Source organism: Trichosurus vulpecula, chromosome 9 (assembly GCF_011100635.1).
Source record: "Trichosurus vulpecula isolate mTriVul1 chromosome 9, mTriVul1.pri, whole genome shotgun sequence".
Taxonomy (NCBI): Eukaryota; Metazoa; Chordata; class Mammalia; order Diprotodontia; family Phalangeridae; genus Trichosurus; species Trichosurus vulpecula.
In genome coordinates this window covers 1,122,757-1,190,626 of record NC_050581.1, presented here as the reverse complement: position 1 = coordinate 1,190,626, position 67,870 = coordinate 1,122,757, and the positions used below count along the sequence as shown (strand labels likewise).

The following is a 67,870-nucleotide window of genomic DNA, read 5'->3' as shown; positions in this document are numbered from 1 at the left end:
CTAGTCATGTCCAGCCAGGCTGGGCTTTGTCCATTCAGGGCCTCCTGTATACTCCCAGTCCAGTATGTCTAGAAAACACAGCAACTCTACAAGACAAGTTCAGGGGCCCCTCGACAGTGTGAATCTTTGCATATGACTCAGGTTTTTTTTCCAGGCATAGATTGATTTTGCTGATTTTTTTTGGTTTTCATCTTCTTTTTAAAGTTTTTGATTATAAGAGATTGCTCTCTGGAAGAAGGAAGGGGAAGGATACAGAAAGAAATTTAGGTAATGTTAAAACAGAAGATAATGCTAAAAATCAATTAAAAAAAAGTCAATACACTGGGTCCAGGAGACAGACTCAGAGGGGGAACCCAGCTCTTGACCTGACAAGTAAAACGTAAATGGATCTGGAGGAAGGGAAACTGTAACTGGCCCTGTAGAATGGGTTGAATAGAAGTGCAGACCCAGACAGAACTCTGGGAGGAAGGTTGCACGAAGTGTATCTGAACAGGAGCTATGAGGCTTAAACTCCCATCTCTGCCACAATGAACTAACTTCTGAAAGATTGATTGCCCCTGGGCTAAAACTGACGGGGCTACCTTCCTTTGCCTTTTCCCCCTAATCTAGCAGTGGGGCAATCTGGACAACTTTATTAAAATCCATCAGTAGGGGACTGGAACAAAAAGGATTTGGGGTTTAGCCAGCCCATGAGCTATCCAGCGGAGTCCACCCACAGTGGGGTTTGGGGTGGAATTTTTTCCTGCAGGAACGAAATAGCTATGCCCTGACCCCAATTAGCCTCTCCCTTGTGGCTTTGCTGAGGCCTGAACCTCTGCTCTTGTCTAAAGCTCTCCATATAACCCAAGTGTCCACCACTAACCTGTATAATTTTGGTTATATCATTCCCTTCCTCAAGAACTGGCAATGGCTCCCTTGTATCTACTGGATTAAGGTCCAAAAGTTCTTGAGTGTGACATTCCTCCACTAAATAGCCTCTCCTTACCTACCCTTCTTAATGACCCACTCCTTCAACATCCACCAGGTGAATTTTCCCTCTGTCCCATCCATCTGCCTCTAGTACTCATTCCCACTTCTACATCCTCTGCTTAGTTTGCCTTTCCCCAGACTCACTCAACCTCCACCTCTCCAAATCTTATCTGTCTTTTGACTAGTTCCTTCCGTTCCTTCAGAAAACCTTCTCTGACTGATCCAGCTCCCAATAATCACTCTTTTCTTTTACTTTCGAGGGCAGTTCTGCCAGAACCAAGGAGTTGTTGCTTGAATGGAGTCTTGTTTCCCACTTCACTAAAACTTAGAGCTCTCTGATGGCTACGGTATCACCTGGAGTACCCTTCTGCACCAGGCTGGATTTATAGGAGGATCTTCATTAAAAACTTGAAGACTGAATGACTGTATAGACAGTTTTCATTTGCTTTTTGCATTATGCAAATTCAACTTTATGTAAAGAATTCTGAAATAAATCTGCATTCCAAAAAAATTATGAAAATTCCTTGCAAAACAGACGTTATACGATTAGATGCTGTACAACCTGGGCAGCATAAACGGTGGTAGGAATCTGAGAAGCATCTCTAAGTCAGTTCCCACATGTCTGCAGACAATGAGTGACACTGTGCCTCCCTCTCTGTTCAGTAGTGACCCTTATGGTCTCACCATGATTGGCAGCAAACATGCTCTTGCGGGGAAAAGTAAACCATCTCATAAGCAAAGCTAATAGACTTAGAAATGAAAATGAAAATGATTAGAAAATATTAAGGAAGACAAAGGTTGTCATCAGTAGTACATGAACTTAGTCTTGTGGTGTGGACTGTGAACAACAGAGTAAAAGATGCTGCCCAGGTAAAGGAGCACACAAGGCAGTGCTTACATGAAGTTGCCTATCTATCAAAACAAAGAAAAGATGCTGTTCTAGAGAGAGAGAAACTATTAACTACATGGATAGAAGACCAGACTCAGAAGAATATTTCTTTAAGCTTGATGACAATTCAAGCCAAGGCTTGAAGCCTCTTTGAAGATTTAAAGGTAAAGTACTCTGAAGAAACACAGGTATTTACAGCAAGCAGTGGGTGGTTTGCAGGATTTAAAAAGTATGAAGAATTTCATAATGTACAAGTGTCAGGAGAGTTTGCTGGTGCAGATATTGAAGCAGCAAAAAAGTTTCCAAGTTCCTGCAAAAAGGAATAGATGACAGTCTGTACTCACCAGAATAAATCTTTAATGTAGATGAAACTGATGAGGGCACAGTCTCTGGGAACCCCCTTGAATCTGGAATACAGTCTCTGGGAGGCTGCTTGAACTCTCCTTGAATCTTCCAACTAGATCTGGCCTTCCCCTAAGGCCATAAGCTTTACATTATCATTAGGCCCAAATTTCTACCTAGCCTTGCCCTTTATTGTCCAGTTACTTCCCACACTTGAATCTGACCTCATCTGGATCCCATCAAGCCCCTCCTTAGACTCCTCCTCAAGGCCCTCCCTAAACCCCTCCTCTAGTCACCCCAGACCACCCCCTCAATCCCTCCCACAATCTTTGTGTATATAATCTCCATCTTGCCTCCATGAAGGTGCTCAGATTCAATCTAGCTCAATAGATTAAATCTGGCTTGCTTGTGAAAACAGGCATCACAAAGGGTGGGATTTCTTAAGACAACCCATTATGGTGAATCCTTAATAAGCTTTGTCTTTTCCCTCAGCTGAGAAGGCTTGAGTCGAATTCTTTCTGCAGGACCTGGCATGTTGGTATTTTGGGGTCACGAGCACCCCTAGAAATGTATGGTTCCCTACGATCATCATTTTGCTTAGACCTCTTCAAAACCAGCCTATTGTATCAAAGAATGCCATCTCAAACCTGCATCTCCACATGGAGGGAAAAAAAAAACAAAACTATGCCTGGGCTTAAAGCTTCAAAAAATGAGTTTCTTGTGAAAATGTTTAATTTGATGTTCCTGTTAAGCCTATATCATTGCACGCTGTCTTGGGGAGGGGGAAGGGAAGGAATGGGGAGAAAATTTAGAACTCAAAATTTCATGGAAGTGAATGTTGAAAACTTAAAATTAATCAATTGATTTTTAAAAAATAGAGGGAATGCATCTCCGGGACTTGCAAATTAAAACCCGTTCTTGTGCACCACTCAGAAAATCCCAGAGCATTGAAAGGAATCAGCAAGACATTATTTCTGCTAACCTTAAGGCATGGATAACCCTTATCATTCTTGTGAGAAACATGGTTTTGGTGATCACTGGACTTCCTAGGCAGGGCCAAAGTCCTGAGGAAGAACCCTGTGATAATCCCTAGGGAAGGCTGTACAGACCACAGGACTCCCAGAGGAAGACCAAGTGGTAGCCATCCCTTAATCCGTGGGGATCACAGGGCCTCCTAGGGGTCAGACCCTAAGGAAGACCCAAGCGATGGCCCCTTAGGATGGCGGTAAGATCACAAGGCTCCCGAGACAGGGCCCGAAGTCCTAAGTGATGTCCCCTTAAGAATGCCATGCAGACCACAGGGTTCCCCAAGGGAATCCAGAGTGGTAGCCCTCTTAACACCGCAGTGGGGATCACAGGACACCCCAAGACAAGATCCAGGAGTAAGCCTGGCAAGCTTCCTCTGCCTGTTGCTCCCCTTCACTTGACCTTAGGAAAATCCATGTGATTTACCCATTCATACCCAAAGAACTCAGAACCAGAGTGGTCAGAGAAAGGCATTTTATTACACTCCCTGAGAGAGTGTGTGTAGTGCTCATGGGAACACTCACACTGATACTGCTGCAGGAGCAGGGGTAACCATTCCCTCCACTCCTGCTAGAGTCATGGTTAGTTTACAATCTTTGTTTTTTTTTACATAGTTTTCCTAGGTTATACAGTTTATATAAATAGGATAATAAGGATACAGAAGCAAAAGTGAAGTTAATTAGATTTTCCTTGTCTTAGTTTAGGATTAAACTACACTCTTTTACTTCCCCTACTTTCCCTTTTTAACATATGCAAATTATACAAGTTGGTAGGCCTGGATTCTTGGCAAAGACCAGACCCTAGATAAGCTTGAACTGGTTCAAGTGGGTTTGACCTCTCTAATTCCCTAGACTGCCTTCTCAAAAAGCATGCGCATGCTTACAAGCCTCTGACCTCTCACCTGACCCCTTGAGGCCTGGTCTCTGCTAAAGCTGGGGTGGGGGAGGGCGGGGAAGCACACCTTTAGTTCTGTGGAAACAAAACTCCTCCTCCCATTTCTTACATTCTTGAACTATGGTTTGTGCACTGTTTTGTTTCTGAAGTCCAGAAGTTTTGTAATGATAATGGCATTCCATTCAAGATTCTACTTATTTGGGGTTATGCCCCAGGTCACCCACCCAATCTGGATGATTTTAATGAAAATGGAAAAGTGGTCTACCTTCCCCTTACACTACTTCATTATTACAACCGATGAGTCAGGGAGTGATTGCGAATTTTATTATGTACTGCATTTCATTTACCAAGGCAATAGTAGCTTTGGACGCACATAAGGACTTAACATTGAAAGATCTCTGGAAGTCCTATAATGTTTACCATGCAATCCAAATATTGCTAAGGATGGGAAGGTGTAACAGAAATGTGCATGAATAAAGTTTGGGAAAAAAGCATGCCCTCAGTTCATTCTGATTTTTGTAGACTTGACAAAGATGAAACATTTGAAGAAGTAAGTAACAAGACTATAAAATTAGTGCAAGAATTAGAGCTAGAAGTGAATGAGTACGAGGTGGAAGAGTTGATTGAGTCCCGTGGAGAAGAATTGTAAAAGGAGGATCTGATTTGAGTTCCTGGCTGCAAGGACTGCAAAAGAAAGGGAACCTTCAGAATCCGAGGTCAAACTAAATAGGTTCGCAACAAAAGAATTGGCAGAAACATCATTTGAGTGAATTCTTTTCTTGTATTGAAAAAAATGGATCCAAACACTTCAAGATTTTTAAGAGTTCAAAGACTAGTTGTGGATAATATTGCTTGCTGTCGTCAGACATATGAAGGAAAAAAAGAACCACTGTCCAAACATTTCTCGATAGCTTCATTTAAAAAAAAGTTGTGTGGCCAACCACCTGTGATAAAGGCTAGGTACAGAGAGTGGGGAAGGGGCAGCATACTGCACACCTCTATTAATTTTATTGTACAGCACTGTGCATACTTCACCACTAACTTTACCTTTCATTTCATAATTCTATTCATTATCATGGTACAGTATGTAGTATGTCTGCATTTTAGTACATTTTATGACTTGCAGAAGGTATGATTTTGTGTATGCCTTTTTTATATAGGTTAAGTGAAGTGGGTGGGTAAGGGCAAATTCAAATTATGTAAAAATTGCTTCGCAGAAGGGTTCACTTTGATAAGGCAAGAACTGTGAGTAGGTAACTAAGGTCAAGGGAGGTAATTGTATCACTGGACTCCCACTTGAACCAGGAGCTCTAACCAATTGAAACTTTTATGAAATACCTACTCTGTATAAGATTAAAATGATAGTCCCTGCCCTCAAGGAGCTTACAGTCTAATAGTAGGGATGGAATATATATATATATATATACACACACAAGGTAAAACCTGACAATACTACAGGAGGGAGCCATACAACATACTATAAGAAATTTAAAGGAGGGATTATTTTTACCCAGATAGGGGTGGGGATTAGGAAATTTTTAAATCATTATTTATTTATTTAATATTTTAGTTTTCAGCATTAATTTTCACAAGAGTTTGAATTACAAATTTTCTCCCCATTTTTACCCTCCACCCCACTCCAATATGGTATATATTCTGACTGCCCTGTTCCCCAGTCAACCCTCCCTTCTGTCACCCCACTCCCCCCCATCCCCTTTTCCCTTACTTTCTTGTAGGGCAAGATAGATTTCTATGCCCCATTGCCTGTGTATCTTATTTTTTAGTTGCATGCAAAAACTTTTTTTTTTGAACATCTGCTTTTAAAACTTGGAGTTCCAAATTGTCTCCCCTCTTCCCTCCCCACCCACCCTCCCTAAGAAGGCAAGCAATTCAACATAGGCCACATGTGTATCATTGTGCAAAACCCTTCCACAATACTCATGTTGTGAAAGACTAACTATATTTTGCTCCTTCCTATCCTATTCCCCTTTATCCAGTTTTCTCCCTTGACCCTGTCCCTTTTCAAAAGTGTTTGTTTTTGATTACCTCCTCCCCCTATCTGCCCTCCCTTCTATCATCCCCCCTTATTTATCTCCTTCTTCCTTCTTTCCTGTGGGGTAAGATACCCAATTGAGTGTGTATGTTATTCTCTTCTCAGGTCAAATCCGATGAGAGCAAGATTCACTCATTCCCCCTCACCTGCCTCCTCTTCTGTCCCAACAGAACTGCTTTTTCTTGCCACTTTTATGTGAGATAATTTACCCCATTCTATCTCTCCCTTTCTCCCTATCTCAATATATTCCTCTGTCATCCCTTAATTTGATTTTTTTTTTAGATATCATCCCTTCATATTCAACTCACTCTGTGCCCTCTGTCTATATATAATATGTATATTCCCTTCAGCTACCCTAATACTGAGGTCTCATGAATTATACACATCATCTGTCCATGTAGGAATGTAAACAAAACAGTTCAACTTTAGTAAGTCCCTTTTGATTTCTCTTTCTTGTTTACCTTTTCATGCTTCTCTTGATTCTTGTGTTTGAAAGTCAGATTTTCTATTCAGCTCTGGTCTTTTCACTGAGAAAGCTTGAAAGTCCTTTATTTTATTGAAAGTCCATATTTTGCCTTGGAGCATGATACTCAGTTTTGCTGGGTAGGTGATTCTTGGTTTTAATCCTAGCTCCATTGACCTCTGGAATACCATATTCCAAGCCTTTGGATCCCTTAATGTAGAAGCTGCTAGATCTTGAGTTATTCTGATTGTGTTTCCACAATACTTAAATTGTTTCTTTCTGGTTGCTTGCAGTATTTTCTCCTTGATCTGGGAGCTCTGGAATTTGGTGACAATATTCCTAGGAGTTTTCTTTTTGGGATCTTTTTGAGGACACGATTGATGGATTCTTTCAATTTCTATTTTACCCTCTGGCTCTAGAATATCAGGGCAGTTCTTCTTGATAATTTCTTGAGAGATGATGTCTAGGCTCTTTTTTTGATCATGGTTTTCAGGTAGTCCAATAATTTTTAAATGATCTCTCCTGGATCTATTTTCCAGGTCAGTGGTTTTTCCAATGAGATAGTTCACATTGTCTTCCATTTTTTCATTCCTTTGGTTCTGTTTTATGCTATCTTTATTTCTCATAAAGTCACTAGCTTGCACTTGCTCCAATCTAATTTTTAAGGTAGTATTTTCTTCAGTGGTCTTTTGGACCTCCTTTTCCATTTGGCTAATTCTGCCTTTCAAGGCATTCTTCTCCTCATTGGCTTTTTGGAGCTCCTTTGCCATTTGAGTTAGTCTATTTTTTAAGGTGTTATTTTCTTCAGTATTTTTTGGCGTTTCCTTTAGCAAGTCATTGACTTGTTTTTCATGGTTTTCTCACACCACTCTCATTTCTCTTCCCAATTTTTCCTCTACTTCTCTAACTTGCTTTTGCAAATCCTTTTTGAGCTCTTCCATGGCCTGAGACCAGTTCATGTTTTTCTTAGAGGCTTTTGGTGTAGGCTCTTTGACTTTGTTGACTTCTTCTGGCTGTATGTTTTGGTCTTCTCTGTCACCAAAGAAAGATTCCAAAGTCTGAGTCTGAATCTGAGTCTGTTTTCGCTGCCTGGCCATGTTCCCAGCCAACTACTTGACCCTTGAGTTTTTCATCAGGGTATGACTGCTTGTAGAGTAGAGAGTACTTTGTCCCAAGCTTGAGGGGTTGCACTATTGTTTTCAGAGCTATTTCTACACAGCAAGCTCTGCCACACCAGCTACTCCTCCCCCAAGAACCGCCAACCCAGACGGTGACTCAGATCTTAAGCAGGCTCTGCACTCCTGCTCTGATACACCACTTAATTCCTCCCACCAGGTGGGCCTGGGGCTGGAAGCAACTGCAGCTGTAGTTCTGTCCTCAGAGCTGCACCACCTCTGCTGCCCCCTGGGCAATGGCCAAACTAGGAACTCCTTTCACTCTGTCCGGGCAGCTCTTCCCACTAACCTTCTCTGTTGTCTTTGGTGTTTGTGGGTTAAGAAGTCTGGTAACTGCCACAGCTCACTGATTCAGCAAGCTAGGGCCTGTTCCACCTGGCTCCCAGTCTGTTTGGTCTGGGCGCATTCCATGCTGGGCTCTGCTCCACCCCACTCCCAGCACAGTACAATAGACCTTACCCAGTGACCATCCAGGCTGTCCTGGGCTAGAGCTCTGCTTCCCTCTGCTATGCCATGGGTTCTGCAGCTCTAGAATTTGTTCAGAGCCATTTTTATAGGTTTTTGAAGGGACCTGGGGGAGAGCTCACGCAAGTCCCTGCTTTCCAGCTGCCATCTTGGCTCTGCCCCCCAGATTAGGAAAATTTTAAAGAGGAGGTGGTATCTGAGTTGGGCCTTAAAGAAAGGAAAAAACTTTTGAAAGAAGTATGAAGGCAATCTGACATAGTAGAAAGAAGGCTTGATTGGTAGTCAAAGGTCTTGGCCTTCCTACTTGCTAACTGTGTGACCTTGGGCAAGGCACCTTAAAAATCAGGACCTCCAAGACCCCTTTCAGTTCCAAACCAAGGAGTCCATGAATAACCTTAGATGGGCAGGAGTGGTGTAGGAGGAGAGAGTTAATTCTATGTCTGGGAAAAGACGTGCAAAAGCATGGAAACAGGAGAAGGATTGGAAAGCAATTAGTAAACCAATTTGCCTGAAACACAGTGAGAAGTAAAGTGAATCAAAGCTAGAAAAGTAAATTAGAAAAAGAGTACAAAAGAAACCTTTTTGAAAAAACAAAAGAAGCATAAAATGTACACAAATAGAGCAATTTTGTTACTACTCTGCTAAACTTAATATTTATGTTTCTTTTTCAACTGTTTTTTTAAAAAAGATAAATTAGAAAATTGGAGGGAGATTATGGAGACCTTTGAATGACAAGACAAATTATCTTTATCTTTATCTTGCAAGCAATGAGCAGCTAGCCAGGGAAGGTGATGTCTTTAAATCCACCAGTCACCTCCTTAAAGAAACCCCCAAATGAAAATGCCCAGGAATGTCATAGCCAAAATCCAGAGCTTACACATCAAAGGAAAAAAAATAGTGCAAACAGCCCAAAAGAAACAATTCAACAAGTACTAAGAAGCCACAGGAAAGATCACACAAGACTTGACAGCTGCCAATGTAAAGAAGAGGATAGCTTGGAGTGGGGCCTTTCAAAAGGCGTACAACCATGAATAATTTATCCAGTAAAATGGAATATAATCCTACAGAGGAGAAAATGGATCATTACTAAAATAGAGGATCTCCAAGCATTCCTGATGAAAAGACCAGACACTTTGAAATGGAAATACAGGAGTCAAAAGAAAAATAGAAAGGCTGATCAATTGGAAGGGACTATAGAACTGTTTACATGCTACTAAGGGAGAAAGAAGCAAATGTCATCTCAGAACCTTAGTGTCTTCAATGATCACTGAGAAAGAACAATTAGACCTCCAAAGGACCTGGGAATGATTTTATTCTGTTTTGATAGTCTTAGGAGAAGATAGAAATGAGAAGATTAGGGGACTATAGTAGAAGAGAAAAAGAGGGAGGAAGGAGAGAAAAATCACTATCTCACATAATAGTGGTTTGTGAGATGAAAGAATTTAACATTGAGAGAAAGAAGTGAGAGTAACAAGAATCTCATGAAACTCACTCTCATCTGAACTAGAAAAGAAAGTTGAACACACACACATCGTGATATAAAAATGTATAAAACTCAACAGGGTGACACGAAGAGAAGAAGAGGATTTAAAAACAGAAGGCAGGATAGGTAAAAGAATAGTCATAAGCAAAACAAATTCCAAAGTCAGAGGAGGAATGTGAAGGGAGGATTAAACGGAAAGAAAGAAAGAATTAAAACCTGTGATTAAGGGAAAGAAGAGGGAAAAGGTGGCAGTGGAGAAAACAGACTACTTCATTTATGGATAACAAGTATTAGGCAAGCTCCTCTTCTACTACCTTCTTATTTGTAAAGAGGAAGATGGGGGCAAAGAGAGGAAAAAGAAAAAAAGAAAAAAGAGGACAGGAAGGAGGGAACACACAATTAACCATCATAACAGTAAATATGAAAATGATGAATTCACCTATAAAACATAATAGGGTAGCAGAATGAATTAGAAAGCAGAATCCAATGAAATGCTGTTTATAAGAAACAGGCTTGAATATGAAGATTCACAGGATTAAAATGAGTGATTGGAGCAGAATGTACTGTGTTAGGTGAACTCAAAAAAGCAAGGGTAGCAATCATAAATTCAGACAAGTAAATATAACCATGAAAAAAGAGACAAGCAGGAAAGCTATATTGTAGTTAAGGGAATTATAGTTAATGAAGCAACATCCCTGTGCATTGAATGGCATAAAAGATCATCTAACTGTAGGGAGAAATTGACAGTAAAATTATAGTAGTGAGGGATTTTAATGTATCTCTTTTCAACCTTGACAAGTTTAACTAAAAGATAAACAAGAAAGAAGTTAAGAACCTAAACAGAATTTTATAAAAGTTAGAGATGATAGGTCTCTGGCCATTACTTAATAGGAATAGAAAGGAGTTTACATACTTTACAGCCCTGCATAACATCTTTACAACAATTGGCAAGGTATTGAGACATAAAATCCTCAATAAAAACTGAAAAAAAATTATCAATTGTAAATGACTTAGGTATTCTCAGCAATACAAAGATCCAAGACAATTCTGAAGGACCTATGATGAAAAATGCTATCCACTGCCAGAAAAAGAACTGGTGGAATCTGCATGCAGACCAAACCATACTGGGTTGTTTTTGTTGTTTTTTTTTTTTTTACTTTTTTTCTTTTTTTTTTCTTTTTGGTTTGTGCTTTCTTTAACAACATGGCTAATCTGAAAATATGTTTTGCATGACTGTACATGTGTAAACTTTATCAAATTGCTTGCCTTATCAATGAGGGGGGAAGTGAGGGAGAGTGGAACAGAATTTGAAACTCAAAATTGCAAAAAAATGAAGGTTAAAATTGGTTTCACATGTAACTGGAAAAAATAATTTTTTTTAATTTTAATTAAAAAAAACAGAAATAGCAAACACATCATTGACCAATCACAATGCAACAAACATCATATTCAATAAAGGACCTTTGAAGAAGAGATTTAAAAATGAACTAGAGACTAAATTACAATCCCAAAGAATCCATAGATCACCAAACACATCATAAAAGCAATAGAAAATTTCATTAAGAAATTAAATGGTGCTGAGTGTGTTGTTTCATTATTGAGACAGCAAATCAAAACAAATGCAATCTAGTTAAAGTAGTCCGTAGAGAAAAAGGTCTATCTCTAATCATGTTCATTAACAAAAGAAGAAAAAAATCAATGAACACACTACTAAAAAACAAAACTAGAACAATAAATAAAAACTCTGAAACAAAATAGAAATTCTGAAAAGCAAAGATTAACAAAGTTGAAAAAAATTTGAATTGATAAAGTACAACTATTTTTAAACTAAGAAAACAAAGTCACCTAATTGGATTTGTTAAAAACAGAGGAAAACCAAATTGTTCATATAAAAATTTTTAAAAAAGAAAAGTTCACAGTAAATGAGGAGTAAATAAAGAAAATCATCAGAAACTGTTTTGTCCAATTGTGTGCCAACAAAATGGATAATTTAGAAGAAAATAGACATTTAAAAAATTTTAAATACCTAGGTTAACAGAAGAAATAGATTATTTTAAAATTTTAATATTTTTTTAAAAGAAATTGAATAAGCCATAAATGGACTCTTAAGAAGATACTCTAGCACTAGATAGACTCAGAAGTGAATTCTGTGAGATATTCAGAGAACAATTAATTCCAAAATTAAATAAATTATTTGGAAAAAAAGAAAAAGAATAGACTTTCCAATCTCTTTTTTATGATGTAAATGTAATTTTGATACTTAAGCTAGGGAGAGACAAAGAGGAGAAAGAAAACTACAGACCATATTCCTAATGAACAATAATACAAAAATATAGGCTACACCTACATATTAAAAAAATATTATGTACTATGACCAGATTGGATTTATACCAAGAATGCATTGTTGATTCAATACAAGGAAGACTGAACATAATAACCCATTAAGTAATAAAAAAAATTATTATACCACTACATGCGCAAAAGCTTTTGACAAAATCTAATATTTGTTTCTTTAAAAAAAAAAAAAGTAGGAAAAACAGGAATAAATGATTCTATCTTTAATATACTAAATAGTATCTATCTAAAACCAAGAGCAAATTTATATAATGGAGCGAAGTTAGAGGTTTTTTCCAACAAAATCAGGGGTAAAACAAGGAAGCCCATTATCACCATGTAAGTCAAGAAAAATAAATCAAGGGAATGAACACAAGCAAAGAGAAAACAAAACTATCATTTTCAGAAGATCATACGGTGGTCTATTTAGATAACTTTAAAGAAGCAATTAAAAATTAATTGAAACAATAAAGTCATCAAGTTACAGGATTTAAATCAATCCACACAAATCATTAGTATATTACCAACCAACTACAGCAGGATGAGATAGAAAAATGACATAGAAAATAACTATAAAATGTATAAACAGCTTAGGAGTCTATCTATCAAGATACACACAAGAACTAGATGGATGAAACTACAAAGCATTTAAAGAAATAAAGACACACCTAACAATTGGAGAACTATTAATTACTCATGGGCAGGTCATAACAATATAATAAAAGGCAACATTACCTAAGTTAATTTACTTTTTTTGGTCAAACCAGTAAAACTACCAAAAGATTATTTTATAGAGTTAGAAAAAAATTCTAAAGAAAATTCATTGAGAAAGAAAAGATCAAGAATCCCAAGGGAAATAACCAAAAAAATGGGGAAAGAAGGGAGCTTCACCGTGGGAAACTACACATCTCAAATCATATTACAATTCAACAATCAACGAAACCATTTGGTACTAGCTAAGAAATAGGTCGATCAATGGAACAAATTATGTACAGAAGCAGATGAGCTCAACAGCTGAGTTTTTGATGAACCCAAAGTCCCCAGTTATTGGGGTAAAGATTCACTATTTGACAAAAATATTTGGGAAAACTGGAAAGCAGTCTGACAGAGACTACGTATAGATCAACATCTCATATCTTATACCAAGATAAACTCCAAATGGATATGTGACAGGTTTTTTTTAAATGACATCATAATTGGAGAAGTGAGGAAGAAATTATCTTTTGGATCCATGGATAGGCTCATGACCAAACAAGGAAATTGAGATGATAACAGAAGATAAAATGGACAATTCTGATTACATAAACTTTTTTAAATTTTTGCATAAACAAAACCAATGTAGTTAAAATGAGAAGGCAAATGTATAACTGAGGGGAAAAATCTTTGCAGCAAGTGTTAAATTTTCACATTGTTTGTGTAAAGAAACTGATGAAAATTTATAAAAACAGGAGCCATTCCCCAACAGACAAATGGTCAAAGGATATAAACAGATAGTTTTCAAAGGAAGAAATATATAAGATATTAACAAATTTATGAAAAATGCTCCAAATCACTAATAGTTAGATAAATGCAAATTAAAGCAACTCTGAGGTTCCACTTCCCACCCATCAGATTGGCAAAGATGTCAAAAACGGAGAATGACAAAAGTTGGAAGAGCTGTGGGGAAAATAAACGGAATAATGCACTCTTGGTAGAGGTGCAAATTGGTCTAACCATCGTGGGAAGCATTTTGGAACTACAGAACTATACACAAAAAGAACTCATTTAGCTGGACATACCGTTTTACTCAGTGATATCACTACTAGACTAGACCACAAAGAGATCAAAGAAAGAGGGGAAAGGACCCATATGTACAAAAATATGTAGAGCAGCTCTTTTGTTACCGGAGGAAACAACTGAAAACTAACAGGGTGCGAATCTACTGTGGAACAGTTAAGCAAATTATGGCATATGAATGCAATGGAATATTATTGCACCATAAGAAATGATGAAATGGATAATTTTAGAGAAGATCTGTATGAACCAGTGTGCAGTGACATAAACAGAACTAGGAGAACAATTTCTGTAATAACAACATTATAAAGAAAAACAAAGATTGGAGAATTCTCATCAGTGCAAACTACATTTCCAGAAGATCAAAGATGAAGCTTACTGTATATCCCTGATAGAGAGATAATGGGCTCAAAATTCAGAATGAAACATATATTTTCAGACATGGACAGCAAGAGAATGTGCTTTGCTTAACTATGCTCATTTGTTAGGAAGGTTTCTTTTTCTTTCATACATGCAGACTGAGTAGCAAGTGGAAGGAAAGGAAAATTGTTAATTGAAAACATTTTTAAAAATAAAAATTCACAGAAGAAAACAAGAAGTGTAGAAGTAACCAATAGAACAATTTTGTTACTACCTTCTTACACTATTTATGCATAAAATTTATATGTGTATAATTCAATTCATATAAATTTTATATACGTATGTTTCTTTTTTAAACTTTTTTTTTGGAGGGAGGAAGGCAGGGCAATTGGGGTTAAGTGACTTGCCCAAGGTCACACAGCTAGTACATGTGTCAAGTGTCTGAGGCCGGATTGAACTCAGGTCCTCCTCACTCCTGGGCTTTTTAAACTATTTTTAAAAAGGTAAATGGGAGCATTTTTTTCTTTTTCTTCCTTGTTTTCAGAACAGGACTCATGTAGGAATTTGTTTTGCATGACTTCAGGTTTGTAATGAGTTTTGCATTTCTTGCCTTCTCAATAGATGGGAGAAAGGGTCAAGAAGGGAGAGAATTTGGAACTGAAAATAAAATAAAATTGAATGAGAAAAATAGGTAAATGGGAGGAAGAACGTGGAGACCCTCAAATGATACACTAATGAGTCTAAACCTAATCTTGTAGGCGATGGGGTTCTAGACAGTGAAGCTGATTTGATCTGGTCAGAGCTGTGCATCGAGAAGAAGGGGTTGGAGATGGGAGAGAACTGAAGCAGGATGGCTGGTGAGGAGGCTAGTACAAGATGATGAGGGCAGACGTCAAGGATCTTCGGAAGGCAGGATCAATACCACTTGTCAAAGGACTGGGCATGTGGGATGGGAGGGAGGGAGGAGTCGAAGACCAAGCCACATCCTTACTCCAACCTTCCATGGCCGCTTAGGCCAGAGGCAGCTGACAGTCTGTGAGCTGAGGAGCACAGGGAGTACCGAGGATGAAAGCCAAAGCCATAGATTGACAGGCCCCTGGATTGGTGGGCTCCTCCTGGGCTAGGGCCAGGGATGAGCCTTGAACTGGGCCTTCGGATTTCAGAGCAGTAAAGCCTTCCATGTCATGATCAGATCCAAGCCTCTCATTTTCCAGATGGTGAAGCTGGTTCCCAGAGAAGGTAAGGAATTTTCCCAAGGTCACACAATAAATGATGGGCAGGGCTATGATCAAACCCCTGTCTTCTGACTCAGAACCCAGGGCTTTTTTCCATCTTGGTAATCTTAATAATCTCAGTTTTGCTTTTCTGCTTAGACCACTTTCATGGACCCCTTTGGCAGTCTGGTAAAGCCTATGGACCTCTTCTCAGAATCAAGTTTTTAAATGCGTAAAATAAACAGGATTGCAAAGGAAACCAAAGGTTAGTAAAAATAAAGATGTATTTTTTCCATCCAAGTTCACAGAACCCCTAAAATCTAGACCCTTTGGGGGGGCCCCTGGGAGTCTGGGGCCCCAGATTAAGAACCCCTGGCTTAGGGAGAGAGGGGGAACCTGAGAGAATGATAGAACGAGGCAAAGGAAATTCTACAACAATCAACAATGCTGAGCTAGGGCACAAAGTCTGAGGGAAGTCTCACCAGCTCCCCATTGTTCCCTGAGGGCCTCAAGAAACCAGATGGAAGCCAGGGCATCTTGATGGATTGACTACTGGAATTTGGAAGATTTTCAGGCACTGCTGAGGGGCAGGGTGTTTCAAGGGAGCCAGAAGAAAACCCTCCCTTCAGGCTTCAAAGATCTACAGCGAGGCCCCACTCCTCCATGAAGGAGGTCTGGATCCGCTGCACTTGATAGCTCTGCTTTCCTCACCTTGTAGCTAGGGTCTCTGCAAAGCCCAGTCTTCTCTCTGAGCCAAGAAGTACAGCGACCAAAGCCTGGGAGAGGGGCAAGCTTTACCTGTACAGCCTCTCTTCAATATCCCTAACCCCTGGGACCCCACCCAGCTACAGGGCCCCCCTCTTTGGCAGGCTACGGTAGGGAAAACCAGATAGACATGGAGTCTGCCTGCTCTTTCTGGGAATGGCAGCCTGTAGGATGGTCTGAGATCCCCACAGGCTATGCAGAGGAAAGAGTGGGGACCTTCTGGATTCTCAATCTAATCCCCTATACTCAGAATCACAGACTGTGCAAGCAAGAGCTAAGGGAAAGCAGAGGGCAGGGAATGGAGAACTAAGCTCATGAACTGGGCACTAGCGAGTTCTGCATTGGGAAAACCTGGATTCTTTTTACCTCTTGAGAGCCAGAGAACAGCAGAGCTCACCTATTCATGGCATCCTAGATTTAGAAACAGAAGGGACCTTAAATCCAAATCCTTCATTTTTTCAAATGGGGAAACTGAGACCCAGAAAGGGGTAGTGACTTGCCTACATGTGCTGCAGAGCCTGCTCCATATATTGGGGAAGGGCAGTAAAAGAGAGGGACAGACACAGGACCTATCCCTAGAGGAGAAGGGGGGAGGAAGGGAAAGTAAGTGTGTGTGTGTGTGTGTGTGTGTGTGTGTGTGTGGTGGGGTGCAGAACTGGCCCCAGTTCTTAGGACCAGGTGATTGTGCCCAGGAAGAGAGAGAGAATCATTGAGAAGATGAAGAGGAAGCCAGGAAGTCTTGGGCCTGAACTCCCCGCCTGGTTGATCTCACACTGACAGTTGCGGGGAGACTTGGAAGGTCTTGGGGCCGGAGGACCAGGGGCAGAAGGAGGGCAGTCCAACCAGTCAGGCCCCATGGGGTGGGGAGAGCCGGGCTCTGCCACCACGCTGCCTGGAGCAAATCGCCAGTACTCAGTCCCCTTGAAGAAGTAGGTATCACCTGTGCAATGAGAATAAGGGCAAAGGTCAGGGCACTTCCTAGAAGACAGTTCTACTCAGCTCATTCCTCACAGACCCAAGCATCCTTATGCTCAATTCCACTTTCTCCACCAAGCTGACCCACATCCTGGCCCCAACACACACCTACACCCACCCCCCCACACACACCCACACACACCCACACACACACACACACCCCACACACACATACACACCCATCCACACACACACACCCATGCATACACACACACACATATACACACACACCCATATATACACACACCCCCATACACACACACACACACACACACACACACACACACACCTTTGTTGCCAATAGTCACATCATCAGGTGCCGAAGGTGCTCCCTCCCACAGGTTCAGATTCTTGGGGTAGCCTGGGTCAACGCTGTGGACGGCCTCATCAAAACGCCAGTACTGTTCACCTCGTATCAGATATGTCTTCCCATTCTGGGGCCAAGAGAAGACAGCATCCACAACCTCCCCAGGGGGAAGCCCCAGTTCCGTCAGCAACTTTGGGGAACCAGCCTCCAGCTGCCGGTCCTGAAACACCCAGAACTGGCGTCCTGAGGATTGGGAGGAGTAAAGTCAGTCACATGTGAAGCCCCTTCTTTCACAGCAGCAAGGTCCCAGTCTTGTTCTTGTCTGTGCCTCTCTAACTCCTCCTCTGAAGCTCTCCTAGTCTCCCTCTCCAACTGTCTCTTCTTCCTCAGCCCCTCCTCCCCCACCCAGCTCTCCATGATTCTCTCTTTCCACATCTGTCTCTTCCTGTCAATAGTGTTCCCCCTCTCTATTCTCCCTGCCCCTTTGCATTTTCTTCTCTCCACATCTCTTCCCAGTCTCCCCTTGGCTCTCTTCTCACTTTCCTACTCATCTCTCTTCCCCCACCCCAACTCTCTTCACTCCATCCCATTCACCACTGAAAAGCAGGATGCGTCCATCTGAGGGCCGAGAATAGGCTGCATCCACAGTCACCACATGCTCGGGCAGCCCCTCCCAGAATCGGTGCAGCTTCGCAGGTCGAGGGGACACCAGCTGGCCTGAGGGCTGAAGGCGCCAGAACCAGGGTCCTAGAGTACAGGAAGCGTCACCAACATATCAGCCCAAAGTCACCCACCCCCAGGTCTTAGGGCAGAGTGGACCAGGCTATAGGTACTGGAATATTAGATTAGTTCTCTACCCGCCTTTGGCCATACTCCTTCTGGCACACATGATGTGACTGGGCTCTTGGCATTAGGCAGGACATCAGAATAGAAGGGGTTAAAAGGGTCACAAGTCATTACCATGGGTGGGTCAAAAGCAAAGGAAAAGAGACTTGAGGTCCTAGGGGTAAGAGAAGGGCTTTGGTAAGGGGGTAAGCATTTCAGGGCAAGGCTAATAGGAGTCAAAGGTCACTCACCTTTAAAGAAGAAGACCTCACCACGGATGTTGGCGATAGCATCAAAGTTACCAGAACATCGGTCAGGAACTGGAGCTGAAGGGCTGGAAGAAGGTGTGGGAGTGGGAAGGCAAAGAGATGAGAGCAAGGCAGAGGACTGAGGACTCATTAGGGACAGAGGGGAATGGCAGGGAGGAGAGAGGGGACCCAAAGAGGGGAGGATGAAGAAGGGAATGAGGGAGGAATTGGGGCTCGGTCAGGAGAGAAAGGGGATACTTACCTGTCTGGGGGCTGCCCAGGGGGTTGGGGTGGAGGAACCAGAGGTTTCCGAGTTGGCTCTGGGTGGGGACTATTTGGACCCTTTCCTGGAGGAAGGGAGAGTTAGAAGTGGGGTGAAATAGAGGGACTGAAAGGCAGCTAGCTCTAGGGAGGGTTCTCTTCCCCCTTATCAAGATGGCGGATGATGGAAAAGACAAAAGGAAGTTAGAAGTCCCGGGTTCCAGTCTCAGTTTTGCTGCTTATCAGCTGTGTGATCTTGGGTAAAACGCTTCATTTCTAAGCTTTAGCTTTCTCATCTGCGAAGTGGGAATGATACCTGCTCTTCTAGGATTAACCATTAAGAACCAATGTGGGGTGGTGGAGGGCAGGGAGGGAGGAACAACAGAGAAGGAATTTTGATTTTTTTTTTTTGTTCCCATAACCCTTAGCCCAGCTCTGGGAAAGAGAAATATAGAGGGTCCCAGGGCTCACCATAAAGCTGCTGGATCCCTTCTCGGTCGTCAGGTGGAAGCCGGTACTTCGAAGGGTCCCCAGCTGGGCCCTGGTAGAAAGGCCGCATGATGGAGTTGGGGGCCGAGGAGTGGGCCAGGCCCAAAGCATGGCCAAACTCATGGACGGCCACAGCAAACAGGTCTGTCCCACCGCTGTCTATGGGTTGGGAGGAGGCAGGAATCAAACGGTGAGAAAAGGGGCCTTGGTCCGATCTGTCCTCTACATGGCTGCCAAAGTGATTTTCCTACAGTGCGGACCTAACCGTGTGGCTCCCCTCCTCTATAAAAGTCAGTGACTCCCTATGGCCACTAAGATAAAACACAAACTCTTCTCTTTGGCTCTTAAAACCCTTCACCACTTGGCATGAACCTACCTTCCCAACTTGGTTGTACATTATTCCCCTTCCTGGGTTCGCCAAGTTTGCTGCTCATCATATAGTGTCTCATCTTCTTTCTCTGTGCCCATCCCCCACACCTAGAATGCTTTTCTCGATCTCTCCCCACCAAATCGTCTTGTGTTTATTCTACATACATTTATATGGTATCTTTTGTAAAACGTCATCTGCTAACTTATCTTGTATTTATTTCCCCATGGCCTAAGACAGTACCTGGCAGCAGTAGGCACTTAACAAATGCGTCACGATCAATTGATGGGTCCATCCCTCTCCCTACCTCATGATGGTCCTAAACCACAGTCCTCTAGGCAAAGGAGGACTCATGTGAGCACATTGCTGGCTCTAGAAAGGAGAAGCCCAACAAAGAGAAAGCATGATTTGCAGAAAAGAGGGGCCCTGTCCGAGATGAATCTTCTTGAAATATTGCTTGGCTTCCCTGTTCCAAAACTTACAATGGCTCCATATTTCCTCTGGCCTCAAATCTAAACTCCTCAGGCTGGCATTTAAGACCCCCCTGCCCCAGTCTCTGCCCTACCCAACTGCCAACCTGGCCCCTTTATCTTTCCCTTGCCTCGAACTCCTCCTCCTTCCTCTCCTCTTCTCCATAGCCTCCTTGTCCTTCAAGATCCACCTCAAGTCCCACCTCTTCTGGAAAGTCTTTCTGATCATCCCAGCCCAGGGAGGTGCATCAGAGAAATAGTCTTCAGAATTTAAGCCACAGTCACACTCACAGTCTTTTGCTATTCTCTCATTGTTTCTTGTGTGTGCTATATCTCCCCAACCTGACTGAACTCCTCCTGAAACCAGGGCCTCGTCTTCTGCTTCTTATATGTTAACCTCCTCTCTTTCCCTCTCAGCTTCCACCCTGGTGGGTCATGCAGAACTGTATGAGGAGTAGAAACTCAGTAAACCCTTGTTTAACATCATAGAGAATGAGGTCCTCAGGGAACAGAAATGTCTCTGTGGAGGGGATTGGTCTCTATGGAATAGGGGTTGTCTGAGGAATAAAGGGGGGGTCCAGGGAGACCATACCGCTTTCCCCAAAGGTCCAGACTTCCTCGTCATCAAAGTGGGTATCCCCAGAGATAGGGTGGTCCCCAGGGAAGAAGGCATGGGCTAACGTGCCCCCAGGCCCATCAAAGGGATAGCTGTCCTTGTGATAGGCCCGAGCGAAGTCGATGAGGATCTCCGGCTCTGTTCCTACCCTGGGCTCAGCCTCCTGGAACGTCATCCCCACCTCAGTTCCCCAGGCAGTCAGGGCATAGTGCATCAGGTTCCGAACAATGTCCTGGCTGAGGGCAGAGCCCTGTGGGAAGGAGCGAACCCTGGGGTCCAGAGAAGAGAGTCCAGTGTTAAGGGGAGGAGTGTATGGCAGTCAAATAAAACAGCGACGTGCGAGTGACTTAGAGGAGTAATGGAGGAGCCACTCGATAAACATTTATTAAGCACCTACTATGTGCCAGGCACTGTATTAATCACAGAAGATACGTAAAGAGGTAAAAGATAGTCCCCGGCCTTAAGGATCTCAGAGTCTAATGGAGGAGACAACATAAAAATAATTATATACAAATAAGCTACATACAGGATCAATAGGAAATAATCTACAGTGGGAAGGCACAAGAATTAAGAGGGTTTGGGAAAAGTTTTCTGTAGAAGGTAGGATTTTAGCTGGGACTTGAAGGAAGCCAGGAAATCTAAGAGGCAGAGATGGGGAGGGAGAAAATTCCATGCAGGGGGATGGCCGGTGAAAATGCTCAGAGGTGGGAGACACATCTTGTTTGAGGAACAAGGACATTGAACTGAAGAGTATGTGGTTGGGTATAAGGGTAGGAGGAAGAAGGTAATGAAGGTCTTTGAACACCAACCAGAGAGGAGACAGGGAACCACTGGAAGGGGAGAGCAACATGGGAACAGAGTGGGTGATGTACTGGAGTAGGGAGAGACTTATAACCTCAATAGTAATAGGGAATTATGGCAGAGGAAAGGGTCTGGGGCAAAAGATAACGAGTTCAGCTTGGGATATGTTGCATTTAAGATGTCTACAGAACTTCCAGTTCAAAATGTCTAATATGTAGTTGGAGATTCCGGACTAGTGGTTAACAGACTGGTTAGGGCTAGGTAAGTAAATCTGAGAATCCTTAGCATATAAATGGTATTTGAATCCAAGGGAACTGATGTGAAAATTTCACATCAAGTGAAATAGCAGAGAGGAGAAAGAGAAGAGGGTCCACAAATATCCCTTTTCTCCCTTCTTCCTCACCTCACAGTGTCCCTCTGGGATGCCCAAAGTTAGCAGGTATGACCTGGATGAGCAGTGGTGGCGATTAAGGTGGGACTTTGTTACTGTTTTAGAATGCTAAATTAATTAAGTGTCTTTGATTGAGCCCCAGGCCCAAACCCCTAACTACTAGGTGCTAAGCTGATGTGGACTGTGAAGCCCTCAGGGTCCCAATGGGAGTGGCTCACACCAGAGCCAATAGTAGGAGCCCAAATCCTGGTGGCTCAGATGACATTTGATGATGGACAATGACCGTATAAAAAGAGAGAACAGAGCTATTTGCTTGGGGCTCTCACTCTTGGAGGAGTGTTCATGTGGAGACTCTGGGCAGCTGTAGTTAAGAGCCCTCCAGCTTGTGAACCCAGATGTTGATGCCTTCTTGGTAACTATGAATTGTATTTGGTCTGTTTATAATGTATCTTTGTAATTTGTTTGTATTTGCTCTGAAGTTCAGGGTGCTGGCTTTTTCCCCTGAACTCAGTGAATGGTACTTGTATGTTGGATTGAAATGAGATTGTTAACTCCTTAACATTGCTTTCCTTAGTAAAGCAGATCAAAAGAGCCTGTGCTGGCAGCGTTCTTGTTGTTGGGCTTGTGTTGGTCTTTCACCCCCACAGCAGCTGCTAGCTGAATTGTTGAAACAAATGGTCAGATAGTTAGGAGGACAAACAAGAGGGTGTAGTGTCCTGAAAACCTAGAGAGAAGGGAATATCAAAGAGAAGAGGGTGATCGACAGTGTCAAAGGTGTCAAGGGGTCATGAAAGATGAGGACTGAGAAAAGGCCATTAGACTTGGCAATTGAAAGATCATTAATAACTTTGGAGAGTGGTTTCAGCTGAATAAAGGTTAGAGCTAGACCACAGAGAGTTAAAAGGAGAGTAAGAAGAGAAGAAGTGGAGGTATCTATACTAGACAACTTTCACGAGGAGTTTAGCCATAGAAGACCGGAGGGATAGGGAATAACAGTTAGCAGGGATGGATGGATCAAATGAGGGTTTTTTGAAGATGGTGGAGATATAAGTATGAAGCATCCAGGAGACAAGCAGGAATTGAAGATTAAGGGAGGAAGTAAGGGTGATAGATGAGGCAATCTCTTGGAGAAGACAGGATGGAAAGGGATCACTTGTGCACATGGGGGGGGTTAGCTTTGGCAAGTAAAAAGGCCAACTCTTCGTATGAGACAGGGGTGAAGAAGGAGGAAATAGTGGTAGAAAGCATCTGGGTACTGTGAGATGAGGAAGGAGGGAGGAAAGGGCTATTTCTGGCAAATAAGTTCTCTGCTGAATAGGGAGGGGGAGAAGGAGCCATAAGAGTTTTAAAAAGGAATAAAAAAGTTTGGAAAAGATGTAGTGAATGGGATAATGAGTTAATTAGGGAGGTACAAAAGGATTACGTTGCATCAGGGAGGACCCAGTTGAGGTTATCTAACACCGACTGTGGATTCAGCAAGGTTTATGACCTTAGTTCAGCACCATTGTGCTTAGGAGCAAAGGCAGTAGATGATGGAAGTAATACAAGGCTGAAGTTTGGTGGGGAAAGATCAATGATGTAATGAAGGCAGGGACTGAAGAGGAGATGACAGTAAAGCATTGAACTAGATCACCAAGGGGGAAAGACAGGGAAAGGATGAGAGTATAGCTGGTGCAGGGCGATGGCCTGAGAAAAGACTGAGGGATCAAGGAATCGGAGGCTAGGATACCAACAAACAGGGTTTGATGTTGGAGGGCACAGGAATAGGCAGAATACCAAAGATTTTGATCAGATAGGAGAATTTCAGTGTTCATGAACATGGAAGTGATGCATTTGTGGCTAATGGCAAGATCGAGGGTGTGACTGTCTTTGTATGTGAGGTGGGGTAGAGGAGTAGTTCATGGGAAATAAGTCAGTTGAGGAATGGATAGGGAATTGGAAGGAATTTATGTATGCTGAAGTGCCCCAGTATGAGGACAGGAATTGGGAAGGAGGGAAGGATTTTGAGCCAGGCATTGAACTCACTGAATCTAATAGTAAGACTTTGGGGAGGAAGACAGGTGAATTGAATACCAACTCAGGTATTCAAGGTAGAACCCTTCAAGGGGCATATGACAGCTAAAACAGTCTAGTAATTTCTGAGAAATCAAGGAATAGATTCTAGAACCCACCTCCAGAACAGCTGCTTCTTCTTCCAGAAGCTGCCTGTAAGGGCATACCGCCTCCTTCTCACCAACCCAGCCACTCCCAGAACATCAGGCAAAGAACACCGTGGCTTCTTCATGGTGGCCAAGGTGGCCTCATCTGAAAAGGACATGGAACATGAAATTTCACAGGGATGGATGGGTGCCTAGCCCTAGCCTTAGCCCTAGGAGTTGGTAAAAAGAGAGTATAAAGAGGGAAAGCAGCTCCTGGGATTGAGAGCTCTATTATCAATACTGACAACTGGCTGGGAGCAAAAGGGCAGACAGTAGGAGGGAGTGGTACAGGTGGTACTGGAGCAAGACTGGCTAGATCAGTGTTATCCTTCCCTTCCTGCCCACCCCCATCTCCTAGTCTGTTCTGAAGGCTGCCCTTCCACCCCAGTCTTTGGACCTCTTGACCAGCAATAACACCGGTCACCTAGTAAGAGCTAATTCTATTTTGGATTCTCCAGTCCTATCCTTGCCCCCGAGTCCCTGAAGGCCTTGGAACTTTGTAGCAGCCCTGAAATTTGGGGCCCATAAGGAAATAAGGTGCTTGATAGACCTTCAGTTTTCCCTTATAGCCAGGCACCATATTTGAAGATGGCTAGAAGGAAGTTCTGAAAAGAGCAGGAGGGCTGGACCTAGAGGGAGGTAAGAGATCATAGCCTGTTTTGAGATGGGAGAATAGGATCTGTTGAATATAACTTGAACAGGGCCTCTAGCTTTAGGGTAGGGGTATCCTGTGACACTTACTAGCTGTGTGACCAAAATCAAATCACTTAACCTCTCTCTCCCTGTCTGCCTCAGTTTCCTCAATGGTAAAACAGAGAAAACAGTGGTGCCCACCTCAGAGCTGTGAGGACTAAATGAGACATTACTCAGAAAGCGCTTAGCCCAGGGCCTGGTACAGAACAGATAATAAATACTGGTTCCCTTTCCCCTTGGATAGTCTCTATTTCCTTCCCCTGGGGTAGCTGGCTGGGGAAAAAGTGGGGCAAGGAGCGTTTGGGAGGAAGGGAATGACCATTCATTACCCATGAGGCCGGTCTCCTTCAAACCAGCAAACCTCTGCATGATTTTGATTGCATCCCGGAGCTGTTCTGGGCTCTGCAGTTGGGCCTGAGCAGGGTGGGGTGGGGGCAGGTAGCCATAGCGAGTGAGCCAGTCCTGGGCCACGAAAAAGAAAGGGTTAATGGGAAAGGAGGGTCGGGGTGGGGCAAGGAGAGGCGGTACTTAGAGCACCCTGAGCCTCCTAGAGTCTTGCACTAGCAAACCAATAGTTGGGAGACTGGGGATCCCCGCTCTCGGGGGATCCCAGCATGGATAGAATTGAGGGCAACCCTCACATCTGCCTCACCCTCACCTAACTCTAAGGCAAGGATCAGAAGACCTCGAGGATCCTGAGCGCCATCCTAAGCTTCCACGTCTCACGGGTGTCTGCTGATTCTAGCCCTCACTTCCCGACCGCGGTCCCTATACCCTTTCTTCCCCCTCAACTCCTGGAACGCTGTGCCAATGTCAGATACTTGCCAGTTCACCTCTCTCCACCTGGCTGCCCAAACTTGGCTCTTTCCCTTCCTCGGCCCCGGCGTCCCTCTCCTTCCTGAATCGAGACGTCCCGGGCCCCCCAACTTCCCTCTCTCCCCTCCAGGCCCTAGCTTTTATCTTTGTGCTCCCCGAGGTCCTAGACCTCAGCTCACTTTTAATATCCTCCTGAACACCGAGTCCCAGACCTCTGCCCACCATCCCTGACCCTGGCATCCAGGATCTCAGCTTCTCTCTCTCCCCTCCTTCCTAACCCAGATGTCCGAGGCCCGGCTCCTCTCTGCATTTCCACACTCCAAGGTCCCAGCTTCCAGCCCACCTTTATACACTTCAGGACCCTCGGCCACCCTCCGGAGCTCTTTCTCCTACGATCTGGAGAAATCACCTGTGCTTTCCTCTGCGCGTCCCTCACGACCACCTCCAAACCGCTGTCTCCTAGATCTTCACGTCTAAGGACCCCAGTTTCCATTTGCCCTCACCCCAGACCCCAGTGAACCAGTTTCCCTGTTCCCAGCCCGCGGATCTGGTGCCCTGTCCTCCAGTCCGCACTCACCACGCTCAGGCTGACATCCTGGGCGGAGGGCTCCGGGGTTCGGGCTGGGGCTAGGAGCGGCAGCAGTGGTAGCAGGAGCAGGGTAAGGAATGGGCATTCTCGCAGCCGCATGACCCTGATCAGGCCAGGCTCTTGGAGTAAGAGGAAGGGAAGGAGTGATGAAGGAGAAGGAGGCAGCCTAGAAGCAGAAGAGGGGTTGTCAGAGAGGGAGCCACCCTGCCCAGCCAGGCCCTGCCCTGCCCTTCTGGGGAGGCAGCTGAGGTTGACCCTTGGGTACCAGCTTGATGATGTTTTTTGGGGGCACCAAAGGATCAAGAACGAGGGGTCCGAAAAGCCTTGGACACCTAAGGGGTCCAGGGACTGGCAGTGGCGGACCGGGCGGGGCAAGGCGGTTACAGCATCGCCTAGGGGTGGAGTGAGCGGGGGGAAATGGCCCAATTTCCCCTGCTTGTGGTAAGCGGTGATTTAGGAACTTCAAAGGTGAGGCTGAGGCTGAAGCTGGCTGGGGGTTAGGGGTGAAGGAGACGATAAATGAGCAATAGCCTGAGCCCTTCGAGGGAGAGGCATGGCTGAAGAGGGACTAGGGGCTGGGGGCCAGGGCTAGAAAAGAGAATTGGGGAATAGGGGCTGGAGTACCTGAAGAAAAGCAACTAAGGTGAGGGAGGGAGAGGCACTATGAATCAGGACGTCTAGGTCACAGAATCTTGGATTTGAAAGGGACCTTGTGGTGCTGGTAAGCTCTTGGAGAGAAGGGGGAGGAGATGAAGGAATCCTGGGCTCGAAAAGCTAGGCTCCTGGAAGGGGGAGGGGAGGCCATTAGCAGGGGAGAATGTCTGAAGATGTCAGGTACTGGGAGACAGAGACCAGGGAGGGGGAGGTAGAGACCGAGCCTAGGGGATGGATACTGAGAGAGGAGGTGGTCCTAGGAGGGGAGCACCACTCCTGGGGTGGGAGGGGTGCAGCACCCCCTACTACCAGCACTGCCCCTCATACACCCCAGCCACCCCTGGAAATGAGGCATGTAGAAAAATATGGAAAAGAACCATTCCTCTCTTTGGCTCCCCTATCTTAGGGCTCCCTTAAAAGGTACCTCCTTCCCAGTGTTCCTTCTCCAGGGCTCATCTAGAGCTTCTCTTAGCCCTGCTGCCTCTTCATTTTCTATGTCGGCTTCTCCGGCTGTGGTCTGGCAGCATCAGTCCGAACTTTCCATGCAAACAGTTCAAATGAGACACACAGAGTGGCGGCGGAGCACCCAAAGAAAGACAGAGAAAATGCACTTCCTACTCAGCTCCAGCTGTTCCAATCTTTCCCTTGCTTCCTTCAAGACCTCCCCCAGGTGCTGCCCCCAGCGGGTACCCTTCTCTGCCACCCCCCAGCCTCCAGCCTCACACTCATCTAAAAGTACCCTCTTCTTCCAATATTGCATGGCTCTTCTAGCTCCTGGCCGGGACCTCATTACATTCTACCTCATATAATAAGTCATGTCAAGATGGCCTTTGGGTTTGGGGGGGGGGCAGGAATTAAGGAAGGAGTGAGGGGGAAACACCAGAGTTAGATAAACTGGAATTAAAAACAGAGACAATGAGACAGGTGGAGAGAGAAGCAGGATGTAGACACAGTGGAGAGGAGGAGGAGGGCAGAGACAGAAGGACCACAGAAATAAAGTCGAGGTGATGGATGTGACAGGCTCAAGTATACAAGAGCCAGGGAAGGCCCAGGGCTGTTCCCTAGAACCAAGGCAGACCCCATCTACAGTCTCTCCCCTAGACACACTCAATAAACAAATTAAGAGGAATTCTCTCTGCCAAGCCTCCCCACAGGGGTAACTGTTATTTGTGGCTGCCTCTCCTATTTGAGCACCCTATGTTGTCCTATTTACATCCTCTGTCCCAAGGTACGGAGAGAGGCCTGTACCAATGTGGGTTGGGACAGGGGTGGCATAGTTACACAAGTATATGTCCCAACTCCTTCCTCCAATCTGGCTGTGAGCTTCCTTAAGAAAGAGGCCAAGTCTTACTGGGCTCTGGCTGCCTCTCAGCACCCACCACAGGACCTCATGTGCACAGACACACATGCAGCCCCACTCAGGGGTTTGGTGGCCTCTCAAAAATCATCAGATCCATGCCTCATCTCCCCATTTTACAGAAGAAAACAGATACAGAACTAGCGGCAGAAACAGGACTAATAACTTGGGTCTTCAAAAAGCAGCATTAAATCTGTCTATCTGGATGACTGTCTCATTCACTATTAGAACCTACCACATGTAAACCACAAGTCTTGCAGCTTTTGTCTTATAACTATCCTATGAGGCAGGTAGGCAGGACAAAGCTTATCCTCATTTTTACAGAGATGGAAACTGAGGCCCAGAAAGGGAAAGTGACTTGCTCAGGGCTGATCACACAAGTCCCGTAGCTACCTAGCCTGCAAAAGCAAATATATTTTCTGATTGCTAGACCAGAGTTGCTAGGCTAATCAGACACTAGGCTGCTACCCAGCCCCCAACCAGTAGGAAGTCCAGTCCTTCTATATAAGGGTTTTTCTGAGAGCTAGTTACCTCAATTAGGGCTCTGGGTGTGGCTCTGCTCTTCCTTCAAGGGATCTCTCTACCTTTAATCTCTTCTCTGCCCTGGGTTCCCTCAATAGCTACAAGCCTCCCTACCCACCAACCTTCCCCTACCCCTGAAGGACCAGATTTCTTGAGTCCTCTCAGTTTCCCTTCCTCAACTTTCTTGCCCACTGTCAGTGGGAATCCCCATCCCAGGGCTTAGTTCTGCTTTACAAGAACAGAGAGGAGAGGGGGGAAAGGAGAGGGGAGAGGAGTGGAGAGAAAGAAAGGGGAAGAGAAAAGAGAAGAGGAGGAGAGATTTTATCCTTAGCACCCTCCCTCTTTCTCAAGCAGCCAGTGTTCGATCAGGCCACCAATTGCCACTTTCCTCCAGGAAGCCAGGCATCACATTCCCCAAGCTCTCCTTAAGATGTGGGGCCCCAGCTCTCCTGCAGAGTTGACTATTCCAGATCAATATTGACAAGCTGAGTGTTTCTGGGAAGGAGGTGGGGGGAAGGGCCAAACCATGACCACTAATGGGGATGGGGTTGAAAGGAGTGAAAGAGGGAAGTGCAGGGAGGATGAGACTGCCCTTCTCCCTTCAGGGGCCATCCTTCCCATTCTCTCCTCTTTTACCGACGAAATTTTGAGGATGGTCTACACTTGCCTGCACTTTACCACTCATTAGATCTCAGCTCCTTAATAAAGTAAATACTCAGATCCTTTAAAAAAAAAAAAGGAATTTAAAAAGCTTTCCATTCATTGTAATCAGTGCAAACACTGCACTTGAGCCTTTTTTCCACTGAAGATGATTACATACACAGATGACGGGTCAGGGACTCACAAACTGACCGTATTTACCATCTTTCAAAGCTCTAGAGTATCTCTTCCTGTTAATCTTCCAAAGTATATTTGCCAAGGCAGTTCAATGCATTGGGTAGTGTTGGAAGGGGAATGGGGACCTAGGTTCGAGTCTAACTCTGCCACAACATGCCTGTGGCCAAATCACTTCCCCTCTAAAAGGTCTCAGTTAACTGCTCCATAATAACCCTTGCCCTATTTTCATGAATTAATTAGCGATAATTAATCCTAGAATGTTAGACCTGGAAGGGGCCTTTAAAATATCAGAGCTGAAAGGTGCCTTAGATATAATCTAATCCAACCTACTGTTTGACCTAGTAGAAAGCGGACTCAGAGAAGAAGTGATCTGCCCAAGGCTGGTCACACTCTGACTCAGTGGCTGTGTTAAGATCAGAATCAGTCTGCTCTTCCCCAACCGAAAAAAGGCTGCCTCCCAGATGAAGGGAATCATGCAATTGTGAGGTGCCTTTCCCCCTCACAACTCAGGCAATATGGGGCTTAGTCAATTTTGCTTGTTTGGCTGATTTCCGAGGCACAAAGCTCATCTCACTTTTAAACTGTTTGATTTTAAAATTTCTAAGATGCCAAAACAAGAGGCTACAAAAGGCAAGACAGAGACAGAGAGACAAGAAACAGAGAAGAATAGAGAGGAGAGAAAAGGAGAGAGAAAGAGGGAAAAGAGGGAAGAAAAACAGGGGAGACAGAAGGAGACAGGGAGAAAGAAAGACAGAGAGAGAAAGGGGGAGAGAGAGAGAGACAGAGAGAGGGAGAGAAAGGAGGGATGGATGGAGAGAGAAGGAAAAAGAGACAGAGAAACAGAGACAGAGAGCAAGGGGGGGAAGGAGAGAGACAGAGAGACAGAGACAGAGAGAGAGAGAGAGAAAGAGAGAGAGAGAGAGAGAGAGAGAGAAAGGAGGGAGGGATGAAGAGAGAAGGAAAAAGAGACAGAGAGAGAGAGGGAGTCATTAAGGGCCACAGGGGTTCAGAAGAGAGAGATCAGTGTGAGTGTCAGGAAGGCCTTTCTAGAGGAGCACAGGGCTTGAACTAGGCCAGGAATGACTACAGAATTTGTACTGACCAAGAAGAGGAAACAAGAGGGACTTCCAGGAAGGGAGAGGGGGTGGGGTTAGGTTTAGATTGGCAGGAAATGAATTATGGTGCTAAGATTGGGAAAAACAGAGCCATCTGCTTTGGGAGATCTGGGCTCTCAGAGGTAGCCCGAAATGAGGCTAGAAAGGGAGACTGGAGCTAGACTCTGAATAACCCGGAAGGCCAGGACAGAAGAGTTTGGAATTTATTTGGTAGGCCATGGGGAACTATCTTGAAGTATTTGAGCAGGGGAGTGGCCTGTTTAGATCTATGCATAAGGCAGATGACTGGCACACTACACTAGAAAAGACACCAGAGAGGGCAAAGAGACCAGTTAGGAGGCTATCAATACAGTCCGGTAGATCGGTGATGAGGACTTGACCTAAGGTTATGGAATAAGCATTACCTTGGCAGGATCATAGATGAACTGGAAGGACCTCCAGAGACACCCAGTACAACCACTTTGGTTTATAAACAAGGAAATTGAGGCCCAGTTAAATTGTGACTTGCCCAAGATCATTAAGGTGGAATTTGAATTCAGGTCCTCTGACTCCAGAATCTGTGCTCTTTCAACTGAAACTACATTGATTGGATTTGAGATTATTTTTTGGGTGGAGGGAGGAGAAAAGGAGTGGAGTAAAGAACAAAGAGTAAAAGATGATCCTGAGGTTTCAAGCTTGGGTGACTAGGATGGTGATATCGTCAGATAGAAATAGAAGAATCAGGAGGAAAAACAGGCCTGGGGACAAGGGTTAAGAATGATCAGTCCAGTTCGGGAGAGTTTGAGGTGCTCGTGTGAACTCCAGGTATAGATACCCAGTGAACATATAGGTCTGCGTCTAGGGAAAGATGAGGGTTAGAGGTTTAAATTGGAGAATTATCAAACTAGATAGACTTTTGAAAGCAGTTTTATCGTCATTTGGTGTTTATTCATTGACCCCGTTGGCATTTAATTATTTGAAAGAAGACAGGCACCTTCTCCCCCAAGGGCAGGGATGAGATCTTCCTCTTAGGGCTCACTTTGGGCCGAGCACTTTAGGGGCATTAATGAATGTGAATTGTCTGCCAAAGCTGCCCACAGCCTGAGACCATGGCTTTGTCCAGCTGCACTGGGGTCTATGGGCCTGACTCTGAGTCTGGAGATGTCTGCATTGGACTGAACCACAAGAGGGCCACCCAGCTCCTCCCAAGGCCACCACCCTTCTCACCTGTGCTCCAACTTACCTGGCTCCACCCCCCGGAAGAGAAGGTGACAGAGCTCTGGAGAGAGAGAGAGAGATCTGAGAATGGGAAGCCGAGTCCAATAGGGGGCCTCACAACCCCCCAGCGATACAGGTGGGGCTATTGATGGGACATGGAACTGACTTTGTGGGTCATGTCTGTAGAGGGAAGCTGAGGCTAGGGACCCAGACACCTGTGTTTATGGAAGAGAATCAGCTCTGGGAGGAAGAGACTGAAAGGACCAGGTATCCTGGTTCCAGGGAGGTAGCCTAAGCCTGACAGTCAAGGTTTCAAGGTCTGGGAAAGTCGAAGAACAAGAGCAAAGAGAATGAAGCCTTGAACTCAGGGGAAAGACTGATCCTGAGGGTTTAGACACTCATATTCTGGGAGGGTAGGAGAGCCTGCTGGAAGGGATGCTTTATGAGAACCTGGTCAGCCCTAGCAGGGGCAGGGACTGAGACCACAATACTTGGGTTGGGGAAGCTCTGGGGCAGCATTTGGAGGCAAGGTTTATAGTTCTAGGACCTGTGAGGTAGGAAAGGCAGAAGAAACTGGGCTGACAGGTTCAAGATTAAGGAAGAAGAGAGGTCAAAAGATATCTTGGAAGGCAGGGGGTGTCTTAGCTCCCTATCCCCTCTACTCCAGGGAGCAAGGGCATAAAGTATAAGGGAAGAAGGTGAAGGGTGGGGGAGGCAGGATCTGGGAACTGGAAGCCAGGAACAGGTTCAAGATATGGTCCCCAGGGGTGGGGCCCAGGAAGTAAACAGAAACCAAGAGCCATAGCCCAAAACAACCAGTTAGCCTGCTTAGCAGCTGAGTAAAGGGAGGACACAGGGCTAGGAGTCCAGATACCTAGATCCTGGGAGATAGAAGAGGGAAGGAAAACAAGGGGCGAAGACAATTGGATGCTGGAATGGGAAAGCAGCTAGCTTAAGGTGCCTAGGCAACCTGGGTCTTAGGAGAGGGCTAGGGAGCAGAATGCTTGTTCTTGTGAGGGAAAGGGTTTGGGGGGCAGGCAGAGAGCACCTGAGTCTTGGGATAAAGCAGGACTGGAGGGATCAGGGTATGTAGGTCCTAAGAGGTAAGAGAGGGCTGGGGGATGAGGCAACGAGGACACTTAAATCCAAAGAAGGAAGAAGGAGCTGTATGTCTGTGTCCTAAATACTGGGATTGAAGACCCAGTGCTTGGGCTCTAGGAAGCTTTGACAGTGACAGATATTATTTAGTTCTCTCCATGCCTCAGTTGCCCTTTGGGTTAGTAACGGGAACTAGGCATACATATCATTAACCTTTTATAGTGTGAGGATTATTTGACTCCAGGATTAGGAAGGAAGGAAGGGAAATCTGGGATGGAAGGTTTGCACTCTTTTGAGCGTGGTTCTGGGGTTTAGCCCTGGGATAACTTGAGGGTTCAGATGAGGGAAGGAATGCTAGGAGTCAGGAAGCAGGTAGGTAAGGAGCTGAGGAGCCAGAATGCCTTGATGGGAAGAGAGTTAGGGACCAAGGACAAGGAAGAGTTGAAAATTGGGAGCTAGAGTTGAGCCAGACACTACTAGGGGCGGAGGAAATGGGGATCAGGATGCTCATGTCTTAAGTAGGAGAGTAATCTGGGGACCAGGATACCTAGCTTCTGAGGTAGTCAGCTAGAGGCTGGGAGGGCTCCCATTAGCCTCTTTCTCTAGCTGGCCTCTCCCTTCCTCCCTGTAGATGCTTGGGGAAGCATGAACTCCCCCAGTAGTCCCCAGTTCCCTTCGGGGCTGCTCTCAGGAAGCACCTCCCCAAGTGGGGATGATGGCTTCTTCCCCTTTGTGCTGGAGAGGCGAGATTCCTTCTTGGGGGGGCCAGGGCCTGGGGATGAAAAGCCAGAGGATGAGCCTGAGGACCTGGCTGTGCTGCTTCAGCGAAAGGAGAAGGACTTACTACTGGCAGCTGAGCTGGGCAAGATGCTTTTAGAACGAAATGAGGAGCTGAGCCGAAGCCTGGAAGTTCTCAAGGCTCAACACGCTGAACGGGAGGAAGTAAGTCTGATTGATGCCCCCCCACCTCCACTGTCCCCACCCCCCATTAGCCCATCCAGGTAGGTAGGGATCCTTAGCTAGGAAGCAGATGACTTGGCCCCTGGGCCTGGCCCTGCCACAAATGACCCTGGTAAAGTCACTGTCCTTCATTGAAGATGCAGTCACCCATCTATAAAATGAAGAAGGGTTTGGCCTGATGTTTCCTAAGATCACTTCCTGCTATAAAGTTCAGTATTCTATAATTCTAAACTCCCTGACATGCGGGATTGGACCCCTCCACAGACACATCCCTTATCTGCCTCTTGACTGGCTGTCTGGAATGCTCTCTTTCCATTTCTGCTACCTGGCTTCCTTGAAGTCACAGTTAAAGTCTTACCTTCTGCAGGAAACTTTTCCCAATCCCTCTTCATTGGGGAGCGGACAGAGCACTTCCGTTGAACATTTCCAATTTCTCCTGTATACAGCTTGTAATTGTTTATAGGTTGTTTCTCCGCTGTTAAGACTGTGAGCTCCTTGAGGGCAGAGACTGTTTTACCTTTCTGTGTATCCCCAGCACTTGGCCCACAGGAGTCACTCTACGAATGCTTATTCACTGACTGCCCCTGCCCCTTACCCCCTCCAAAAACACAATGGTCTAGCAGAACATTGAACTGGAAGTTAGAAGATCCAGACTCTAAGAACCGGCTCTGCCCCTAACTGGCTGTGTGACCTTGGACAAACTGTTTTCCTTCTGTGGGCCCCAACATGTGCATCTATAAAATGAGGGATGCGTGACAGGATCATCTGGTCCTTAAGGCCCCTTCTAAGCAGGGGTGTGCTATAGCCTGCTCCTGGGGACCCAGAGGACCTGTTACATTTTCATTGGGAGCATTTATACCGTGGATATTGACAAAAGCTACAAACGAGGGTTTATTTTGTCGATGGTCTCGGTTTAAGTGGAGAAAATGTTAATAATGCAGAGTAAGCTGAAAAGTGTGTTGTGCATACATATTAATTTTCCCCTACAGAGCCAGTTGTTAAATAAACTCCTGCTTCTAATTCTAAGATTTCAGACAGTATAAATCCCATAGGAAGGGATCATTTCTCACCCCCTTTATAACTCAAACCTGAGCTCTGCCCAGACAGAATTTATTTAGTTAGACCAGATTTTGAGCCTAGCCCTGAATTGGCCTCTAACTTGAGGGGTGAAGGGGAAGGGGTAGTTAGGCAGTCAATATTTTTCAAGAAACAGGCTAAGTTTCAAGGGGGATAGAAAGAATTTGGAACTAAAAACTTGTTTTTATTTATTATTTTATTATTTTTATTTAAAAATTTGTTTTAACATGTAACTGAGGGAAAAAATAAAAATATATATTAAAAAAAAGAAACAAGATTTACCAGCATGGTGTGATGGAAACTCATCAAGTCTGGGAGGGCAAGAGTTCTGGCTCTCGCTCCATCTTACTACTGATTTGCTGTTACTGTGGGTGAGTCATTTCCTCTCTAAACCTCAGTTTCTTCCTCTGTAAAATGGGAAGATGGACTTGGTCTTCGAGGTCTTGTCCACTTTTGATGATTTATGACTCACACTCTTGAAGATCAGACAGCTAGTGCCCTGGGAGTTCACAGGCAGATGGGAGCAGACCAGTCAGCCCAGGCTCCACCTTCCCTCCTCCAACAGCACCACACAGTGGTGTCTGGGTTCCCTTCTTCCTTTCCCAGGTCAGCCCACAGGAGTCTGGGTGGGGCAGTGAGCGTCCCCCCACCAGTCAGACAGGTTTGGAGGAGACTGAGGTGTGGGTTATAGGGTGGGGCGGGGGCAAAGAAGTAATTAGAGGGAGCCAAAGAATCTGGGAGAGGGGAACTGAAGACCAAAGGAGACTAGAAGAAAGGAGGACAGGGGCTAGAGTGCCATGGGCAGGGGTATAAGCTCAGGGCGACTGAGGCAGCGCAGGAGGAGGCTTCGAACCAAAAGCAAGAGGCCCCAGCAGAAGCAGCAGGTGAACGCCACTGGAGTGTCCTGAAGCTTCCTACCTCCTTTCCCCCTTCCCAGTCCCCTACAAAGTTCCAGGATCCCGAGTCCTGGCTGCACCATCTGTCTCTCTCTGTCTCCCCATTTTCATCTTTTCTCTCTCTGCTTTGGTGTCTCAGCAGCTACAGCAGCAGAACCACGAGCTTCGACAGGGGCTGGCTGCCCGTGGAGCCGAGTGGGAGGCTCGGGCTGGGGAGCTGGAGGTCGACGTGGCTGCACTTCGAGCTGAACTTGGGGAGCGCCGCTCTGAGCAGCAGAACAGCGGGCGCCAACGAGTCCAAGCACTTACAGAACTCAGTGAGCAGAACCTCAGGCTCAGTGAGCAGCTTGCACAGGTCAATCTAAGGGGATGGGGCTAGCAGGCTGGACATTGGATCCTGGGAGAGGAACAGGAACCAGAACTGTAATTCTCAGGGTTGCTGGGTGCCAGATTCCTGGGTCACCAGAGAGGAGGCAGGGGGGCTTAGATGCTTGGGTCCCTATAGGGGAGGAGAGGCTGGATGGCTGGGTCCTGGGAACAGTGCATGAAGAGTTGAATGAATTCACCTCCTTCCTCTCCCTGCCTTCTCCCCCAATCCTAACCATGCATATATCAGGCCTCCCAGACTGAACAAGATCTGCAAAAAGAACTGAGTACCCTTCGAGGAGACTACCAGGCTCAGCTGCTGGTGGGGACAGAAATGAGGACCAGATTAGAAAGTGTTCAGGGAGAGGTAAGGAGCCAGACCTGACCTTGGAGCTGGGGGAGAGGGAGTCCCGAAGCCCCTCCATCTCCAAACCAGCTCTCTGGCTCCTCCCCAGAACCTGATGCTCCAGAGCCGGAGGCAGGACCTGGAAGGACAGATCAAGAGCCTGCAGGAGGAGGCGGATCAGAGTCAGCGCCAAGTACAAGCCCTGCACGAAGAGCTGCTGCTGCTCAGAAGGGAGAGAAGGGAACACAGCCTAGAGGTGATGGGTCAGAGCTGGCATGGGGGGGGTTGGGGGGGTGCGGAGAGCAGGGCAGGACACCCAGGGCCTGGGACAGTGATGGAGGGGATAGGTGAGTGGAATGTCAGTCCCACTCTGTGCACTGCCAGCCCCTGATGCTGTTTACCTTTGCCAAGAAGACAAGGCATAGGCTCACTGATGGATATTACATATAAGGAAACTGAGGCCCAAAGATTTCCCAAGGGACACCAGGCCTAAGAACCAGGGCAGGAAACCTAGCATCACATCCAGTGCTCCTTCCTTCGTACCTGCCCTCCTCCAAATGAAGAGGGTCTTGGTGAAAACAGGAATCTGACACAGAGCAGAGTCCCAATGCACTTCAGTGCCAGCCTACATGAGCCCAGGATCCCACAGCCATTCCCTTTCTTTGGGGACCTGCCCATGGTGCTTTTGGTGCCACCTGGTGGACTAACATCGCCACTGGGTCCAACCAGAAGAAACAACCTATCATGAGCAGTCGACAAGGATTCATTAAGGCCTGCTATGTGCCAGGCATTAGGCAATGTGCTGAGGTTGCAAAAGAAGGCAAAAACAGTATTTGCCCACAAGGAGCTAAAAGTCTAATGGGGGAAACCATATGCAAACAACTATGTACAAACAAGAAATATACAGAATTAGAGATAACAGGGAAAGCACTAGTGTTAAGGGGTACTAGGACAGGCTTCTTGTAGAAGGGGGGGTGGGGTAGGCTTAGCTGAGACTTGAAGTCAGGAAAGCTGGGAGGCACAAAGAGCATTCCAGGCACAGAGGACACCTGGTGAAAATGCATGGAATGTCCTGTGAAGAACAGCAAGGAGGCCAGTGTCACCACATCGGAGAGTGCGTGAAGTCTAACGAGCTGTAAGAATACTGGAATGAAGGGTTTTAAATGCTAAATAGAGAATTTATATTCAATCCCGCAGGTTGATAGGGAGCCACCAGAGTATATTAGTGACACGGTGTATCATGACCTCATGGTCAGACCTAAGCTTTAGAAAGATCACTTTGATACCAAAGTGGAGAATGGACCAGAGTGGGAAAAAGACCAACCAGTAGGCTGCTGCGATCATCCAGGCATCAGCAATGAGGATATGAGAGATATTTTATTTGGCAACAGATGAAACATGGGGTGTGAAGAAGGGGGACAAAGCAAAGATGACACTGACATTGGGAGCTTGCCCAAGTGGGAGGATGATGGGGCCCTCAGTAGTAAAAAGATGTTCAGAATCGGGAGGAGTTGGGGAGGGGGGAAGACTAGGAGTTCAGTTTTCGACACATTGAGTCTAGTACGGCTATGCGATATCCAGCCTGACATCCAATTAAGAGAGTTGGAGATGCAAGACGGGCTCAGGAGAGCTTAGGGATGGACAGGTAACTAGATCTGAAAGTCATCCAAGTAGAGACAATAATCCGTGGAAGCCACGATCACCAGGCAAAATAGTATTGAGGGAGAAGAAAAGAGGACCTAGCACAGAGCCTTGGGGAATGCCCATAGTTAGTAGGCAACTGCACGAAGACTCAGCAAAGAAGACAGAGATGGGACAAATAGGTAGGAGGAGAACCAGGAAAGGTTTAGGGTCACCCAGAGAGCAAAGAACATCAAAGAAAAGGTGGTGGTCAAGAGTACCAAAGGCTGCAGAAGGCAAGAAGGAGGTGGACTGGAAAAAGAGCCATTAGATACAGTAACTATGATCACTTGTAGCTTTAGAGAGAGCACCGCAGCTGAACGAGGTTGAAAAGCTAGACCACAGAATTAAGAGAGCAAAGAAAAGGAAGTGGAGGCACTGATTAGAGATAGCCTTTTAAGGGGTTTTGCCATAAAACATTAGACAATAGCTAGCAGGGATGGACAGATCAAACATTCTTGTTTGTAGGCAGCAAGGAAGCTGCCAGTAGACAAGAGATTACAGATGAAGAAACTGAGGCAAACAGGTTAGGTGATTTGCCCAAGATCACCCAAGCTAAGTGTCTGAGGTAGGAACCACAAGGTAAGATTCTCAGCTGGGGGGGGTGGGGGGGGGGTGCGGCGGTGTGCAGGGGAAAAGAAGCTGGGAGAGGAGATCCTTTGAAAAGGTTTGGAAAAGCTACTAGAACGAGTGAACTAGTGAATCAATTAGGCAAGTACAAAAAGATTGGGTAGGATCCTATGCTAGATTTGGGAGAATGATGCTAAGACAATTAAAATTTGGTTGCTGAAGGCTGAATTGTCCCTTTGCTCTGTCATCAGCTAGAACGGGCCCGCTCGGAAGCCAGGGAAGCCCTTGAGTCACTCAGACGGCTCCAGCACCAGGTCTCTGAGCTTGAAGAGGAATCCCGGCTCCAGGATTCGGAAGTCTCTGGGGCCTCCCTGCAATCTGAGATTGCCCACAGCCTAGACGAGGAAGGAGACCCCCAACTTCCAGTGGCACCCCAGGTATGCTCTGATCACCACCAGGTATGAAGAGGTAATACTCAACAGAAACTGGTTTGGGGCAGGATCGTACCGAATTAAGTACCTTATCTATTCCCAGCCTTCCGAAACGGCAGGCTACACTCGCTGCTGGGGAGTCATTTCGGTCACGTCTGACTCTTCCTGACCCGATTTCCAGCCTTCTTGACAAAGATATTCGAATGGTTTACCATTTCCTTCTCCAGATCATTTAACAGATGAGGAAACTGAGGCAAACAGGGTTAAGTGGCTTGCCCAGCGTCACACAGCTAGTAGGTGTCAACCCCGGAAGAGAAGTCTGCCTGACTCCAGGCCTGGCACTGTATCCACTGAGCCACTTGGCTGCCCTAGCTGTCCCTATTCAGTTAATGCTGGTATTTCTCCTCTCGAATCAGCTGCCTCTGAGTACGGGCCTACTAGTAGAGGGAGTGCCATCAAGATTTCTGGCCATAATCCAAATCTCACTTTAGTCAAGGGCCCTACCCTGATAAAGAACATTAAAATCTTCTCTTCCTTACCGGAGGTTCTCATAGACTAGTGAAATATCAACTAGCCTAAAAGAAGGAAAGGTCGTGGGCCTAGAGAGGCTGAGCTACCTGCCTTTCTTAGGCTCAGGGCCATTCTTTTTACTTGGTTCTTAGGAGATCCACAACCCCAATCTCCTCCACAATTCATCACCCCAGCCTCCTCCAGAAGAGGGCTCGGAGCCCCCTAGGAAGCGGGCTTCCATGAGTCCTAGAGAAATGCTGGAAGAGAAGGAGGTGGAAATGGAACAGCTACAAAATGAGGTGAGCTGAATTAGGCTTAGGGCTCAGAGTGCTAGGGGATATGAAGAGGTAAGAGGATCAGAACGAGAACCACCTAGATCTTAGCACAGAATCAGCTCTGGGTTCTGGAACACTAAGTGTCTCTCCCGCCCTCTCCCCCAGTTATCTTTGCGGCTGGAAGAGCTGCACTCCCTCCGAGAAGAACTGCAGAGACAAAAGGAGCTGAGGGAAGACAAACACCCCGAGTCAGCACTGAATAAGGCATTCTCTGACCGGGATGAAGCTGTGAACAAGTAAGTCCATCTGTCCCTTTGTCTCTACTCTCATGACAGCTTGGTGTTAGAAAGGCCCCAAACTCAGTCAGGAACCCTAGGTTCTAGTCCTAGATGTCAATAAACTGGCTGCAAAATTTTGCTCCCCAAACATTCACTTTGATCCTGTAGCTGCCACACCTTTTCCGAATGGGGAGAGCTCTGTGTGATTCTCCATCTACTTCCTACCCAGGTCTTTGGCCCTCTCCCTGGAACTGACCCGGGTCTCCCTGGAACGGGATTCTCTCTCACGGGAACTGCTCCGAACCATCCACCAGAAAGTGGCATTGTCTCAGGAACTGGAGGCCTGGCAGGTATGAAGGGCAAAGCCCTGCTGGGGGGGTAGGGGTGGTTGGAAAGCTGATAGTCCTCCCCCACCTGACTCCTGTCCTGCTCTTCTTCATCCAGGAGGATATGCAGGTAGTGATTGGACAGCAGCTTCGTTCTCAGCGACTAAAGGAGCTTAATTCCCAGCCAGCAGTCCCCCACCATGACGCCGCAAAATTCTCCTTGGGAAGAGGGACAGGGGCTGGTAGCTTCTTTACTAACCTTTTCAAAAGGACCTGAGGGGGTGCTTGGTCTGCATATGGGACTGGTGGCCTGGAGGTGACTTTTCTGGAAAAGGCTCATGGGTGCTAGGGCTAAAGGGGGCCAATGACATGGGGATATGGGTTGGCAAAGGGTAGTTAGACTGTAAATCCTGGAGCACAGATGTGGGGCAGAGAAGGCTTCCAAATCAAGGAAGAATTTGGGAGGCCAAACCTCCCTCCCTCCATATAGCTCTCAGAAGTGTCTATTTTGCATATTCATAGGCTTATCTTTTCTAAACCACAATACGCTTCCCCTAGCCAGGGGTTGGGGGAAGGAATCCGTAGAGGTTATTTATGTAACAAGGTTTAAAAGAGTAATATATAAATGGATATGAAATCTGGGCTTTAGTTTCTGAGAGACTAGGTGGATGGAAAGTTCACCAAAATGAACTAAATGGCTTCCTTTTTTTTTTTAATCAACAAAGTAGATCCTAACAAGTGGGGAGGGGAAGGGTGGAGAGGGGAGTCAGGAGAAAGACAGGGAGAAAGCTCGGTATCCAAGGTTAGTGAAGACATCAACCCTACAGCTATTTCCTGCAGCTGTCAGGACCTGGGGGAGAGGAAGGCAAATAATGAGGACCAGAAACCTGAAGTTCCCCCATGGCCTCCCAGATCCCTCCTCCTTCAAGACCTATGGGATCTTACCTTGCACTCTGGTGCAGCAGGCTGCTGGTTGAGGCTGAGACTAAGCAGGCTGGGAGAGGAGCCAGGTACCTGGGCCTTCAGCTCCCCACTCAGCTGCCACTGGTTCACACAGGGTCCTTGCCCTGCTGAGAGGATCTGGGGAGAAGAAATGACAGGATGCCGTTTAGGCTAAATTTATCAGCAGACAAAAGTCTGAAGACCAGGGGACCAAGTGCCAGCTGGGAAAGAACAAAGGAAAAAGGCTCACCAGGTCCTGGTAGAAGGTTACATGCTTCTGTGGCGCCCTAAGTGGAAATACTGTGGTGGGTGTGGCAGATCGAAGGTGCCAAAGAGTAAGAGCGGGCCCTCCTCCACATACCTGGAGAGAATGGCACTCATCATCACCCATCTCTAATTCTAGATCACTCGCTCACCTCCCACCCTGCACAGAATTTAATTTAAAGCACACACTCTTTTTCCCAGAGCCCCTAGCTGCTCACCATCCAATCGGAGTCAGTTGCTAAACATCCAATCCACTTCCCATTCTGGGGTCGAGCACACTCCTGGGAAAGAAGGAAAAGGGAGAAACTAAGCACTTATTAAGCACCTACTATGTGCCAGGCACGTGCTAATCGACTGGCAAGTATTATCCCATCTGATCCTTGAAACCACCCGGGAGGGAGAAGCTATCATTACCCCATTTCACAGGTGACTGGCCCAGGGCTATACAGCTAATAAGCATCTGAGGGCACATTTGAACTCCAGCATTCTATCTACTTGACCACCTGCTTACGGAAGGCGGTGGTGAGGGGCGGTGCAAGAACAGGAAAGCCTCACCTCATGCCTGTAAACTTCGATGGTCTGAACCTCCTCTCCCGTACGAAGATCTGAGAAGAGACACAGTCTTATTCCCTTTATACATCTTGTTCCTCCTGACCCCGGACTTTCCTTCTCCACGTCCTTCCCTGCCACGTGTTTCTGTCTGTAGTCACAATCCTCCAGCCAACTGTTCTCTTACCCCAAAGACGAACGGTGCCATCCTCACTCCCAGACAGCACTTCGGGACTCCTTTCCCGAAGAGCTAGACAATGAATGTAATCACTGTGACCTCGAAGTGCGCGCTAGGGAAGACAGTAAAGACTGGTCAGCTAGGACCCCCGAAAGCTGTCTCCTGCCACCTCAGAGGGCAAGGTGGCAACTGTCAAAATGTCTCACGGACACGGGGGACAATGCAGAAGGGAGAAGCGGTAAAAAGATAAGACAGAGCAGCATTACAACAGCATGGACCTGGTTTCCGAGGACTATCCACCCAGCTTTGACCCTTCTCCAAACCTGACCAGGTCCCCTAGCTCCAACTTACTGTGAACGTCCCTGTCTCCAGATCCATGGTATGAAGCTGGCAGTCGCCCCCTGCCAAGAGGAGGGAATTCTCCTGTAGGGGGAGGAAGGCAAGGCAGAAGTCAGAGAGCACTTGATTTCAGAAGGGACTGAAATCAAGTCAGGGGCAGGGTTTGGACGGGACACGGGCACCAGAAAAGGGCCCAGAGTGGGCCGGGTTGAAAGCTGGATGAACGGGAATCATACCTTCGGGTTAAGCAGCAAAGCATTGATTTCAGGAACTTCCAGGCTGCTCCTGTTCAGAAGGGCAAAGGGAGTCAGCCTGAGAGGAGGAAACAGCACTAGCAGGGCCCCCCCCCAACAAGCCCGCTCACCTGTATGGGGGATGCCGGCTCCATACCTCCTTACAGCCCTTGGGGGGAGAGAGAGAGCACAAGACAGATCCAGGGACTCCCTCTGCGGCACGTCGGCCTTCCGTTCCCCGCACAGAGCCCCCGCCCTTACCTTCTTGAGGATCTCCCCCCACAGCCAGGCTTTCACCTCACCGTCGCCCGCACTGAGCAGATGTCGGTCTGTGGACACCAGGCTGTACACAGGGCCATCGTGGGCTACGGGGAGGACGATGAACCCCGATGAGTGCCGACCAAGCGGAGGGTCCCCCCTCCCCCCATCCCGACTGTCCGATGCCCTCACCCACCTACAAAGGTCACCACCGGCTTCTTACTCTCCTCTTTGGCCTCTGAGCTCAAAGCAGCCGACAAGCTGAAGGAAGGGGAGAGGAGTCACTTAGCGGCGCGGAGAAGCGGGGGAAGGGCATCGAGGTTCGACGGGGCCTCGCCTGCCCGCGTGCCCACCCGCCCGTACCTGAAGACGGCAATCTGCCCGTAGTTGTTCCCTGCCGCTAAGAACTTGCCGCAGGGAGAAACGCTCTGGGAGAATATGGTCATGTGCAGCCGCTCCAAGGCCTGCTGGACCTCCATCTGGGGGGGAGCGGACAGTGGCGTCACCCGCGGCCGCCCTCCGACATCCCGGGACCGGCACCCGGAGGGCCTGGCCGCCCCCACCCCGGGAGAGCGGCGATCTGGGAGAATATGGTCATGGGCAGCCGCTCCAAGGCCTGCTGGACCTCCATGGGGGGGGGGGCTGACACTGGCATCACCCGCGGCCGGAGGGCCTGGCCCCCCGGGGGCCCCCCACCCCGCCCCCACCCCGGGAGAGCGGCGCTCTGAGGGAGGCACATGCTTGATTTACACCACAGCTCGTATCTCTCCGGGTCAGGAAGGTTTTCCTGCCGTCTAATCGCCTTCCCTCCGGCTGCCATTTTTGTTTGGCGGGTTTCCTCGGCTTGGACGCCGGCCCGCTCCCCGCCATGCCGGCGAGACCCCTCCCACGGGCTGGCGTTGGCGGGAATGGCGCCCCGCCCCTTGGGATGGGACTACAACTCTTGGAAGGGCTTTCGACGCCGACGGGTGACGTAGGCTCCGAGGGCGCGCGGCTCCGCCCTCGCACCTCCCCCTCCCCCCCACCAGGGGTGCGGATGGAGCCCCCGGCTTCCGGGAGACCTCCCGAGCACCCAGCCCGCTCTGGTGAGTGCTCCCAAGGCCCGCGCCGAGCCCCGCAGCGCCCCGAGCCCAACCCCTCGCTGCGCGCGCGCGCGACCGGCCCACCTCGCCCGCCGGGCTCGGACCCACCGTCCCGACGCACGCCGCTCCCCGCGCCTGCGCGAAGACTCCGCTCCGCGCGCGCCTGGGCCCGACGGCGCTACGCGCTTGCGTCGTAGCGACCGCCGAATCACCGGTATCCTGCGGGGCCCGCCCTCGTCTGCCGTGTGCCCCGCCCCACGGAGGTGCCTACGCGCCCGCTGGTGGCGGAGCCGAGGGAGTCTGGAGGCTCCCTATGCTCCGGGTCCGGGGCAGCGTGATCTGAGCCTCTCATACCCGCAGGTCCCCGGAACTCCCTGATCCTTCAGCCGCCCATGGAGCTGGGCCGCCCAGCCGGGGCCCAGAAAGACCCCAGGGAAGCACCGGGGCCAGACGGGACCCTGGATGCCCGGTGTGTGGCCCTGGGGGCAGGGGGGACCCCGGATGCCTGGGTTAGGGGGTGCAGAAGTGGGGAGCAGGGGCCTAGAAACGAGGGTTACAGGAGCTGTAAACCGGGGGCCGGGGCTGCTGCAGTATGCGCAACTCAGCCGGAGATCGGAGACAAGGAGGGGCGCTGGAGCGGGCGGGATGCTCGGCTTCCCAGCCGTGGAGCTGGTGATGACCAGGGGCCGCGATGCCAGGTGGAAGCGTAGAGCTGAGGAAGTAGGGGCCAGGATGCGCAGAATGCAGGACAGAGCCGGGCATTGGAGGCCAGCACGCGGGAGACAATGTAACCCTGGTTAGAGGGCGCCCTGCTGAGCCTCGAGAGCCAGCCCCTATTGCGGGGCTGTGCATCGCGGAGCGCTGAAGCGGAGGCCGGGCATCAGGGCCCCGTGTTACAGAATTCACAAAGCCAGATCTGGCTCCTGCATCAAGCTCAAACAGGGGCCACTTAGCAGCTTTAAAATGTTATATTATCTACGTTTTATTGTGTTTTTATTCTGTTAAATATTTCCCAATTACATTGTAACCTGGTTCAGGCTGCTGACACCTCGGTCCTGGAGAACTCAGAACCAGAGCCCTGAGTTACATGGTAAAATTTGAGGATGAAAGACCCGTATGCCTAGGTTATATGTTGGAATAGGGAGTAGGAGACCTGGATTTTGTGGACGCATGAGCACACACACATACAGGATACAGAACTGAGACTGGAGGGGCTTAACTCCCAGGGTTAGATAGTACAGAGCTGAGGATGGGTAATTAGCATCCCCGTGATACAGAACACAGGTATGCTTGCATGACTAGTATGCCTGGGCTATAGGGCATAGGGTTGGAAGGCAAGGGCCAGGGTACCTGGATTATGTGGTACAGGTCTAGGGAAGAGGGATGTAATACAGAGCTAATGAAGGGAAGAGAGGGAGAAGGTGTGGCCTGGATTGGAGAGCCAGACCTAAAACCTAGATGTCTGTATTAAAGGGCAAGGTCTTGGACCCAGGAACCCCAATATGTTGGTTCCAGGGAAGTAGAAAAAAAGAGTTTAGGCTTTAACTTTGTCTCTTCCACAGCTGCCTTCCCCAAGGAATTCAGTCCCCGAGCACCAGTCAATTGCTGGAGGAGGATCAGTGAGTTTAGGGGAAGGGAAGGGGTTCCACCTCCCCCCCCCCATTCAACAGAATATCCATCCTTAGGAACCAATACCCTCTCCCCTAGGCCCCAGAATTCTCCTCCCTAGGTTTTTCCCCTTAGTCCTGGCCCTCAGTACTCCCCTACCTCCCCAGGCCTGAGAGACAGCATGGTAGCATGAAAAGTGCTAGAACCTAGTTATTTAACCTCTGTAGGACTTAAGTTTTCTCCTTTGCAAAATTAACTAGATGATATCTACAGGGCCTTCTAGCTCTTAATCTGTGATCCTTCCCGAAAGCCTTCGCTCCCAGTCCATTTCCCTGGCCTCTTTTTTCCAGGGACTCTCTTCAGAAGCATTTCCTGTCAGAGGAGAACATGGTTTCCCATTTTTCCCACCTCAGCCTGGAAAATGACCACCCTTACTGTGGCCCGTCAGTAGCTTTCTCCATGGGCACTCCAGCCCCACCTGTGACCAGGTATGACATCATGCAGCTCCAAACATTCAGTGACTTCCCATTACCACCAAATAAAAGTTCACAATCCTTACTTGAGCTTTCAAAGCTTTTGAGATAGTGCCTTCTTACCTTCCCAGTCTTATTTCATGTTATTCCTCATTCTGCCTTTGTTCAGGCTGTACCCATCATTCTAGGTCTTCTGGGAACCCTGGTCTCCTTCCTCCTCCCAGTTTGTACACTTTTCAGATTCTCCCCTGGTTGGTTAGTTGTATCTTATTTCCCCTACGGGAATGAGGATGCTGATTTTTACATCCCCTAAGTTTCTAGCACAAGGCCGTTCACACGGTAAATGCTCAATGTTCAGATTATTAAACCTTCTCTACTGGGTTTCAGCTCTAATTTCATCTCTGAAATTTCTGGGATTCTGCCCCAAATCAAGTTGCCTTAGCTCCAGCTACCACCTAGGACCAGTTACACTGTGTCACTGTTAGATTTAGCGGCTGACTTTGAACAAGCTCTTGTCTTCATCTCTTTTCCCTCCCTCCAGGCCTTTGGAAGACTCTCTTCACTCGACTGAGGATCTTTGGGTCCTCTGCCCCAGCCTCCTGCTGGCCCTGAATCCCCGCTCAGGGCTACTCCTCTGGCAGTACCCAGGAAATCAAATCCCAGAAACCCTTCGGCTGCTGAGACTGGGGGGCTCCCAGGTATACCAAACCCCCCATAGTGGGGAGGCAATGGAGCTCTGAACCTTAAGCAACTGCCCCTCTCCCTCAGGAACTCAAGCCTCTCAGTGCCCCCAACCTCAACTCCATGAGCTGGAAATGGGCAGAATCTGGCCTTCTCTGGAAACCATAGACTCAAAAGACCAAAGAGGGTCTAGACACCCATATATTGTCCACCGAAATAGAGAAGAGCACTCTCAGATTGGACATAGGTCTGTTTTACACACACACACACACACACACACACACACACACACACACACACACACGTTGGTGGAGGAAATAGAACCACAGACTGTCCCCTGTGAGAAACATAGGGTTAGAAACATCTTAGGGGGTGGGGTGGCTCCCATAACAGGGGGTCTTTGTGAAAGCAAAATAAAGATTGGTGGGCAATAAAAAGCAAGTAGCTTTATTGGAGGGGGGAGCTGTCAGGGGAGTTGGGGCCGGAGGGGACAGATGCCAGGGTTCCTTTCAGTCTTCCCTGGAAAGCGAGTCAGGGCTAGACCCGCCCAGACATTGAGAATGTGTGAGTCAGAGCCCCGCCCCCACCCCCGGCTGACTCACACAAACTCTTCCCTGCTCCAGCAAGAGAAACAGTTGGGGACCTGCCAAAAAGGGGGATGGAGATGCCCAGCTCTGTTAGAGGGAGACTGAGTTCAGACCTATGTACCAAAGGGAAGATGGGACTCTTACCTCTCCACTCAAATGAAGTTAAGAACCAAACTTGAAATCAAAATAACTTTTATTTATACATGTTCTATTCCCTCCCTCCTTGCTCCCCCAAATAAATATCTCCCCTACCTTGTGGGCTGGCCAGAGGGGGAAGAACCCAGGGCCAGCTCCCCTAGAGGACCAGCCCCTACTCTAGGGGGATAGAGCACTGTACCCTGCCCCCCAACAAGATACAGCTGCCTTGTCCCAGCACATCTGAGAGGACTGGAAATCAAGGTCCTGAGTGTTATATCTGTCCTCCTAGATTTAAGGGGTATTTTCTTGGCTCAGAGCCGCTAGTGCTGCCAGGGGAGGGAGGTGGCAGTGTGATTGTTGGGGGAGGGGAAACACCCCCCACCCCTCAATTGTGCAAATGTTGCATTCTTCAGCCAGTGAGCAGTCCTAGGATAAGACCCCAAGTTTGAGTCCCTGCTTCTCTCCTGGGTATATGAAGAGAAATGTAGAGTCAGAAGAATGTTTGTGTGAGAGGGGAATCTCATTGGAGAACGGGAACACCGAGAAAGTCAGATCCCCTCAAAACTAGACAAAGTTGGGAACAGGCCAAATCTGTCAGGAAGAGAGTGAGATTGTAAGGTCTTTGAGGGCAGGGACAAACATACAAACATACCTCATCCTTCCCCTCCCCCGAACCCCCAAGTGAATTAGAAAATGCATTGTAGGTATTAAGTAGTGGCCAAGTGAGTGAATGTGGGTAAAAAAGGGGCACAAATCAGGGTAGAGAAAGGTCCTAGTCCCATTTACCCTTTCCCCCATCTAAGGCCCAGGAAAGGAAATGGGCTTTGTGTGGCAGTATTAGTCTAGGGTACCATGTCTAGTATAAGGTAGAGTTAAGTGGGCTGGACTCTAGGTCAATGCCAAGGCTGGTAAAGATAAAGGGGCTCACCATTACTGGATCAAAGCTGTGCCTGGACATCCTTCTCCTCCTGTCTCTTCAATGGGGGCTAGGAGCCAAGCAGATGGGAATATTAGGACCCTTCCAGGTAACAACATATATAAAGCTAAAGAGGAGAAGGGAGGTTGTATACTTACTGGTGAACTTCTCTTTCCGCCGGCACTGTCTCCAGACCAGAAGGCCAGAAAGGAGCCCTAAAATGAGCATCAACCCTAGTGTACCCCCCAAAACTGGCCACAGCAGAGGAAAAGGGGGTGGAGGAGCTGTGGTGCCTGGGGGAAAGGAAGAATAAAGTCACTGAAGGTCCCAAACCCACAATTCTGCTACTAGCTTCCAAAATACCCACCTTCCCCCCATCAAAAAAAAATTGCTGCCCTAGCTCCCCAGCCTACTTTCCTCTCAAATTTGGTCTACACACCTTAATTGTTACCGTTCTCTCAAACCTTGTCCTCCCTCCTCCCCCCAAAAAGCTCCAGCCCCTTTTCACTCACAGCCAGGGCAAAAGTCACTATAGGGTCGAGCTGGACAGGAGGAACAGTCCATGCACTTGTCCAGATCTGGGCTCCAAGAGCTGCCCTGGGGACAGGGAGAGGGTGCTGGGAAGGAAAAGAAGGGGAGAAAGTTGAGGAAAGGAACTTCCTATGCTCTCTCCCCAGGATGGCTTGGGGGGGGGGCGGTAAGGAGAGAGAGGTCAGGGCTATTCCGGGGGTTGAGGTCAGGGCTGGAGCTCTAGTTTCTGGTGAGTCAGACGAGCCAGACATCAGAGCCCCCAAGCACCCCCCCCCCGACATTCCAGACAGGTGACCGCAGGCCTAAGGGGCAGGACTCTCGGGTTCTGAAAGAGCTAGATTTGGAAGGGCTGAGAAAGCAGGATGCCTGGGTCCTTAAAGCTCGGCGGAACGGCTTCTGCGGAGACACCGTAGTTTGGGAAGGGGACTGAGGGGGGTGGGGGGTCGGCGGTGTTAAAGGAGATGTCCAACTCTTCTTCCCCCACCCTCCTTCCAGCAGTCTGTGACTCAGTCCCGGGAGCTGGGCCGACAACCCCCCCCTTCCCCCCCTCCTCCTCACATTACTGGGGCGTGAAGTCATTGTGAGGCGGGGTGTTCACCGGTCCGGGTCGGAGATGCCCACGTGGAGTGCCCCCCTCCATCCCACCCTCAGCCAAGTAGGGCAGGGTCCAGGGGTCTCCTTTCTCCTCCAGCACCCCAGCTTCGGAAGTGCGCTGGGGAGGCGTGCCCCAAAGTCATCCTCGTCCACCCTGACTTCTCCCCTTCACCCACAGGAGACCGCCTGGGGTAGTCTTCCACCCCCGGCCACTTCCCGGGCAGGTATCGGCGTCCCCCGGCCAGGCGATCCCATTACCTGAGGCTGGCTCCCCCCAAGTCAGTCTCAGCACGGTCAGCGCCAGCAGTACCACTAGCGGTCCGAGAGCCATGGTGTACGTCCCCAGGCCGGTCCCGTTCTGAGCCGGGACGCGGATTCTGCGAGGCACGCCCGCCGCCCACCCTATCCGGGGCGGTCCCAGCCCGGACCCCGCCTCCAGTGGTGGCGACCAGTGCCCCGACTGCCAGTCCCTAGTGCTCCAGCTCTCGACCCCCGAAGTGAACCCAGGTGTCTCGAGTGCCCACTGTCGTTCCGGAGTCGCTTCTCAGACTCATGCCCGCGGCTCAGCCTTTCGGGTGGCTTGGTGCCCCTTTCCCCAAAGCTTCGAGCACCTGCCAAACCCCCTCGTCTCCCAGAACCCAGGCATCCAGGTCCATCCAATTACCGGTTGCATCTTTTTCCACCCCCCTCCCCTCCCATCCCCTCCCCCAACACCTCCCCTGTTCATACATAGCCTCAAACTAAGCGGTTCCTCAACTCAGAGAAGGGCGAAGTTCTAGTTTCCCATCTCCAGGATCTCTCGGGAAGCCCAGCTGCTTGAGTACTGGGCAGGGGTCTCTGCCCCTCCCTGGGGGAGGCGGGTCGCCAGTGACGTCACGGGGGCATTCGCGGCCTCTTTAAGACCCCCGCCTCCGCCCCCTTTCCCCATACTCTACCCTGTTCTCTGGCTGCACCCGTTCTTTTCCTAGGCAGGTGAGTTTTTGGACGCTGGCCCTTTTCCCACCAGAAAGGAGGCTGCACCCACCCCACCCCACCCACCATGGCTAGGAGCTGGACGCTGAGGGTTCAGGATTAGAGAGCCACTTTATTTGGGTCCAATGGAGGAGCCCCCAGGTCTAGAGTCCAAAACTTGGTCCTAGGTTGGAATAGCCTGGCCAGATGTTCGGGGTTAGGTCCTAGTGAAGTCATTACGGGTCTTTAGGTCAGGAGGACATTAGTCGGCCACGCATTGAAGAATAGCTAGACGGTTCGGATTCCCAGGTCCCGAAGGGACAGAAGCAAGACCGGACTTCCCCAGTTCCTTGTGGTTCCTAGAATGGGAGTGGAGGCGTTGATCTTTGCTCTAAATTTCCAGAAAAACCAACCTTCCCCTCCCCCTCTCGGGACAAAAGGCCCGAACCCATCTCCCGCCCCCCACCCCGCACACCCTTTACCCTTCGGACTGGGCCACTCTTGCTGCTGCAGAAGGTCGGTGGGCTCTGGCCTGGGGCCCGCCCCTTCCGACCCCTGTAGAGTGGGAGGATCCACGAGCTCCCCTTCCCCTTACCTGGACCCCCCCTCCTACACCTGGCCCGGTAAAACCACCTGATGATTGCACCCCGAGTTAATCTCTTCTGTTGGGGGTGGGGGGCGGAGAAATTTCCTGGAAATTAGGCTCAGGTCTCCAGGGGCTACCCCAAGACCAGGGCCAAACGAGGAATGAATACAGATCCGGACCTTGGTATTCTGGAATTAGCGTTTGTTGAACCGATGATGACTTAGAACAATTGCTTCGTTTTACAGATGAGGAAACTGAGGCTCAAACAGAACAAGTAACTTGTCCAAGGCCCGGCATCTAGAGAATCCCCGGGGTAGAAAATAACTCAAAAAGGATTTATTAAACTTACCAAATGTGCCAGGCATTGCCAGTGCAAAGACAAAAATGAAACAGTTCCTGTCCTCTGGGAGCTTTTTAGTTCTCTCAGGGAGATGGTACAGTAAATGCCCGTTAACTTTAAGAGGCACTAGCAGCTGGGAGACTCACCAAAAATATCTTTAACAGTCAATATTTAAGTTGAGCTTTGAAAGAATCTAGTAGCTGCACAGGAGAAGCACAGCCGGAGCTGCGGGGCTGAATCATTTCATTTTTCAAGCACTGTGTAGTAGAAAGAGCCCTGATCCTGGAATCAAGAGGACCTAGATTCTAATTCTATCTCTAATGGACTTCCTTCTTTATAACCTCGGGGAAGATTTATGCTTCCTGCCTTGGGATCAATTGAGTCAATGTAGAAAAGTGAGTTATATGCAAAGGGCTGTAATTCCAGGTCTGGGGAAGTTGGGAGAAAAAAAGAAAAAGAAGACTTTGGAGTTTCACTTCCGCAATGTTCAACAAGTGTTACAATGATCCCTACCACGTGTAAGGTCTATGGTAGGTGCTGGGGATCCTTGAAAAAAGGAAGGATCTGTAGTTTCATCTAAGCTTCGAATTGTTGCTGTTTCTTTCTCAATCTGAGTCCCTGCTCTTTAGGTCTGGGTATTCTCTATAGGGAATTCAACTGTTTCCTAAGTAAAACCTAGATAGTTTGAGGAGAACTAATAAGAAGGAGCAGAAAAAGGTTTCCGCTAACAGGTTCCACCCCCCCCCCAAGCAATTTGCTATTGTTGAAAGAAACTAAGGATTCTGAGAGTTGGAAGAAAGTGCATTCCAGGCATGGGAGCTAGCCAGTCAGTAGAAAAGCCTTCAGTGGGGAAATAGACTTTTAATGCCAGACTTGTTTGTCTGGCAATGCTAGAAGCAATGGGGAGCCATTGAAGATTTTTGAAGAAGGAATTTTGGCAAGAAGGGCTGGAGAAGGAAGAGAGCAGATAAAAAGACCCCAAATCATTGTGGTGCAAGGTAGTATGAAGTGATGTAACTGGGAATAAAGTTTCCTGAGCAAAGGGAAGGCTCACATTTGGGGATCAAAGATGGCTTCATGGTGGAGGAGTTAGCATCTGAAGTTGCCTGAAAGGGACTTCATAAGATATCCTGAGATTCCGAGCTGGAGGAGATGTTAGAACTCAGCTAGCCAGCCCACTGCTCCTATTTCACAAGAAACTGAAGGGGTCAGAGAAAGGGAATGTCTGAGGAGCTTTTTGAGGTCATTTGACTCCATATCCGTGGGTTTTTTTCCCACTACTATATTACAGTGCCTCTGCAGGTAGAATTGGGGGAGGGGGAGAGACACATTCCTGGCCCTGGGAACTTTGCGGAAGTAGAGCAGATTTAAAATTCCCCGGGGGGCTGAAACCAAGTATTTAATCTCTGTGTGGCCCCTGCCTAGCGCACGAGATTTGGCACATAGTAGGGCCTTGGTAAGTGGATGAACGAATAGGGCTGGGAGGGGAGGGCCTAGGGTTGATGGGGTGGCTCTTGAGTATGGGAATCTAAGACTAAGGCATTTGAGCTTTATCCTGGAGGCTGTAGGGAGCCTTTGAAGTTATTGAGTAGAGAAGTGATTTGATCCGAAACTTCTTTAGGATTGGGGTGGGGGAGGAGGCACTTGTGTGTGAAAGGAGAGACTTGATGGGGGAGGGGGACATTGAGGGAGGTCTTTCTTAGTAGATAAAGTCAATTAAGTTGCCGACCTGGGAGTGTCCCAAATCCTGCCCTGGGGTGAGTGAAGTGGGAGATTCTGAGTATGTTGTTTTGGTACCTGTTCTAAACCTAGCTCAGAGTTAAAAGAATTCCGTTCTCTGAATTAAGAGGGACTGAAAATGCTGAAGATCAATGAGGAACCAGCTGGGAAAGAAGAGAAATGCCACCTACAGTCTAGGTCCAAAACTAAAATGTTGAATATTTACAAAGATAACTTTTAAGTTCTGCACTTAAAAAAAACAACTATATGAGGGAAAATGAGGGAAATTGGACCAGAGTGGAGTTCATGTGGAAAATCACCTGAATTTGGGGTATTGGTGGACCCTGAGCCCAATTATATATATATCATAATCTGTTGCTCTGGTAGGTAGAATTAAGACAGATGGGTAGAAATTACAGTGAGGCAAATAAATCGAGGAAGAGTCTGGAAAACAGCAGCAGAGTGAACCAAGCAGCCTTGTGATTTAGCAATACTGGAGATACCCACAAAGAAGCTGGCTGACTGTCAGGACAATTGTGGAGGGGATTCCTGCATGGGGTGGGAAGTTGAACAAGATGACCTCTGAGGTCCTTTCCAACTGTGAGAATCTATTTTGGGAAGGGATATAGAGGACAATAGGTAGAATTTGGTTTTTCCTTCTCCACTGACCATCCTTATCCTCAATCTATTTAGGCACAAAAAAAATCTCTGTGCCACACTTATTGTCGGATATGTGAGGCAAATCAATTAATTCTGTGTCTCTTGTGAGGGAAGGGAATAGTAGTGACCAGATCAGAGAATGAGGGAGGTACAACTGAAGTGAAACTTGAGCATAGCACTTCAAAATAAGAAGAGAACTTGGGCATTTAATCCCCTCATTCTTCAGAAGAGGAAACTGAGACCCAGAGAGAAGTAACTTAGGCCAAGGGTAAAATCGGAACTAGAACCCAGATTTCACTGGCTCCTTCCACAATGGAGACTAAGGAAATAACTAGTTAATTTGATAAGCACAGCCTTGGGACTCAGCAGTGAGAATGAGGATTACACATAGATACCTATTCCTGTGTTGTCTGGAGTCAAGTTTGAGGTGAGAGGCTTGAGGCTAAAGTGAAGGGTTTCTCAAAGAGGAAAATTCATTAATGTGATGAGGCTGATTTTTTAGAAAGAAATTCAGGCATGTTCCTGCCTTGGTTAGCTTTTCCAATCTTCATGCTTCATTTCCAAGGTTCTAAGCTTCAGACTTTGAAAGCTGCAACTAATTCTCCCCTACTCCTGCACTAAGTTTCCAGTTTATGAATTCCCCAGTTTTCAAATGTCTGTAAGAGGTTCTCTTTGGAGATCTTCCAATCCACCTAACAAGGAGGAGTCAGAGATTCAAAGAGGTTGTTTGCCTGAGGTCACACAGCTAGTTAATTTAATTCACGGTAGATTGAGGACTAAAATCCAGGCATCCTGAAGTCCAATCCTGTGCTCCTTACACCATATTCTTACAGCTTTTTGCTATTGCACTGTATAATAGGAGGCTGTGTCCCATAGATGAAATTACCTAGTAAGGGCTTCTTGTTTAATGGACTGACCAGGTGAGGTAGGTGAGCCTAAATGTGGATTGCTTAGGACTGGTTCAGGATTAGGCCAAAGAAGATGAGGCTGCCAGTCCTAAATCTGTTTCTCTCTTTACTCTTTCAGGTCTTCTCTAAGCCTCCAGCCATGGCTTCTGCTGGCCTCCAGATCCTGGGCATCATCCTTTCAGTACTGGGCTGGATATCAGGCCTAGTGTCCTGTGCCATGCCCATGTGGAAAGTCACGGCCTTCATTGGCAATAACATCGTAGTGGCCCAGGTGGTGTGGGAAGGCCTCTGGATGGCTTGTGTGGTCCAGAGCACTGGCCAGATGCAATGCAAGGTTCATGATTCCATGCTGGCTCTGCCTCACGATGTCCAGGCCTCCAGAGCCCTCATGGTTGTTGCTCTGCTTCTGGCCCTGGTCGGCCTGCTGGTCTACCTGGCTGGGGCCAAGTGTACCACTTGTATAGAAGATGAGGAACCAAAAGCCCGGCTAGTACTGACTTCAGGGGTCATTTTCCTCATCTCAGCAGTCCTGGTCCTGATCCCTGTGAGCTGGACTGCCCATGTGATCATCAAGAATTTCTACAACCCCCTGGTTGCTGATGCTCAGAAAAGGGAGTTGGGGCATAGCCTCTACGTTGGCTGGGCATCTGCAAGCCTTTTTATACTAGGTGGGTCCTTACTGTGCTGCACTTGCCCCTCCAGCAGCTCAAGGGGCACCAGCCATTATGTGGCCCGATACTCTGCTTCTGCCCCTCCCCCAGGGGGCTCCCGAGGTCCTTCTGAATACCCGACCAAGAATTATGTGTGAATCTGGAAAGGGGGGAGGGAGGTAACAAATGACTCCCTAAGGTAAGGGAGGTCCTCTTTCCCTCTCAAGATGAAGTTACAGGTGACCCCTGTCAGTCTTGAGAGTTTTAGTTGTTTTTTTTTTAACCCCTTGGATGACTGAGCCAAGAAGATGACTCCACATCCCTTCCTAGTCTTTACTGCTGCTACTGATGCAAAGTCTTCCAGACGTCCTTGGATAAGGAGCTGCAGAGATCCTGCCCAAGAGCTCCAGCATCTTTTCCTGGATACTGCAAAGATCTACACTATTTCTCCGGAAATGCCTGAACACTCTTTGGTTGTGGGACTGAATTCTAACCCTGTCAAGTGCAAAGTTCTTCAGTGTGCTCTGTCCTTGCCATCCCCAACTTTCAGGAAAACAGGAGCACCAAGATTCCACTAGCCTTTCTTGGTTTCCATGGGAACTGTGATAGCTACTATGATTCTCCTGGACTCCCAGAAGGCAGAAAGTGATTTTCCTGCTGGCTCTTGCATCCTGCTGTTAACATCCTCTTTCTAATCCAGAATCCAGCAAGCATCTCTCCCACCCTCCCACCATGCTCCTGCCTTCCTTCCCTGTCTCTTTTTGTGGAGTTTCCATAGTTGGAGTTTTTAGAGAATAAAATGTGCCTTGCTAAATGATGATGTTCCCTATTTGTGGGAGACTGCTTGACTTTGGGGTGGCTGAAGGGGGCATAGGGGCCTGAGATGGTGGGAGGAGAGGATTGAAAAAAACTCTACAGGCATGCAGTCCAAAGGCCAGTCTCCTGACATTATAAAGCAGAGATTACCCTTGAGTAGTATTCTGGGGCTGGGGTATCAGATCTGTCTGCCTTTGCAAATGGTATGTTTTGTCCCCTACCCTCCCACCCAAACCCCACATATAAATCAGATGGAGGCCAGTTAGAAAACACTTCCTTTATTCCCATTTGTAGGTACAGTTGGAAGCTGATGCTTCTGGGTCCGGACAACTAGGTGACCGGATAGCTGGGCTTCTAGCCACGGAGAGGAAATTGAAGTCTTTGGCAAAGGTACAACTTTTGCCTAAAAGCTGGTGGTGGGTCTGGGAGTGCAGCCTGGCACAAGTGGGAACCAGGGCTAGATGTACTTGAGATATCCAAGACTTTGTTCTAAGGAGAGGCTAGGTGCTTTTTGTACTTTCCATGGGGACTGTGGCTAGAAGTGCTGGATCCACCATCAGAATCTGACTGGAGAGTGGAGTGGGAATATGCCATCAGTGAACCTAGAGAAGGCAGAAGACTTGGAAATCCCAGCTCTTCCCCTGGGGCCTAGGGAGCACCAGGTAAGTCACAGCCTCTCTGGGTTTGTTTTCTCTGTAAAACAAGGAAAATGATACTTGCCCTAACTATCTCATGAGGTTTCGTGAGATCATGTAAGAGCACTTCACTCTGAAATCATAAAGGTCTGAAGGATCATAGAGGGTAGAGTAGAGCAGGTGATTGAAACCAAGGAAGACTGAGTCCAGTTATGGGGTTTGGAGTGAAGAGCCAGGGGCTTAGGGACATTTTGATGGCTGAGATTTAATTTGTTCCTGTCGGATTCTGGGAGGGAAAAGGGTAGATCTGAGCTTAATGAGGACGGATAAAACAAAGAGGTTCTTGTTATGGTCCATCCACTCCCAGTTAGATCTCACTTAAACTTTTTGAGATAGGGTTAGTCTTTTTTTATGCAGATGAGAAATCAGCATTGGAAGAAATATATTGAGGATACAAAGAAGCAGGGTTTTCTATCTAGATTAGGAGGTAGTTACTAATAGGGTACATAAAGACATAAGATTTCCTTTAGGGTTAATGAAACATGGGGAAAAGTTTTTAAGATTGAAATGGTCAATCGGCTTAGGGTTTAGAAGATAAAATTAGGGTAAGCCTAGTCCCACACTGGAGCCAGGAGTCCTTCGGCCGATGAATAGGATCAGATGCCCTTGACTGACTTTCAGAGTCCTAGTTGGGTCTGGAGTCCGGACTGCCGGATTGTCAGTCTCACACATAATCCCGCTTATCCAAACCGGAGGCCCCTGATCGGGAGGCAGCAGAGTATCCCAGATGGGGTCCCCTAGGCCGGTCAGGCTGAGGTGGGGGACAGGTGCAGCATAACAGTCCTCCCCCTAGCATCAGTAGGGCAGCAGCTGCCCAGCCCAGGTAAAGTGAAGCCCCCAGCTCCCTCTTCAGAGCTTCGGCCACCAGGGGGTTGTAGAAATCCTGGATGATGGCGTGGGCTGTCCAGCACACAGGGATCAAGACTAAGATCCCCGAGATGAGGAAGATGATCCCCGAGGTCAGCACAATCCTTGCCTTGGCCACCTCATCTTCCACACATGTGGTACACTGAGCTCCAGTGATAGCCACCAGCAGACCCAGCAAAGCAAGCATCAGAGCAATGACAGAGAGGGCCCGAGCTGCCTGGAGGTCCTGGGGCAGGGCCAGGAGGGAGTCATACACCTTGCATTGCATCTGCCCCGTGCTCTGGACCACGCAGGACATCCACAGGCCTTCCCACACCACCTGGGCCACCACAATGCTGTTGCCAATGAAGGCTGTAACCTTCCACAGGGGCAGGGCACAGGATACTAGGGTCCCCAGCCAGCCCAACACCACTAGAGTCAGGCCCAAGAGTTCCAGCCCAGCTGAAGCCATCTTTTCTTAGGTCTTCTCAATCCTTATGGCCCTTGGTTGAACTTGGGAGTAAGGGACCAGAGAGCTTCCAGTACAATCTAGGCTCTTAGTACCCAATGGGAAAGGAATAGAGGATTCACTTACATCAACGATCCCCTTGTCGGAGACTGGGCTACTTCCTTCCCTCGGATGGATCCCTGGATCCCTTCTCCGTCTTTGTTCTTTTTCTTCTAGAGTATAAGAAACACTTCCATTGGACTGGATCCTTCACACTTGATTGCTGATCCCTGTATCTGGCCAACCACCTTTTCCCCTACCCAAAAGGTCCTGATCACCCCCCTAAAAAGATCCACTGTAATAAGGTCTTTTAGTTGCTGCTGCTCCTGTTGGCTTTCCAGGAAGATGTCCAATGTCCGATTTTCGTTTCTGAGTTTGGTTTCAGCTCCCCTCCTTAGTCTATGTTTCTGCTCAGGATGAGTCTCCGGAAGTTTCTGACACTCATTCCCTGTAGTGTGTTTGGGAGTGGGGTTGGGGATCAGATAGTTCTCCCCTTGGGTCTGCTCCCGAGCCAGGGTGCTCCTTGTTTGGGTGACTTTCTCCCCAGGATTTCACTTCAAGTGTCTGGAGCTAGAAGGGTAAGCCCAGGGGTGGTTATAGGACTGGAGCTAGGGGAGGAGTGGAAGTGGGAGTCTGGGAGCTGGTGATTGGGGGAACCACAGCAACAAGGAGGAGGTGGTGGGTGGGGGGGTGGAGCTGGGGGTGCCCAGAGGACAGTTGTGTGGGTTCTAGGGCCATTCGTGGAGGTGGGGGGGCTGGAGGGGTGGGGTGCAGTGGCAGTATAGGAAAGGAAAGGGGAAGTAATAAGCAGAGAACCACCAGAGCTACGTAGAAAAAGATAGGTGGAAGAACAAATGGCCAGGGATGGTGATATTAGCCTGGGTTCCCTTGAGTTGGGGAAGGGGGGCACGTATTGCAATAGGCTTGAATCCCAAATCTAAACTCTGACCCCTAAATCTCCTTTCATTTCAATCCCTTGACAACTTGTCAAAGGACTCCCAAAACTTGCACCCCTCCCTATCCATCTTCTCTCTGCTGACCCCTTCCTACCTTCTGTAACTGGCCCTCCATCTCACAGCAGCTCTGCTCCCCTACCCCCAGGATCTGTCTCTTCTATCCCTACACCTTCCCCCCCCTCCCAGTTTCTGTTTCCCTCCACCCTCAGGACCTAGGGAATCTGATATGTCTCAGTCTCAGCTCAAGCGTTCTTGCATCTCCCGGGGGAGGGGCCCTGCCTACCCTGTTCCCCAGGCAACAGGTGTGTGGCGCCAGGCTCAGGTGGCATTACCAGGGTAACGGCCTAGAAAGCCTGCCCCCCCACCTGTAGCTCAGGTGTGCCTTCCCCTCCCCCCTCTAGTTGGAACTGGGGAGCTGAATTGTGGGAAGCTACTCATCCAGGGTCTCTGGCACCCCAACCCCCTCCCTCCTTAGGGAGACAAAGAGTCTGTTGTAGAGATAGAGAAAGGAGGGGACTAGGACAAAGGAGCCTGTGAGGAAGCCCATGAGGGGGTGGGGCAGCTCCGTGGTGGGGAAAGGGATGTCATGGGGGAGGGTCTCCCAACCCACCATGGGGTCCCAAGAAACAGCTCTGCCCTCAGACTGTGTGTCTTGGTCCCCTAAGGGAAGTAAGCTCCTCCTCCTCCTGTGTTTTCCCCAGGTGGCCTCAAGTAAACTTGTTTTGTTGCAAAGACCATTGGAAGTGTCAGACTTAGAGAGAGGAGGAAACTGAGGTGTGAGGGGGATGGCAGAATGTCTCAGAGACTCATTGGAACTTCTAGGACAGACTATAAAAGCCTAAGGGAAGCATGTTCCTGTTACACCATTCTCAACCAAATCTTTGGAGAGACATCAAGATCTGAGTTCAAATCCTACCTCTAATACTTAATGGTTGTCACTTGATCTCTGAGCCTTAGTTAATGTGTCTATTAAATGCTGATGGCAGTACTTGCAATAATACCTTATAGAGTTTCGTTAAGGTCAAAAGATATAACACAATGTAATACTGTGTATGTGCCTGGGTTTCATGTTTAAGTAGGCCACTGATAATCGATGAATGAACGTTTGTTAAATGCCCCCTCCCCCCAAAAAAAGAGCAAGGGAGAGGGAGAGAGAGAGAGAAACACAAATTTTATAAAGTGTTATGTATGTAGGTAGTTAATTCTTTTCCTTGGCCCTAATTAAGCCCTTCACTCTACCTCCCAGGATCCTCACCCCCTGTATCACCTTCCCCCCTCCATCTTTCAAATCTCTCTGTGATACCTGGTACCTCACGGTCCCTTTTCCTCCAAGATTTCTGGAGAACACCTCTATGGAAGATGACCCATAACCCTCAAGGGAAACCCCTCATTTAATAGATGAGGAGAAAGATTTTTGTTCTGCTGTGGGTTGGCTGAGATGGCCTCTGAGGGCCCTTCCTTTGTTGAGAGTTTGTGGTGCTGAGGACACCCAGAGAGTCATTGACCTGCCCTAAGATAACGAAGGTAGTGAGTAGCACAGATGGAATTTCTAGACAGGTTCTCTGGCTCAAAGCCTCAGCCTCTCTATTCTACCTCGATGCCTCCTCCCAAGAGCCAGTCATCTGTGACCTGGCTGAAAGGGCCTTCGGATAAAAGGGACAAAGGGGTTGGAAGAAAGGTCTTAGCACCGGGAGTGGTGAAGCTGAAGAAGATGGAAAAGAGAGAAGACAAGCACTTGCCTAAGAGTCAGGAGACCTGGGTTCTGGTCCCAACTTTGCCATAAACCAGCTGTTCAATGGTTGAGAAGTTGTGGAGTTGCTCTTAAATTCTCTCATACAGAATGGGAATTCGATATAGAGCTCAGAGGGGACAGTAGAAGGGACTCCAGCACACAGCCTACGTCTGGAGCCATGAGGGACCTTGAGATCTTCTAGTTTCACCTCATTTTATAGATAAGAAAGCTGAGGAAGGGACTTGCCTGGAGTCTCTGAGTTCAGGGCTCTTTGCATGATACCACATTGTCTCTGTCATAGCTGTCAGAGCTAGAAGAGGGCACATCCATGGAACAAAGGATGTCACATCATCTCCATAATCCCTTTCTTTTATGCCTGATAGAGATAGGATAAAATAAGTGACCTCTAACACCATTCTGAGGCTGTATTATAGATAGAGATCTGCGGCTCGGTCTTCGCTGATAGAGGGTTCGATTCCAACAAAAACGTATCAAAGTAAACTTGAGGCATCCAGGATGTCACACAACAGGAGAGGTAATACGGGTAAGAGGAGGCTGTGAAATCTTTGCAATGTCTCTTGAGATAGATACACTACCTCTGGGATGAACAGGGCCCCTCTCCCCTCTCTAAGTATGCTGAGCGAGGAGCTTGGAGACCAGATAGTGAACCTTTGGAGAGGCTGACAACGGAATTTTCTAGTTTCTCCAAGGGGAATCAGGAATCTTGTCCCACTGGTTTGTGCAACTTGAGGTAAAGGGCTTCATTGCCTGGTTGCTCCAGGAGACAGCCTAGTGACCCTTGTAAATACTCTGCTCCCCTTCCCCCACCCTGCCCAAGTCCTAAAACCTTCAACCAGGAAGCTGCATGCTGGCAATTGGACTTAACCAACTTTTTTCTCTCTCCTGTCCGGTGTACGCGGGGGTAAGTGCCATGGCAACTGGTCGGGGGAGTCTTCTATTTCTTCCCTTTCTAAATTGTCCCATCTACGCCACTGTAATATCAAAAGGCTTTACCAACTAACTTTCCAGGCAGAAAAAGAGCCACTGAGATCGCCCAGTGACTTCTGAGTTGGGAATCCAGCGCCCCCTCGGCCCTGTGCTAAGTAAACTTGACACAACACCTCTAGGATTCTTTCTTCTCCCTAGGCTGGTCTGTATGGATCTGGGGCACCATGTACTCCAACCCCTTCATCTACAGTTGAGGAAACCAAGTCCTAGACGGGTTAAGTGACTTGTCCAAGGTCACAGAATTAGCAAGCATCGAGAGAGAATTTGAACCCAGCTCCTCTACCTCCTAAAATAGCTCACTTCTCTAAATTCTATAATCCTAACAAATGGTCCCTGATATCAAAGAACGTAATGGGGGCAAAAGAAGGTTTGGACATAGATGAACATGTTACAGATTGAAAATGTGATATTCCACTAAAGCTTAAGTCACACCGAGCGTCCTGTTGTGGAGGTGATGCTGAAATTTTTCAAAGACTATACCAACACAACAGAAACTGGCGGGTCCTGCCAAGGTGGTGAGGCTTTCAGGGAGGATCTGTGCAAAAGATATCACTCATCTTTTAAAGTATAGACCACAATCAATATACTGCACAATGAGGACAAGGGATCCTTTATTTTCCTTCAAGATGGTCTTTTGTTAAAAGTGAAGTTGCCCTCCAACTGCATTTCAGCTTCCTTCTTTCTTCCTTTGGAAAGACGCCCACCTCCCTCCAGCCCAAACCCCCTAGAGAGAGAATAAGGGAGGTGACCAAAGGCACGTAAGAGCTGACGTTTATAGAGCATTTTATGGTTACAGAGCACTCTGAACACATTACCTCATTGGATTCTTGCTACAACCCAATGAATTGGGGACTACAAGGGTTATTCCCCTCCCACTGTCAAGCAGGTGAGGAGACTCAATCCTGCAGGTCACCCAGCTATGTAGTAGAAGGAATAAGGGTTTGTCTAATGTTTATTAAGTGCCAAAGACTGCGCTGAGCTCTTCAAACAAATACATATATTTTATTTGATCTTTACAACAACCCGTCAAGGAAGATGTTCTTATCCTTCCCATCTCACAGGCTAACATATTTGAAGTGATTTACCCAGGGTCATGAAACTAGTAATTACAAATGTCTGAGGCTGGGTTTGAATTTGGATCTTCCTGACCTAGGGTCCTATTTACTGTGACTCAAAAAACTGCACCCTAGACCCCCAGACTCCAAGCCCAGTACTCTTCTCACAAAACCTGAAGGCTGGTGGAGAGAGGATGCTAGCTAGGAAAATGGAAATCTGGAGATTAGGCCACTTGGACTGGTGGGGTAGGAAAGAAGATTCATATTTAGTGGTAGGTGTGCGATGGGAAGCAATCGAGTGGTGCAATAAGACAATCCAGAAGACACTGGCCTAGGCTTTTTCTACCCCACCCCATTTCTCTTAAGATGGAAAGGGCTTGGGGGTGGGGTGGGGGGAGTATTTTAGTATTTCCTTCCCATAAAGGCAACTCACCCAGAGGGGTTCTGGGTATGAAAGGGTTAAATCAGAAACTGGAGTCTGGGGACAGAGGAATGGGGCTGAGACAAAGGAGAAAGCTTGGGGATGGAATGCAATTGATATGGTGGGGGTGGAAGCCACCCTCAGACCAGTTACCATTTCAATGGCTCATTAACACTTATGCAAAGGACTGTGGAGGTCCCCAACCCCCTATCCGGTCTCTGACTCACCCAAGAGAAGAATTGGGGGAGGGGACCCTTTTGTTTACTAAGTTTTCCTAAGGGAGGAAACTGAGGCACCTGTGTCTGGGGTGGGGGGAGGGCTACTAGGCCTTGCTCTGCCTCCAGGTAACAAGTTCCCTACACTGACCTTCTATGTTGTTTTGGGGCATCGCTTCATTACAGTGGGCCTGCTCCTATCTGGAGTACTACAAGAAGTCTGAGTCAGGCTAAAAAGATAATAACTCTGCTTGGGGCTGGGTTCCTAGTTTCGCTGAGGGAGAAAGCAGATGGGAAAGAGCCATAGGAAGTTGTTGCCAAATGGATTCCCAGGCCCCAAAGTGGAAATGAAACCTCCAAGTCGCAATCTCAGTCATTACTTTCACCTGAGACTCGTAGGAAAGAACGGATAGGACCTTCCGGGAAAACAGGCTCCTTCATAATCAGGCCACTCAACAAGCCATTCCCACCTGCCACAAAAATCTGCCCTCCTTCACAACGTCCCAGTTTGGCACCTCCAATAAATCTTTCTCTAAGTGATTCTTTCAGAACCATCTCCTGACGTGGTGGCTCTCCCAGCTCCCCTAGCTTACTAAGCCTAGGGCAAACCATGTTATCAAGGACAGCTGGGACTAAAGGAAGACAAGCTGGATCTGGGGGCAACTCGCTAGGTCGGGGCTGGGGAACAAAGACATTTTTATTATGACGTGTGTTTTTCAGTGACAGAAAACCTTGCTGACTACACTCATGACTTACCAAATTGTATCAACAAATTAAATTCAAACATGTACTAATTGCTTATGTTGTGCTATTCCCAATTGGACAATGATCTCTTCAGGCCTTACCTCCGGCACAAACATGCCTGGCTCCCAAGTCCGCCCTTAGGATTATTTTCACTTCTAAACAATCAAAAGGAAAGGCTGCCCGTGGAGAAAAGCAAGAAACACTTTTATTCAGTTGTAAATTTCCAACATTAAAACCAGAAAATTTATAATATGGGTGCTTCTGGGTACAAAAGGAAATAGATATGACCGGGGGTGGGGGTGCCTGTCCTGATTATAAACTTCACAGGCAAAACTGTGCCACGTAATACTAGGGACCGTAATACTGTGGACTTGAATAAATACTGTTTAACCTTTAACTCTAAACCTGGATGGAACACTGAGATTCTTAGGCAAGATATCAGTATTATCAGTTGCAGCCCAATCAATTTTTGAAGGGCTCAGTGCTGTGATCTAATTATCAAGTTTATCAATTAGCTGAGACCCCATACTTTCCTTCTTCCATTCAGCTGATTTCATTAACACGGCCTTGCCTAAGGGGGCTCGGAAAATGAGTAGGCCGATTCCCTCAAATTCTTCACTGAGCAGGCTTTTCTTAGAGTTTCAGTTGGTCTGACCTTTGACCTCAGTCCTTCCCTTCCCAGTCCCACCTCTTCACCTGGGTTAACTAGTAAACTCCCCCTGCCGATTATGCAAACTCAACCCATTCTCCCGTTTTGTTCTGAGAGCCTGGAACTATGAGGCTGGTTTCACATTAGTTTGAATTTCTGTTTTGTGCCACTCGGGCAGGAAATCAGACTCAGCTCCTGCAGGGGGGTAGGCACAGAGACAAGGAATGAATAAAACAGTCCCAGCTTTCTGGGTCTGTGCAGCTGCTGCTTAGAATTTCTGGCTCAAGGTGGGGTATAAAGCTTCACTGAGGCCAGGGGTCTGGGGGAAAGCAGCCATGGGCAGCATCTGCTTAGGAAGGAGAGGATTTGGAATGGAACACATAACTGAGGACCACCAGGCAGAGGGTCAGCTGCCATCCCCACAGTCAGGGGATGGAAAGCAGGGATTCAGAACTTCTTTCGACAAGATCCTGTGGCTCAGTAACACCAAAAGCAGGATCTTTTTCTTCCAGAGAAGCCAAACTCCTGACTGGCCACTTGGTCTGGATTCACCTGAGAAATAAGAAGAATGTGTTTATAATACTTTGGAAAGAAGCTGTGAGAGAGAACAGGAGAAGACTTCTAGACCCACCTTTTGGGACACTAGGTCCCTATAGCAGTCAGCTGCCACACTTTAAAAGGAAGACAAGATCCCCGCTCTTATATAGGTCACTCCTGTAAATACGAACCTGTAGGATGCATCCTTTAACACTGCAATGTTGTCGAGTCAGAATATGGGTCTTTAGGCCTTCCAAACCTTTTCCACCCAAGATCTAACTTCAAGACTACTGTCACACAGATTATGAAACTTAAAAAAAAATCTTAGTGACATTAAAATGTCATTTGTAAATAATTTTATAGCTTTCCTACTCCTTTCTCAAAGAATAGCTATAAGCCCTAAGACCTGGGCCCTATCCATTCACTAGTCTGCCTCCATGCGGTGACAATGACATTTATTGTATGATTTCGTAATCCACAGAATTGTTTGTGATAATAAAAAAGAAGGGAAACAGTATTATAGTAATCATAACTCCCTTCTTCCATATGCATAATACATATGCCCAGATATTCCCCAAACCCAGGCCCTGGCTAGTTTCACAGACTCACAGAATCTCAAAGTTAGAAGGGGCCTTAGAATAACCCACTTTGAATAATAATCCTCTCCTAAACCAAAAATACTCAACGATTTCTCATCCAGCCTTTGTTTGAAGATATCCTCTAATAATAATAATGGCTGGCATTTTAATGTTTGTAAAGCATTTTATGAATATCACCTTATTGATCCTCACAACCACCCAGGGAAGGAGGTCCTATGATTATGCCCACTTTACAGATAAGGAAGCCTAGGCAAAAGTGATTTCCTCAGGATTACACAGCTGAGTAAATGTCTTGAGGCCACATTTGGCCTAGGTGTTCTAGACTCCAGGTTCTGCACTTCCACACCTAGCTGCCTCTCACCAGGTTGGGGGAGGGTAGGGGGGCAAATCGATTCTACTTAGATAAATTGAGCCTACATCTGCCTCTTAATGATTTATACCCACTGCTTACTAGGGTTCTAGGGCTACTGCTCTAGGATAGGGTCAAGTCAAAAAAGGAATTCTTCCTGCCAGCAGAAAAAGCCCTTTAAATTCTTGAAGAGAGTGATCGTGATCCCTCTAAGTCAGCTCCTTCACCTCTAAAATGTGGCACTCAAAAGGACCCAACACTCTCAGAGGTGGTCTGATCAGGGTGGGACCAGCACCTCCTTAGTCCTGGACAGGACACCGCTTCACACAACTCAAGATCATGGTCCCTATTTTCCATTCCATAGCACAACATTGATTTCTTGAGGTAGGTCGCCACCAAAATCCTTAGATCTTTTTCAAATTGTAAGAAATGGGAGGAGGAGTTTTGTTTCCACAGAACTAAAGGTGTGCTTCCCTGCCCTCCCCCACCCCAGCTTTAGCAGAGACCAGGCCTCAAGGGGTCAGGTGAGAGGTCAGAGGCTTGTACGCATGTGCATACTTTTTGAGAAAGCAGTCTGGGGAATTAGAGAGGCCAAACCCACTTGAACCTGTTCAAGCTTATCTAGGGTCTGGTCTTGGTCAAGAATCCAGGCCTACTGATTTGCATAATTTGCATATGTTAAAGAGGGAAAGTAGGGGAAGTAAAAGAATATAGTTTAATCCTAAACTAAGACAAGGAAAATCTAATTAACTTCACTTTTGCTTCTGTATCCTTATTATCCTATTTATATAAACTGTATAACCTAGG

At 47.5% G+C, this 67,870-nt stretch overlaps 7 protein-coding genes and 1 long non-coding RNA gene across 13 annotated transcripts in view; 3 read left to right on the top strand and 5 right to left on the bottom strand.

Annotated features, from left to right (window-relative positions):
• Positions 1-16,873: 16,873 nt before the first annotated feature.
• On the bottom strand, positions 16,874-26,350 carry MMP25 (matrix metallopeptidase 25). The gene is made up of 10 exons (XM_036738993.1): positions 26,240-26,350; positions 25,176-25,308; positions 24,127-24,259; positions 20,740-21,032; positions 19,293-19,469; positions 18,823-18,907; positions 18,564-18,646; positions 18,082-18,234; positions 17,470-17,730; positions 16,874-17,145 (listed from the first exon to the last, which is right to left on the bottom strand). The coding sequence occupies exons 1-10, from the start codon at positions 26,348-26,350 to the stop codon at positions 16,874-16,876; spliced, it is 1,701 nt and encodes a 566-aa protein (XP_036594888.1).
• Positions 26,351-33,676: 7,326 nt separating this feature from the next.
• On the top strand, positions 33,677-41,023 carry BICDL2 (BICD family like cargo adaptor 2). The gene is made up of 9 exons (XM_036738637.1): positions 33,677-33,973; positions 36,104-36,319; positions 36,581-36,697; positions 36,786-36,932; positions 39,178-39,384; positions 40,023-40,166; positions 40,308-40,438; positions 40,650-40,770; positions 40,865-41,023. Exons 1-9 carry the CDS (start codon positions 33,677-33,679, stop codon positions 41,021-41,023), a joined length of 1,539 nt encoding a protein of 512 aa, XP_036594532.1.
• Positions 40,901-44,756, bottom strand: THOC6 (THO complex 6). Of its 6 annotated transcripts, none has more exons than XM_036738642.1 (13): positions 44,700-44,756; positions 43,873-43,988; positions 43,706-43,770; positions 43,513-43,616; positions 43,383-43,420; positions 43,255-43,330; positions 43,031-43,102; positions 42,689-42,791; positions 42,508-42,557; positions 42,171-42,233; positions 41,939-42,049; positions 41,692-41,826; positions 40,920-41,596 (listed from the first exon to the last, which is right to left on the bottom strand). In XM_036738642.1, the coding sequence occupies exons 2-13, from the start codon at positions 43,986-43,988 to the stop codon at positions 41,513-41,515; spliced, it is 1,017 nt and encodes a 338-aa protein (XP_036594537.1). In that variant the 5' UTR covers positions 44,700-44,756; the 3' UTR covers positions 40,920-41,512. The 6 variants fall into 6 exon arrangements, with proteins under 6 accessions (XP_036594533.1, XP_036594534.1, XP_036594537.1 ...); XM_036738640.1 differs by lacking the exon at positions 44,700-44,756 and adding an exon at positions 44,260-44,496; XM_036738643.1 differs by having other exon boundaries at positions 40,921-41,596; positions 43,255-43,303.
• Positions 44,540-47,790, top strand: HCFC1R1 (host cell factor C1 regulator 1). Its single transcript, XM_036738644.1, has 5 exons — positions 44,540-44,594; positions 44,952-45,060; positions 46,154-46,210; positions 46,550-46,687; positions 47,214-47,790. The coding sequence occupies exons 1-5, from the start codon at positions 44,546-44,548 to the stop codon at positions 47,410-47,412; spliced, it is 552 nt and encodes a 183-aa protein (XP_036594539.1). The 5' UTR covers positions 44,540-44,545; the 3' UTR covers positions 47,413-47,790.
• Positions 47,791-48,115: 325 nt separating this feature from the next.
• Positions 48,116-50,631, bottom strand: TNFRSF12A (TNF receptor superfamily member 12A). The gene is made up of 5 exons (XM_036738862.1): positions 50,378-50,631; positions 49,507-49,611; positions 49,153-49,287; positions 49,007-49,064; positions 48,116-48,669 (listed from the first exon to the last, which is right to left on the bottom strand). The coding sequence occupies exons 1-4, from the start codon at positions 50,448-50,450 to the stop codon at positions 49,009-49,011; spliced, it is 369 nt and encodes a 122-aa protein (XP_036594757.1). The 5' UTR covers positions 50,451-50,631; the 3' UTR covers positions 48,116-48,669; positions 49,007-49,008.
• A 222-nt stretch (positions 50,632-50,853) lies between these two features.
• Positions 50,854-56,758, top strand: CLDN6 (claudin 6). The gene is made up of 2 exons (XM_036738861.1): positions 50,854-51,091; positions 55,402-56,758. Exon 2 carries the CDS (start codon positions 55,423-55,425, stop codon positions 56,089-56,091), a length of 669 nt encoding a protein of 222 aa, XP_036594756.1. The 5' UTR covers positions 50,854-51,091; positions 55,402-55,422; the 3' UTR covers positions 56,092-56,758.
• Positions 56,759-58,108: 1,350 nt separating this feature from the next.
• CLDN9 (claudin 9) lies at positions 58,109-58,762 on the bottom strand. The gene has a single exon (XM_036738860.1). The coding sequence runs from the start codon at positions 58,760-58,762 to the stop codon at positions 58,109-58,111; it is 654 nt and encodes a 217-aa protein (XP_036594755.1).
• A 6,350-nt stretch (positions 58,763-65,112) lies between these two features.
• Positions 65,113-67,870, bottom strand: part of LOC118830600 — a 6,474-nt gene continuing 3,716 nt past the window's right edge. The window contains exon 2 of the long non-coding RNA XR_005009094.1: positions 65,113-66,130. This is a non-coding gene — a long non-coding RNA (uncharacterized LOC118830600). The remainder of the gene's footprint in view (positions 66,131-67,870) is intronic.

Coding starts and splice junctions, on each gene's coding strand:
- HCFC1R1 (XM_036738644.1), top strand. CDS start 44,546: ATGGAGCCCCCGGCTTCCGGGAGACCTCCCGAGCACCCAGCCCGCTCT. Junction 45,061..46,153: donor GACGGGACCCTGGATGCCCG/GTGTGTGGCCCT, acceptor TCTCTTCCACAG/CTGCCTTCCCCAAGGAATTC. Junction 46,211..46,549: donor CAATTGCTGGAGGAGGATCA/GTGAGTTTAGGG, acceptor TCTTTTTTCCAG/GGACTCTCTTCAGAAGCATT.
- MMP25 (XM_036738993.1), bottom strand. CDS start 26,350: ATGCGGCTGCGAGAATGCCCATTCCTTACCCTGCTCCTGCTACCACTG. Junction 21,033..24,126: donor AAGAAGCAGCTGTTCTGGAG/GTGGGTTCTAGA, acceptor TCTGGACCCCAG/GGTTCGCTCCTTCCCACAGG. Junction 17,731..18,081: donor ACGCATCCTGCTTTTCAGTG/GTGAATGGGATG, acceptor CCCAATCCTCAG/GACGCCAGTTCTGGGTGTTT.
- CLDN6 (XM_036738861.1), top strand. CDS start 55,423: ATGGCTTCTGCTGGCCTCCAGATCCTGGGCATCATCCTTTCAGTACTG.
- THOC6 (XM_036738638.1), bottom strand. CDS start 44,379: ATGGCGGGGAGCGGGCCGGCGTCCAAGCCGAGGAAACCCGCCAAACAA. Junction 43,989..44,259: donor GGAGAGATACGAGCTGTGGT/GTAAATCAAGCA, acceptor GCTCCCCCCCAG/ATGGAGGTCCAGCAGGCCTT. Junction 42,234..42,507: donor TCGAAGTTTACAGGCATGAG/GTGAGGCTTTCC, acceptor CTTCTTTCCCAG/GAGTGTGCTCGACCCCAGAA.
- BICDL2 (XM_036738637.1), top strand. CDS start 33,677: ATGAACTCCCCCAGTAGTCCCCAGTTCCCTTCGGGGCTGCTCTCAGGA. Junction 36,320..36,580: donor TCAGTGAGCAGCTTGCACAG/GTCAATCTAAGG, acceptor TGCATATATCAG/GCCTCCCAGACTGAACAAGA. Junction 36,698..36,785: donor TAGAAAGTGTTCAGGGAGAG/GTAAGGAGCCAG, acceptor GCTCCTCCCCAG/AACCTGATGCTCCAGAGCCG.
- TNFRSF12A (XM_036738862.1), bottom strand. CDS start 50,450: ATGGCTCTCGGACCGCTAGTGGTACTGCTGGCGCTGACCGTGCTGAGA. Junction 49,612..50,377: donor TTGGGGGGAGCCAGCCTCAG/GTAATGGGATCG, acceptor TTTCCTTCCCAG/CACCCTCTCCCTGTCCCCAG. Junction 49,065..49,152: donor GCGGAAAGAGAAGTTCACCA/GTAAGTATACAA, acceptor CTTGGCTCCTAG/CCCCCATTGAAGAGACAGGA.
- CLDN9 (XM_036738860.1), bottom strand. CDS start 58,762: ATGGCTTCAGCTGGGCTGGAACTCTTGGGCCTGACTCTAGTGGTGTTG.